The sequence below is a fragment of the Arachis hypogaea genome, chromosome 7 (genome assembly GCF_003086295.3).
Source record: "Arachis hypogaea cultivar Tifrunner chromosome 7, arahy.Tifrunner.gnm2.J5K5, whole genome shotgun sequence".
Taxonomy (NCBI): Eukaryota; Viridiplantae; Streptophyta; class Magnoliopsida; order Fabales; family Fabaceae; genus Arachis; species Arachis hypogaea.
This window is the reverse complement of record NC_092042.1, coordinates 73,752,225-73,824,313: the sequence shown is the minus strand read 5'-3', so window position 1 is coordinate 73,824,313 and position 72,089 is coordinate 73,752,225. Positions and strand designations below refer to the sequence as shown.

Genomic DNA, 72,089 nt, shown 5'->3' with positions numbered 1-72,089 from the left:
TTTCAGGTATTTTCTGGCTGAAATTGAGGGACCTGAGCAAAAATCTGATTCAGAGGCTGAAAAGGACTGCAGATGCTGTTGGATTCTGACCTCCCTGCACTCGAAGTAGATTTTCTGGAGCTACAGAAGCCCAATTGGCGCGCTCTTAACGGTGTTGGAAAGTAGACATCCTGGGCTTTCCAGCAATGTATAATAGTCCATACTTTGCCCGAGCTTTGATGGCCCGAACTGGCGTTCCAAATCAGCTCAAAACTGCCCGGCATTAAACGCCAGAACTAGCACAAGAATGGGAGTTAAACGCCCAAACTGGCACAAAAGCTGGCGTTTAACTCCAAGAAAAGTCTCTACACATGAAAGCTTCAATGCTCAGCCCAAGCACACACCAAGCAGGCCCGTAAGTGGATTTTAATGTCATTTACTCATCTCTGTAAACCCTAGGCTACTAGTTCTCTACAAATAGGACCTTTTGCTATTGTATTTTCATCTTTAGATCTTTGAATCTTTTGATCACGTTTGGGGGCTGGCCTCTCGGCCATGCCTAGACCTTGTTCTTATGTATTTTCAACGGTGGAGTTTCTACACACCATAGATTAAGGTGTGGAGCTCTGCTGTACCTCGAGTATTAATGCAATTACTATTGTTCTTCTATTCAATTCAGCTTATTCTTGTTCTAAGATATTCATTCGCACCCAAGAACATGATGAATGTGATGATTATGTGACGCTCATCATCATTCTCACTTATGAACGCGTGCCTGACAACCACTTCCGTTCTACAAGCAAACAAGGCTTGAATGTTTATCTCTTGGATCCCTTGATCGGAATCTTCGTGGTATAAGCTAGAATTGATGGCGGCATTCAAGAGAATCCGGAAGGTCTAAACCTTGTCTGTGGTATTTTGAGTAGGATTCAATGATTGAATGAATGTGACGAGCTTCAAACTCCTGAAGGCTGGGCGTTAGTGACAGACGCAAAAGAATCAATGGATTCTATTCCAACCTGATTGAGAACCGACAGATGATTAGCCGTGCCGTGACAGGGTGCGTTGAACATTTTCACTGAGAGGACGGGATTGTAGCCACTGACAACGGTGATGCCCAACATACAGCTTGCCATGGAAAGGAGTAAGAAGGATTGGATGAAGACAGTAGGAAAGCAGAGAGACGGAAGGGACAAAGCATCTCCATACGCTTATCTGAAGTTCTCACCAATGAATTACATAAGTATCTCTATCTTTATTTTATGCTTTATTCATATATCATCCATAACCATTTGAATCTGCCTGACTAAGATTTACAAGGTGACCATAGCTTGCTTCATACCAACAATCTCTGTGGGATCGACCCTTACTCGCGTAAGGTTTATTACTTGGACGACCCAGTACACTTGCTGGTTAGTTGTGCGAAGTTGTGATAAAGAGTTGAGATTACAATTGTGCGTACCATGTTGATGGCACCATTGATGATCACAATTTCGTGCACCAGAGACCACAATCATGCTCTGAGTATTTGTGAAGCTCTGTAAGAGCTTACTATCAAGCTATTGACATTAAAGAAGCGCTTATTGGGAGGCAACCCAATCTTATTTATCTATGTTAATTACTTTTTCATTTTCCATTGTTAGTTTATATTTTCTTTAGGTTGATAATCATGTGGAGTCACAAAAACAACTGCAGAATTAAAGCAGAATAAAAAATAGCATCAAAAACAACTCACGCTGGAGGACAGGCTTACTGGCGTTTAAACGCCAGTAAGGATAGCAGAATGGGCATTTAACACCCAGTCTGGCAGCATTCTGGGTGTTAAACGCCAGAATTGGCAAACAGACTGGTGGTTAACGCCAGAAAAGGGTGTCTGGTGTCCGGCTGGTGTTAAACGCCAGTAAGGGGCATCAGACCGGCGTTTAACGCCAGAAAAGGGTATTTAACTGGCGTTAAATGCCAGAAAGGGGAATCAACCTGGTGTTTAATGCCAAGAAAGGCAGCAGAATGGCATTTAAACGCCAGAAAGGCCTGTCCAAGGGCGTTTACACACTAGAAAGGTGCAGGGGTGTGAAATTCTTGACACCTCAGGATCTGTGGACCCCATAGGATCCCCACCTACCCCAACTCACCCTCTCTCCTCTTCACACCTTTTCATAACACTCTTTCCCAAATAGCATTCACCTATCAAATCCTACCCTCTTCCCCATAATCTCTCCATCACTCACATCCATCCACTATTTCTCAAAAATCCATCATAAAACCCCACCTACCTCACCATTCAAATTAAAAACACTTCCCTCCCAAACCCACCCATTCTCACATGGATCCCCTCTCTCTCTTACCCTATAAATACCCCTCCTCACTCCTTCATTTTCACACATCATAACCACCTAAAACCCCCCTTGGCCGAACCACTCACCCCCTCTATCTCCTCCATTTCTTCTTCTTCTCCTCTTTTCTTTTTTCTTTTGCTCGAGGACGAGCAGACATTTTAAGTTTGGTGTGGAAAAATCTCTACTTTTTGTTTTTTCATAATCATTAATGGCACCTAAGGCCGGAGAAATCTCTAGAAAGAGGAAAGGGAAGGCAGTTGTTTCCATCTCCGAGTCATGGGAGATGTGAGATTCATCTCAAAGGTCCATCAAGACCACTTCTATGAAGTTGTGGCCAAGAAAAGGGTGATCTCCGAGGTCCCCTTCGTGCTAAAAAAGAGTGAATATCCGGAGATCCGATGTGAGGTTCGAAGAAGAGGTTGGGAAGCTCTCACCAACCTCATCCAACAAGTCAGAATCTTAATGGTTCAAGAGTTCTATGCTAATGCATGGATCACTAAGAACCATGATCAAAGTGCGAACCCGAATCCAAAGAATTGGCTCACAATGGTTCGGGGGAGATACTTGGATTTCAGTCCGGAAACTGTGAGATTGGCTTTCAACTTGCCAATAATGCAAGGAGATCCTCATCCTTTCACTAGAAGGGTCAACTTTGATCAAAGATTGGACCAAGTCCTCATAGACATCTGTGTGGAAGGAGCCCAATGGAAGAGAGACTCCAAAGGCAAGCCGATTTAACTAAGAAGGCCTGACCTCAAACCCGTGGCTAGAGGATAGTTGGAGTTCATCCAACGCTCTATCATTCCTACTAGCAACCGGTCCAAAGTAACTGTGGATTGGGCTATCATGATCCATAGTATCATGATTGGAGAGGAAGTGGAAGTTCATGAGATCATACCCCTAGAACTATCCAAGGTGGCTGACAAGCCCTCCACTTTGGCAAGGTTAGCCTTTCCTCATCACATCTGTCACCTATGCAATTTAGCCAAAATTTTCATAGAGAAATACTTTCTCATTGAAGAGGACAAGCCCATCACTAAAAAGAGGATGGAGCAAACAAGAGAGCCCACTCATGGACCTCAACAAGAGCATGAGGAAGCTCCTCATCAAGAAATCCCTGAGATGCCTCAAGGGATGCATTTTCCTCCACACAACTATTGGGAGCAACTCAACACCTCTTTAGGAGAATTGAGTTCCAACATGGAGCAACTAAGAGTGGAGCACCAAGAGAACTCCATCATCCTCCATGAAATCAGAGACGACTAAAGAGCCATGAGGGAGGAGCAACAAAGGCAAGTAAGAGATATTGAGGTGCTTAAGCACTCCGTAGGATCTTCAAGAGGAAGAACTAGCCGCCGTCACTAAGATGGACCCGTTCTTTAATTTTCTTGTTCTTATTTTTCTATTTTTCGTTTCCTTTGCTTTATGCTTTGTCTATGTTTGTGTCTTCATTACATGATCAATAGTGTTTAGTGTCTATGTCTTAAAGCTATGAATGTTCCATGAATCTTTCACCTTTCTTAAATGAAAAATATTTTCTGAAAAAGAAAAAGAAGTACATGAATTTCGAATTGTATCTTGACAATAGTTTAATTATTTTGATGTGGTGGCAATACTTTGTGTTTTTTGAATGAATGCTTGAACAGTGCATATTTTTTATAGTGACGTTTATGAATGTTAAAATTGTTGGCTCTTGAAGAATAATAAAAAAAGAGAAATGTTATTAATAATCTGAAAAATTATAAAATTGATTCTTGAAGCAAGAAAAAGCAGTGAAAAACACAAAGCTTGCGAAAAAAAGGCGAAAAATAAAGAAAAAGAAAGAAAAAGAAAAAGCAAGCAGAAAAAGCCAGTAACCCTTTAAACTAAAAGGCAAGGGTAAAAAAAGGATCCAAGTCTTTGAGCATTAATGGATAGGAGGGCCCAAAGGAATAAAATCCTGGCCTAAGCGGCTAAATCAAGTTGTCCCTAACCATGTGCTTGTGTCATGAAGGTCCAAGTGAAAAGCTTGAAACTGAGTGGTAAAGTCGTGATCCAAAGCAAAAGAGTGTGCTTAAGAACTCTGGGCACCTTTAACTGGGGACTCTAGCAAAGCTGAGTCACAATCTGAAAAGGTTCACCCAGTTATGTGTCTGTGGCATTTATGTATTCGGTGGTAATACTGAAAAACAAGATGCTTAGGGTTACGGCCAAGACTCATAAGTAGATGTGTTCAAGAAACAACATACTAAATAGGAGAATCAATAACACTATCTGAATTCTGAGTTCCTATGGATGCCAATCATTTTGAACTTCAAAGGATAAAGTGAGAGGCCAAAACTGTTCAGAAGCAAAAAGCTACTAGTCCCGCTCATCTATTTAGAACTAAGCTTCATTGATATTTTGAAATTTATTGTATATTCTCTTCTTTTTTTATCCTATTTTGTTTTTAGTTGCTTGGGGACAAGCAACAATTTAAGTTTGGTGTTGTGATGAGCGGATAATTTATACGCTTTTTGGCATTATTTTTAGGTAGTTTTTAGTATGTTTTAGTTACTTTTTATTAGATTTTTATTAGTTTTTATGTAAAAATCACATTTCTAGACTTTACTATGAGTTTGTGTATTTTTCTGTCATTTCAGATATTTTCTGGCTGAAATTGAGGGACCTGAGCAAAAATCTAATTCAGAGGCTGAAAAAGGACTGCAGATGTTGTTGGATTCTTACCTCCCTGCACTCAAACGCGTTTTCTGGAGATACAAAAGTCCAATTGGTGCGCTCTTAATTGGGCTGGAAAGCTAACATCTTGGGCTTTCCAGCAATGTATAATAGTTCAAACTTTGCCCGAGATTTGATGGCCCAAACTGGCGTTCAAACGCCAGCCAGAGACCCTTCTCTAGCGTAAAATGCCAGAACTGGCACCAGAACTATAGTTAAACGCCCAAACTGGCATCCAAGCTGGCGTTTAACTCCAGAAAAGGCCTATGCACGTGTAAAGCTCAATGCTCAGCCCAAGCACACACCAAGTGAGCCCCGGAAGTGGATTTCTGCACTATCTGCACTTAGTTACTTATTTTCTGTAATCCTTAGTAACTAGTTTAGTATAAATAGCACTTTTTCCTATTGTATTGGAACCTTTTGATGAACTTCAAGCTCGGCTGGCCTCACGGCCATGCCTAGGCTATTTTATCTTATGTATTTTCCAACGGTGGAGTTTCTACACCTCATAGATTAAGGTGCGGAGCTCTGGTGTTCTTTATGAATTAATGCAAGTACTATTGTTTCTCTTTCAATTCACGCTTACTTCTTCTCCAAGATATACTCTCATACTTAATTCAGTTAAGTCAGAATGAATGGGTGACCCGTGACAATCACCCACTATCTTCATTACTCGCTTAGCCAAGATCTGCATGCCTGACAACCACAAGCGGTTTATATGATATTCAACGTAGTCATTGGACGACAGCCGGAGTATAGTCTCTTGGGTCTCTGATCCACGGACCGAGTCTGTGAGGTTAGAACCTTCGTGGTATAGGCTAGAACCAATTGGCAGCATTCCTGAGATCCGGAAAGTCTAAACCTTGTCTGTGGTATTCCGAGTAGGATCTGGGACGGGATGACTGTGACGAGCTTCAAACTCGCAAATGTTGGGCGCAGTGACAATGTGCAAAAGGATAGAGAGATCCTATTCCGACACAAGTGAGAACCGACAGATGATTAGCCGTGCGGTAGCTGTACCTGGTATTTTTCATCCGAGACGAGAAATCCGACAGTTGGTTAGTCGTGCAGAAACCGTACTTGGACCATTTTTACTGAGAGGATCATACAGCTTGCCATGGAAGGAAGCACGCATGATTGGATGAAGACAATAGGAAAGCAGAGGTTCAGAAGCAACAAAGCATCTCCAAACACTTATCTGAAATTCCCACCAATGAATTACATAAGTATCTTTATTTTAATTTGCATTTTATTTATCTTTCAATTATCAAAACTCATAACCAATTGAATCTGCCTGACTAAGATTTACAGGATGACCATAGCTTGCTTCAAGCTATCAATCTCCGTGCGATCGACACTTACTCGCGTAAGGTTTTATTACTTGGACGACCCAATACACTTGCTGGTTAGTTGTACCGGAGTTGTGAAAAGTGTGATCACAATTCTGTGCACCAATCTCCATCTTCTTTTTTTTTCAAAGTTAAAATGGTATTCATTCATTGAAGAAGTGAAAGAATACAATGAGTTGGTCCTACTTAGACAACAAACTAGTAGCAAAAATTGAAAAATTTCCATAATTAGCATAAAGGCAATCTTATGAAAGAAAAAACAACTGAAAGGAGAAAGTAGCCTTCATCAAGCATTCAATATCCAAAATCAGATGAGGGAATGTGCCTCTATTCTTAAAAGCCTCTTGCTCTCCAAATTTTCCAAAGTATGCTCACTGCTAGTGCAACTTCTCTCTTTTACCTCCGTTTCTTTGTTTCCAACTATCAACCATTTGGATCCACCATTGCCAGAGAGTTTGTCACTAAGAGTTTTGAAATTTGATACCAATTGGAATAGCTACTATACATGATTCACTTGTGGGTACTCAATCAGATAGCAGATAAGTAATTCCCCCAAGTTTTCACACATTGGGCAAATGTCACTAACTCCGAGGGAACTGCTCGTGTAATCTTTGACGCACTAGGAGACCATTATGAAAAGCTTTCCAGAGAAAAACCTTTACCTTTGTCGGACATTAGAGTTCCCAGAGAGAGGACCAAAGTTGCCTCTCTCGGCATACTGCAAGGAGGTGCATGCTCGATCGGTGGATGAAAACATTGCATAGCAATTCGATATCTAAAAGCTATCGAGTAGTTTCCATCCATCTCCCATCTCCCATCTCCCATCTCCAGGTAATTCAATCTTCACCATCTCGAATTTATGTCTGCAAGATTTCTATGGCTATGTCTATACTGAAATTGGAGTTAATTAATTGTGCATTCCATTGTCCATGTTCGTCCATTACATTCACCCAGTGAAGATTAGAAAATGTTTGCTGTTGTAAGTGAACTGATAATGGATTAAAATTCGGGACCTAACCATCCTCAAAAATCTATATTGAATTACCCCTTTCTATAAACTCCTTCATGTCCAGGATGAATTCTAACCAATAGTAATGATAAAGAAATAAAAGATAAACAAGAAGATAAGAATTTAAACTGAATAAAAAACGATATATTGAAATTGAAATAAAAATAAAAAGGATGGATTGAAATTGAGTACAACGAGAATTACTCTACTTTCTACCTAATTTCTTGACGCAATAAGAAAGGGATTCCTCAACCTAACTTGTCAACGGTATAGTTTGGAAATTGAATCGAAGAGACTCCTCAACCTTCTACCCAATTCCCCGATGCAACAAGAGAGAGACTCCTCAACCTCAATTATCCACACCATAGTTTTATCACGAAACCAAAAAAGGGGTTTTTAAACATCTAAATCATTCTATACTACGACTACAATAGCTAAGGAGGTATTTATAACCTCTTATTAGGTTAAAATAAAGAAAACCCTAAAGCCCATACACATAATGCCCAATCTAGTAATTAAATAAATAAAAATCAAAATACATTAAATTAAAACATTCTAAAAATGTAAACTAATATCTTCTAAATAACACTTGAACTCTTCATATTACGAGCATTTGAAGCGCGTATCATTCTTCTCCTCTTAAAAAAAGATTCGTCCTCGAATCTTGTATGTAGAACAATAGTATATGTGAAGGACAATAATTACAAAGAAGATAATTTCTTTCTATTTTCTTTTTCCTTTTTTGTATATTTTTTCTTCTTTTTTTTGCTCTATATGCTTTTTTTATTTTCTTAAATAATAAAATCAACAATAATGACAAAACAATAATGAAACGCAAACAAAAAACAAGAACAAAAGAACTTAAGATGCGACAGATACTAGACTCTTTTTTTATGATAAAAGAAGAACAAATATAGATTGATAAGAATTAATTTAATACCTGAGCTCTGATACCAAATGATAAAGAAATAAAAGATAAACAGAAAGATAAGAATTTAAACTGAATAAAAAAAGATACATTAAAATTGAAATAAAAATAAAAAGGATAGATTGAAATTGAGTACAAAAAAAATCACTCTACTTTCTACCTAATTTCTTGACGCAACAAGAAAGAGACTCCTCAACCTAACTTGTCAACGCCATAATTTGGAAATTGAATTGAAGGGACTCCTCAACCTTCTACCCAATTCCCCGATGCAACAAAAGAGGGACTCCTCAATCTCAATTGTCCATATCATGGTTTCATCACGAAACTAAAAAAAGAGGTTTCTAAACTTTTAAATCATTCTATACTACGACTACAATAGTTAGGAGGTATTTATAACCTCTTATTAGATTAAAATAAAGAAAATCCTAAAGTCCATACACATAATGCACAATCTAGTAATTAAATAAATAAAATTAAAATACATTAAATTAAAATATTTTAAAATGTAAACTAATATCTTTTAAATAACACTTAAACTCTTCATACCACTAACATTTTGAAGCGCATATAAAGTAACTATTAGGAAGTTGGTATACCTAAAATATTTTGATTTATAGATTCGGTCCACCAGTGAATTTGGTTTGGTTAAGATCCTCCAGCGTTGCTTAGCCAGCATGACTAAGTTGAAAGTTTTCAGATCATTAATGTCAATTTCACCCCCCTTTTTTTTTTGTCTCTGCAGATCACATCCCACATCCCACATCCCACATCCCATCTTGTTTCTTGTTTTTTTAGCTGTTAATGTTATTTTTATTATTTTTCTTTTTATTAAGCGCAATTTTTTTCACTTTGGTTATTTTTTATCCTTTTCGAGGTTTTGTTTTTTTTTTTTTTCACAATCTATACAGTAAAAATGTTGCAAATTTTTTTAACGTCAAAATATTGTAAAATTTAATTTTTTTGTTATTTCTTGTAGGAATTTTAGCCAATGCAAAAATATTTATAAGTAAAATATTTTAAAAGCTAAAAGATTAAATTGTGAAATACTAATTGACACATTATTTTATATGCAACTTAATACTATAAAATTAATGTAAGGTTTATATTTTATTTGTCATTAATTTTTTTAATACGATTTAATTTAATCCCAATATGTCAAAATTAATATTCTAATTATAAAATTTACGCTTGTCAATTATTTCAGGCTCATTGTTTGGATTTACTGATTTAGATGCATCATATTTCATAATTAAGTAGAGTTTACTTGATTTTTTTCACTCTAAAAAAGAACTGATTTTACTGTTTAATGTTATTTTAATATATTTTTAGAAATAATAATTTTTAATTTAATTAAGAAGATTTTCTAGAACAATAAACTGAAATTTTTTAAATAAATAAATTAAATATTTTATTTACTTAAATATATAATTTAAAAGGTATTTATCGATTTGTATTATATTATTTATCTCGTTTATACTATAAAAGAGATAAGTACAGTTGTAAAAATTAAACTATATATATGTGAACATTTTGATTGACTATGTCTTATTTATAATGTAAATGAGATACATGTATATTACACTTTATGATATGATTTGGATCGATTTACAAAGTCAAATTGATATAATTTATTACTATTTATATCAAATTAAACTAGTTTTCCAATAAAATTTAGATGTAATATAATTTAAATTAAAAATAATTTAAAATAATCATTAATAACTACATCTCCTATTAAAAAAATAAATAATTAAATTGCAACTTCTATTTTGCAATTAAAAAATAATAAGTTAAGTGGTTACCTATGTCTTCCTCTGACATTATATCTGTATAAATGTATAATTATTTCTTTCACTTTCATTTCAAGGTTTTTTATTTTTAATATTGAGTTTAAATTGGTGTAATTTACCAAAATGTCCAAAAAATTGTATTTGACACTGTTGTGAAAATTTTTGATGGCTACAAGAAAACGTCGTTGTCGTTTTCCCATCCACGTCACTACCTTCTTCAACAAAATGTCGACAACGTTTTGCACAAAACCTCAATGACGTTTTTTGTGCATGGTTAACACGTGGCTGGCATATTCTCTCTTTTCAGCGTAAAGTTTTTTCACCTTAGTAACTATCTTCTCTTTTTTATTCTTCTTCTTCTTTTTTCAATTTCACAAAAAGACTCTCTTCCATCATTGTCATTCTTACTCTACCAAAAATAAGTAAATTCACCAAAAAATAAGTAAAATAACAATATCCATACTTATCAGTCACCACAACTAAACCAAAATCATTCAAGTAAATATTTGTATGCCTTAGTTATTGCTTTTTTTTGTTTTTGAACTGAAAGTATGAACAAAAATTTTTAAAAAATAGGATAAAGTTTTGTAAGTTTTTCAGGTTATTTTGTTATTAATTAATAGAAAGTTAATTAATTGTTAGTAGTAGTACCAGTGTTAGTATAGGTGTTAGTTAGTGTTAGGGTTAGTTTTAGTAAATTAATTATTATTAGTGACTTAGTGCTAGTGTTAGCGTTAGGTTAGTATTATTTAAAATAACTATTTTCAAAAACAATTTTATTTATGCATTAATAATTAATTATTAATGTTGGGTCTTTTTCTTTTAAGAAATTTTCTTACTTTATAATTCATTTATAATTTTATTAATTAAAAAAAGAAAAAAATTAAAAAAGAATTAATTAATAATTTTCAAAAATTCTTTTAATTTACGTAAAACATTAGTTTCAATCATTATTAATTTATATTTTAGTTTTGCTTAAAATATTTAATTAAATCTGAATTATTATAAAAAATATTAAAAATAAAATTATTTAATAATTATTTTTATTTTTTATTTTACATAAAACATCAGTTTCAATTATTATTAATTTATGTTTTTAGTGATGTTAGTTTTGGTTGAAATATCTTCTAATTAAATATGAACTATTATTAGAAAATAGAATTAATTATAGTTACGTTACTTTAATTATTATTATTAATTTTTATGATATATTAATTTTGGTTTTATTTTGGAATATTTTTTCAATAAAAAAACTAGAATTATTAACGTTAACAATTAGGATAGATATATTTATAATAAATTTTCATTCATTTCAAATATTTTTTAGAAAAAAAATTTAATTATTTATATGTTCTTTTTAATGTAAAATTTTAAAAAGAGAAAGCTAGAAAAACGTAACATCATATGTGTTGAGAACAATATTGTAAAATATCTTTCACATTCTGTATATGTAAGTAATTTTTGTATTTATTGTAGTAGTTAATAATTAGTAGTTTATTTAGTAATTATCAATTATTAGAATATATAGTAATTTAGTAAGTGTTTATATATATATATATATATATATATATATATATATATATATATATATATATATATATATATATATATATATATATAATAGTAGTCATAAACTGGTTATAGCTACTGATTTACTGTTAATTATTATTTTTTGTTTTCAGTGTTCAAGAATTTGCACATGAGACACTTACACCAATAGACTCGTATGATAATAGAGTGGAAGAACAACTGAGAGCAACTGGGTTCTATTATGTTTCTCAAATTGGGAGGATTGTGTCTCATAGGCCGACTGTAAACGCACTGGTTGAAAGGTAGTGTCCGGAAACGCACACGTTTCATCTTCTACACGGCGAGTGCACGATCATTTTGGAGGACGCTGCAATGATTCTTGGACTCCTAACTGACGGTTTACCGGTGACCGGATCAACGGATCACAGTACAAGTGGGTTAGAAAACGAATGCACGGCCCAAGTTGGTGTTGCTCCTGGGCCGAACGACCACAAAGAAAGCAGAATCAAGCTGGCATGGTTCTACACCCTAAAGTGGCGCCAACATTTGACTGATCAAGTAAATAAGAAAATTTTATGTGAAATATCACATAATGTGTCTATTTGGTACGGTGCTATTTAGTGACAAGTCTAGAATCTTTGTGCACTGAAAGTATTTGCCGTTGCTTCGTGACTTTTCTCAAATTCATAAGTATAGTTGGGGTTCTGCTTGACTTGCGCACATGTATCGATCATTATGTCGGGCATCGAGATATGATTGCAAGGACATGGATGGTCCTCTAGCGTTGCTTCTTGTGTAGGCCTGGATACGAATGTGACGGAGAGCCAAACGTCGATTTATAATTTCTCAATATAGAAAATAAGTGTTTCGTTGCGAGTATAGTATAAACCAATACTTTACCCTCAATCAAAGATTAAAATATAGGATTGTCACAATCCAAAACAAATATAAACTGGGAGTTTTAAATTTCGAGTCATCTTCCCTCAGACCATGCAAATTGATGCGCATACTCTTGGTTGTGAAATGCGGGGGGGGGGGGTTTAATCATGGGACGGAAAATTTAAAAGAACTAAAGAATAAACGAACTAGCAAGAGATCAAAAGGAAACTAATGCAATTTAGAAGAAAGCAAGATCAAAACTAGTGAAAATGCAATAATTGTATAAAAGAGCCTTGACTTGGGAATGAGAATTAAGGAATTCTATCATTGTCATAACCACAACTATGGCAATTATGATGAGTTAATCTCACTTCGTCAACTCCTAACATCGAGGGGTAAGTCAAGCAAGCATAATTGACCTTAATCCACAAGTCCTAGCTAACTTACTATTAACTTAGTAAAAAGCTAGCGTTAGTGGAGACAAGAGTCAACTAACAACCCAAGAATTACCACTAAATATCGGACATTATGAATCTAATATCCTAGGAACTCATTTTCCAAGCCAAGGTTTGAAAATCTACTCAAAATTCTCAAGGGGCATTTTCACAAACACTTCGTGGACAAAATAACAAAACATGACAAATAGCAAAAGATAATGAAAACTATAACCAACTATGCACAATATCAACAATAGAAACTCAATCAAGCATATATAAATCATAAAAAACTAAATTCATAAACAAAAGATTCAAGAAATCAAAATTACATATATTAACAAAGTAACTTTAACTATGAGAAAAATGTAGCAAGAATAGCGTAATTAAATAGAAAATTGAAAAGTACTTACAATGAGACATGCAAAATTCAAGATCAAAATTGAAATTGTAAAGTTCTACTATAAAACCTAAATAAACCCTAAGAGAGAATTGGAAGAAAACTACTCTATACTACTTCTACTCCTAATTATGTTGTAATCTATCTAAAAATGGTACCTAAAGTGTTCCCCTTTGATATTGAATGATGTCCCTTTCATATACACTCTATATCAGCTTCAGCACTTCCAAAATTAGGCCAAGAGGCCCCCAAAATCACGAGTCACGTGCTCAATTAATGAAGTCACACACCCAAACTTGTGCGTACACACAGGGTTGTATGCGTACGCACACTTGCTGATTTCCATCTTGTGTGTACGCACAGGGAGTTATGTGTACGCACACTTGAGTGTGTGCTTCTCCTTTGTTCTCTTCATGTGTTCTTCCTTTTTGCATGCTTCCTTCCACTTCTACTAAACCATTCTTGCCTAATTAACCTAAAATCACTTAACAAAACCTATCACGGTATCAAATGAAATTAAAATGGAATTAAATTGATCAATATAAGCACAAAAACGCATGTTTTCACATTTAGGTAAAATTGAGAGAGGAAACACAAAAGCATTCTGCATTAGTTAATAAGCGTGAGTTTATGTGATGAAATCTTCTTAATTCAAGCCAAAATTTACCGTCAAATATGGATTCATCAGAATACCGACAATAGGGCCTCTGCCGATGGATACCAGCTTTCCACTCGCTCGCACGTAATATTTAACTAAGTTGTTGATTTTGTTATTTTTGCTGTATTAATTACTTTCTAATATGAACATGATATGGCAGGTGAAATGATTATCAACCTACTACTGAGCACTATAAAAATTGGATAACCTCTGACATTAGGAGAAGGTTGGACGATCTTCCTATAGATGGGGTATGTGTATTGTTGCTAAGACCTTTTGTTATATTGAATTAAATTGATGACCAGTGCACTTATACCTTTGAGGTTTGATATGTTTCTCAGTTTGCGTGGGACGCATACAGTCCCAATCAGCTTGCACCTCATGTTATTCCATTTGACATTAACAACGGTGCGAATCTTTGCAGTGCAACTGTACCTTTAATATGTTTTGAGACTGTGGAGTGGCATCCGACTGATAAAATTAGAAGACAGTTTGGCTTTCATCAAGATCCCCCAGTCAAAGCTATGAAACTTAGAGTGTCCCATAACATAGTGCTGACAAGTCCAAAGAATAAGAACTGGGGCATAGAACATGCAGTATGGATCTCACAATGGTTAAATAATTCTGTGTGTGTCTTGACAGGTGAACATGTTGACAACTTTCAACCATCCAACCAGTACATGGACTGGTATATTGGTAAATTCGGAGATCCCCTACAGCTCTCCGAGCTTACTGAGCAAGAGAAAGAATGTCAACAAGAGCAACCACATCAGCAAGAACAACAACCACAGCAAGAACAACCACCTCAACAACAAGGACCACCTCGGCAGGAACAACCATTGGTTTCACAGTCGTATGGATACGCATCATATCCATACCTGCCATATTAATAGCCATATCATACCCACCACAATATCCACACCTACAGTACTTACAGGAATATCCACAACCTTCCACCTAACCTTCATACAGCTACCATACTCACAACTATATCCACATTATCCACCTCCACCATACACACAGGAATATACACAACCTTTCATCTACCCTTTCCTACAGCCATATGGTCAGCCATCTACCATGTGTGAGGCATATAGATTGACACAGGCACTGCAAAGTTCATTGACATAATTACTAGGCACAGTGGCACAGGATGAGGATCAATATAGACACATTATTTATTGGATTCAGGGTCCCGAGTCATCTCAGTGGGTTAATGGTTTATACTCTATCCAGGACCCTCTATAGGTGCCAGTGGCTGACGTTGTTCTCGGACGATTGTCTTTGGATGCGAGGCATCCACCGCGAGCCTATTATGAGCATTCTAGGGAAAAACTTCTATTGATTCAGTTAAGAGTGTCCACAGAGGGATTGGATGTCGCCAAAGTCTGACACAAATTTCTATGCCTGAGGGTGACAAGGAGGAGAATGAGGATGTAGTTGATGAGACTCCTGGAGGTGAGGATGTGGTTGATGAGATTCTTGCAGATGAGGATGAGGTTGATCAACCTGGTACAGGTGATGATGTTGTGGGTGACGAGTTTGGTTTAGGTAATTTAATTGTTATTGTTGACTAGAATTGTATTTATCATTGATCTATATTGGTATTTGTGTTGGTGTGTATTGATCATGACTATATTTGTGTTATCCTACAGATGTCCAAGGTAAAGGTTACAACCTTAGGGTTGATACGGCCCGTAAGAGTTGATCTAAATGGAGTCCGTCATTGATCAAGAAGAGGGTAAAAAAGAAATGCTCTAAGGTGGCCGAAACTGTGAAGAAAAGTATATTTAAATGAGTTAACCCGGTTGTTTATGGTTTAGGGTCAGGGAATGTAATTTTATGTTATTGTTTTAATTTTCTACCCATTGTGTTGTTTTATTTAGTTCTCTAATTAAAGTAAACTTGAAAATTAACTTAAACAAAGTAACCATCACATGATTCAATACAAATATAAGGCTAGATAAAGTGTTGGATACACCTCAAATGACAAACTACAATTGAACATAATACTATACAAAATGACAGAAATGACTAAGATCACAAATTACGGCCACAGACTACGAATTTGGAGCCGATCCACTAGCACTGGCATCACCACGGCGCGGATATCTGCTTCGGCTATGACCCTCACCGCTACAAAGCCTACAACGCCTAGGACCACGTAGATCACGAATATCCATCTCATTCAAGAAACGAATTTTCTTAGGACGACCTTTGGCCACTCGTTTGAGGTGGGGATTGGGTACTACTCTTGGTCCTTGATGCAAGGGCCATATTGTTGGGTTTTCTAGTGGCCTGAATTGGGTTTTGTATACCTTTTGGATCTCTCCTATCGTGTAAATCTCGTGCACATACTGTTTCCAATCCAGGCGCTGGTTTGCACAACAGCCAAATACATGGCAACACGAAATTCAATCTACCTGAAACTCACCACAATCACAATGCTGAGTTTACTGCAAACTTCAAATCACTAGGCATCTCACGCACTTCAAAGACCTCGTTCTGCCTATCAAATAAGTTAACTTGGATGTTTCCCGCTGAGCGCTGATATGACAGAATTTTCTGAGTTGCATATTCAGAAAATAGTTGTCCTGCACTTATACGAGCATCAGCCTCAGCTCTCTTCCTTGTGAACAATGCATTTAGTTTGTAAAACATTGCCTTAACAAGAGCTGTGACCGAAAGATTGCGTGCCCCTTTTAGTACTCCATTAAAGCACTCCACTAGGTTAGTTGTCATATTGCCCCTACGATGTCCACCATCATATGCCAAGGCATACTGCTGTCGAGGGATCCAGTCTAGCCATTACTTGTAAGCCTCCCCCCGCTCAATAATCTCTAGTAACGCGTATTGAATTCATGCATTGTTCTAGAATAGCCAATGTTTCCAATTAGCTTCTGTAGGAGTGGTGCCTTGAAACTCCTCAAAAAGTTGGATGTTATGTGTTGGATGCAAAACATGTGAATAGCTCTTGGATATTCCGATGCTCCATTATTACGACCTACAGCTAAGATAATTAACTCATGTCGAGATAATGGCAACACCATCCCGATTAACTACATGTGTTCGCAAATGGCTAAGAAAAAAGTGTCAGGCATCGGCAGTCTCACCTTCGACTATAGCAAATACAAGAGGCACGATATTTCCATTGCCATCTTGTGATACTGCAACTAAAAGAGCTCCTTTATACTTTTCATACAAATGTGTGCCATCAATTTGGACCACTGGCTTGCAACTTCTGAATGCTTTAATGTACGGGTAGAAAGCCCAGAAGACTCGTGTCAGAATCTGGAGATCTTCAACTAACTCATCCCCTCGATAGACATATGTAGTTTCGTACTCAATAGCTGTTGATGGTTCTTTTGCAACCATTACTTCAAACCATGTGGGCAAAGTTTCATATGAAGATTCTCACCCACCAAATATTTTCTCAACTTCCTTTTACTTGGCCAACCATGCTTTGCAATAACTTATCGTGTAGTTGAACTTTGATTGCACTTCAGCAATGACAGCTTTCACCTTTATGGACGGGTCAGCTTCAACTAATGGCTTTATCGCTTCTGCAATTGTATCAGAGTCCAGTTTAGCATGATCTTGAGATATAGTACTTCTGGTGCACGTGTGACTACCATTGTACCTCCTTATCACCCAACAATACTATTTTTTCATAAGACTAACTCTGATGAGACAATCACACCTTGTTTCGTACTGTACACATTTAACATAGAATGTTGTTGGTTCTGATTCATATACCATGTAATCAACTCTTCTTCGAATACTCTTTAACTGATGCAATAACAACCTCTCTAAAGTTAAACTCCATTCCAACATCGAATTCACCATCAGCTACAACAGCTAGAGCTACACTAATAATAAAACAAAAATAAATCTAAATAATATTTTATTATTAATAATAATAATGACAACAATAAATAGTAATAACAATATAAAAATAAAGAAAACACTAATATAAAAACAAAACAAATAATAATATTACTAATCTTAAAAAAGTGAACAACAACAACATTACCTGTATTGGCATATTCAGAAAATTCCGATGCATGCATGGCATCAAGATTCAAAGCATGCATAAAAGATGGCTCTCCAAATGGATATTGTCCGATTAGTGCATTTGTAACATCAGCCACATCTCCTTCAATCATTATCTCATCTTCCTCTACATCTTTAGTTGGACCAACAACTTCATAATTACCTTCAAACTCTTCATCGCTTTCAACATTATAACCCACCCAATCTATGTTAGGTTCTAGAAAATCAACATCATCGATTTCTTCGAACTCAATATACAACTCGATAAGTGAGGCCTGTGCTCTAGTTTGATGATAGGTAAAAAATATTCTTTGCATACTAGCTTTATCAGTCACATGCATTATTTGAAATTGGCCGAAACCACCAAATACTAGCATAGGCTACATGTACAGAATATTTATGACTCTCTTTTACACTTAATGATCTACACTTTGAGAAAGTATACTCTTAAATCCTTCATATGTTATTGAAAGAACAACAACAATATCACATGGATTCTCACATAAAAAGCTCACGCCTTCATGTATATGAGATAAAATTTGACCATTGTAGTATATTTTTAAACTAATATAACCCTCCATTTTATACACTCATCACACTCACTCACGAACTTTTTCTATGTAGAAATTTACTCTCATACTCCATCTTTGCATTTTAGTACAATCCAGAACTTCTTTTATAGTTAATTTTATATTTTTTATTTCTCCTACCACAAAATGTCACTGACGCTTTCACAAAACGTCATTCACGTTTTTACTTTTTCTGCAATACGTCAATGACGTTTTGACTGAAAAATAATTTAAAAATATGTCTTCAAGCAAAACGTTACTGACATTTTTCTTTACGTAAATTAAAAAAATAAATATACAATACGTCGCTGATGTTTTGTCTATAGTAAAATTAAAAAAATATTTTTTTATACAATACGTCACTGATGTTTTGTCCATGCTAAATTTTTTAAAAAAAATTATGCAATCCAGTTATGCCAGTTTGCTTTTTTTTATTAAAAAAAAAATTCACCCACCCACAAAACGTTAATGATATTTTGTTCTTTTAAAAAAATTGAAACAGATCCATAGCAGAGTGAAATACAATACCACTCAAATATTATTAAATGGTGCGTTTTGTAGTACCTATTGTTTTACTATGACTATGGTGATTACAAAAAAATTTTCAATTAATTGTAGATACCTGGCTTTCTTGACTGAGTTACTTTATATTACACATGGTAAAAAGGCTAATGGTGGGGATAAATATTTTAAACGATGATTTGGGAAAATGGATGTTTTTTGCTAGAAAAATAAAGAGAAAATAGATGTTAACACATCATTCATGATTGCTAAGGTATTATATGAGTTAGGATTTTCTGGGTTTGGAAAGACCGCTCATTGCAATAGGCATTGGTCATTCACATTTCATTGTTTGTGATCCGCCCAAAAAAGAGAAAAAGTGAAAAACCGATGAAAAATCGCCGTTGAGATTGCAGCAAAATACTGGAGAGCTAATTGTCAGTGGTACTCGTCATTGGAGAAGATAGATATCGGAGGCAGGCTAGCGACGATTGGCAAAGACAGAGCAACTTGTAACCGGAATAAGAAGATTTTATCGATTATGTGTGTTTTATTTACATTGTTTTTGGTACCGTGGATTTTCTCTCGAAAGAATTTGGGTATATGAAGATGGTATGCTAGTAGAAAAATGTTAGCGTTCATGAATACTAACAAAAATAATAGAGTTTTGTTAGAAATAAAAAAGAAAATCATTAAAGAGACGAAAGAGTTTGAAACGGAGAAGAGGAGGCGTCATGGAGGGTGTTTTCCTCTCTTCTTTTTCTTTTTTATTTTTGTCCTCTTCCTTGCAAATTAGTTTTTTTTTTCAAATTATGTATCCTAAATTTGGTTATCTACTATTTTCGTCTAAAAAAAAATAATCGAAACAACTCAAGACCTTGTCTCTTTGGTTTTTACCAATTTTTGTTCGTATTAGTGTTTTTTTTTATGTTTTTGTTGGACTAGTTCACCGCCTACACTATAAAGTTCAATTTTTGGTGCTTAATTTTTCATTTTATCCTCACAATAACATTCAATGAGTTACTGTGCCTTTATCATTCTCATTTTTCAATACTAATTAAGTAAGCTTTCTCTCATAATCTTTTTGCCATGTATCACACATCTATTGGTAGATCAATAATTGGCCACCCTTAGACATCATTTTTAATGCCACTAAAAAACTGGCCTTATTAAATATCACATATACCTTTATAATATAGAGAAAACTCAGCCCCATTTCAACATGTAAGTCCTAATATATTTTCATATGAAAAAAAATCAGCCAAAAAAATAAATACTCTTTAAATTATATTTAGGGTAATTTACCTAATTAAATAAATTCTATGAAACCTTTATCCATATACACAAAACACAAACTTGTTACCTGCATGTGCAATTTATATTATTAGGTAAACCGTGGGAGCCACGATTTCTACTCTCTACATAAACCGTGGCTGACAGGGACGGATTACTCATGAAAGAGAATCATCATAAACCGTGACAAGCTATCATGGTTTATTGAGGAACGAAAATGTACATAAAACTTTGCTACCAGCAACGGTTTATGAAGGACTTAGAATGGCCACGTTTAATTGAATCACTTTGGGTGTGTTTGGAAAACACGTTGGAAGAGAAGAAGCAAGTTTAGATTTCTTGAAAGTTTCGATCTTTGGTTTGGCAAAATTTTTTTTTCATAAACAAGTAATTTTGCCTTCAAAACCACGTTTACAAGAAGCAACAATTTTAAACTTCTGCGTTTCACCAACAACTTTTAGCCATCAACATTCAATTTTTATTTACATTTTACCAACTTTATCCTTTATGCATGTTATTATTGTATTATTTATGAAATTCTTAGTATTTCTGTTTATATGAATTCTCTTTTCCTATTATTTATTATTTTTATTTTTTTGTTAATTATTTATTTGACATTATACATTTTTATAATGGTAATTTTTTGTATTATTTTTTAATTATCTTTTTATAATATAATTTATTGATCCTATTAGATGAAGTAAATTAAATAAAAAGTTAATTGTAAATAATAATAAAAAAATTATAACATACTAAAAAAGAGTACTAAAAATATATTATATAAAAAATATCATAAAAATATTTTTGATTTATTTCAATCACTATCAAAGTAAATATTTAATTTTTTTTATTATTCTTAGTACTATCTAAAATTTATATTTTGTTAGTTTTAATTAAAAATATATTTTGTCAATTTTTATGTTATTTTTATTTTAGTATATAAATATTAATTTTATTATAAAATTAATTAATAAAATTTATTCAAATAGGTGAATTACAATGATAAGATAATATACAAAAATTATTTAAGTTGATGTCTATTTTAGTAATTTTTTATCTAAAAGTGATTTTGAGTAATATAATCCAAAAATTATGTATTTATACTACTAGAGACGTAAACCGTGGAAAGCAAGGGGTACCTTTGAATGCCTCATCTTCATAACATATCATTTTCCCTTCAAAATCTGTGGGACTCAGCCACAGTTTAGGGTCAATTTTTTTTATGAGTAATCCGTTCCTACCAATCACGGTTTATGTAGAGAGTAGAAACCGTGGTTGGCTCCCACAATTTACCTAATAATATAAATTACACATACATGTAATAAATTTGTATTTTGTGTATATGGATAAAAGATTTATGGAATTTATTTAATTAAGTAAATTGTCCTTATATTTATGGATAAATAAAATATTTAATTAATTTATTTAAAAAAAATCCCAGTAAATTGGAGTTGACTAGAATACCTGATCACGTAATGGATTGCATCACATTTCGTGGAAAGTATTTTTATTTTATTTTTCATTGAAAAAGAAAAGAAAATAGTGGGAAAATGTTGCTGACTTAAGCACTGACATATGGTTGTCGCCTTGAATCTCGATTCTACGTTACTTGTCCTTTAATTTCGAATGCCCCAGAAACATACATAACGTGCGACAACAAACCATAGCCCAAAGATATAGAAAAGAGAATCCTAGAAAATACCATAGCAATTTAGCAACACAACACACTCGTATAAGTAACTACCGAAGTTTAGTGGCTAAAATTTTTTGAATGCCCCAGAGAAAATGACTTAATTGCTCAAAATAATATAGAAGAAAAAACTGCAAAAACATCTCTAGATGATATAGATATCAATAACAATATTTTTCAAAAATCAAAATCTCTAAAATCTTTATAAAAGTAAATATCCAGCATTCAATTATTTTTATCAAAATTTAAATTTTCAAAATATTTTTTGTTTTAATTTTTTAAATATATTTTCATCAGCATATAAATTTTTTGAAAATGTTTTCTGTGATTTACTATTGTAATAGAGTATTTCTCTGATCTGGATGTAGTAGAGAAGATAAATCGTTAAAATACAAATTGTTAATAATGCATTTTGAGAGAATAAACCATGAATAATAAATTCTTAATATTTTAGTAATTTAGAAAAAAATAAGTTTTATATATAACAGAATAAAATCGTTATTTGGAATTTATCAAAGTTAGAAATCACTAATCACGATTTATGGTGGTACCATATTTACATAAGCAATATTTATTTTATTTTATTTTTCATCATATCACCTTAACCATGCTCATATTTTTTTTCTTTATTTTTTTAATAACAATAATATATTATGTTATATATAAAGTCTGCTATATATTATCTAAAATCTTTACCATCATACCAATCTCATCAATAACCTAACTTGCAATTTTTAATGTACATATATATAACATAAAAAGTATAATAAAGATAATATTTATTTTATTTTTTAAAAACAACTAATTAAATTTTTTGTTATTCAAAATTATAATTGTATTTATTTTTAGTCAATTTTTTGCTATCATATTCGCTAATACGATATTGATATAGACAATTAAGTATTTTTTGATAATATAATAACTATTTGATGTTTAGACGTTTAAATTATGATCAGCATTTAAATTATTCAAAATAATTTAAAAATTTAATTAAATCGAATTTAATGGACTCAAATTAAGTTATATAAGCTAATTTTATATACTATATTGACCAAAATTAAGAATTATTTACATTAATTAACTATAAATGATCATCTTTAATTTAACTGGTCAAATGAATTCTATACGAAAAATAACTAATTAAATTAATTTTAAGATAAAAAAAGCATTAGTAATAGGATTTAATTTTTTGTGTGTGTATATATATAATATCTAATTATATAATATTATAAAAAATATTTTTTAATTAATTGCATGAATAATTATAAAACAACAATTCAACAAATATGATTAATTGATGAATAAAATATTAGGTAAATTGTTATTCTGGTTTTTAAAGTTGATCAAATTTTGATTTGGTTCTAATGTTTTAAATATTTTATTTTTGTTTTAAAAAATTTTAAACAGTTTTAATATTGTCATAAAATTAAATTTAATATTAATAGTTAATAATATAAATGATGTGGATGTTAATTAATAATATTACTAGTTAAGTTATATTTTTTTATGTGTTATAAAAATATAATTAAAATTCTCTTGTAATATTTTTTTAATTTTTTTTTACAAAATTCTAAATTCTAATGATTAAATATCAACAATTTACATTTAAAAAAAAATTTATTAATAATCATTAATAAATCAATTTTATTTATATATTACATTAGATGCTTTTAATTTTTTAATATACGAATTATTTTATATTAAATTTAATAATAAAAAACATTAAATCTACTTAATTTTTTTTAAAAAAATTAAAATAAAACTTTCAAAATTTTTTAAAATTAAAATAAAATATTTAAAATATTAATCAAATTAAAATTTGAATATTTGATCTAAACCTGCAGGCCAAAATACTATTTTACCAAAAGATTCTCTTTATCAACATTAATTTCTACTAATACCTTCACAAATATTCTAGAAAATTGTGCTGCAGGCGGTTGTAAAGTTGCACAGATCAATCGTCTTTATGCAATTATGTTAATTTAATTAATTTAATTAACTGAGTAATTGACAGTCAAATATCATCACATTCCAAAGGTGCACAGTACCAACTTTCAGCTTCAGCCTATAAATATAAACAGCCCCGTGAGCAGAGTCATTCAACTACAAAATAAAACACTTCTCTACTTCTCTCTTCTCTCTTCTTTAAACTCTATCAATCTCTCCATTCTTGTGTTGCAAATCAACAATGGCAGATGAAGTAACTCTACTTGATTTCTGGCCAAGCCCTTTTGGGATGAGGTTAAGAATAGCACTTGCTGAAAAGGGTATCAAGTATGAGTACAAAGATGAGGACTTGAGGAACAAGAGCCCTCTGTTGCTGAAAATGAACCCTGTTCATAAGAAAATCCCAGTTCTTATTCACAATGGAAAACCCATTTGTGAGTCTCTAATTGCTGTTCAATACATTGATGAAGTGTGGAGTGATAGATCTCCTTTGTTGCCTTCTGATCCTTATCAAAGAGCTCAGGCTAGGTTCTGGGCTGATTTTGTCGACAAGAAGGTACCTACCCTCTTCCTTTTTCCTGAGAGTAATATTGTAATTTAATTAACGGATAATGTCATTCTTTTTTAGTTTTAAATTATTTTTTATTTTATTTTATTTTCTGTAATAGTCAATGAGATTTTTCGTAATTTGTGCTGCGATCTTTGTAATAATCTCAAAATAGAAACTGTCCTTTTTTGTGCCTATTATCCTTGTTTCTTGGTTGATAAAAATTTGACATATTTTGATTTAGATAACAAATATTTTTTTGTATGTTTCTTTTTTAATATATGTTTAATTCCTAATTTCTATATATTTTTGTTGTAGAACAACTCTCAAATGATTGGTTATTATACTTTCTTGCTAGCTAATCTGTGACCCTCTGGATGTAGTCTAGAACATAGATGGGCTGCATGTAAAAAAGCAAAATGCAAAAATGGTACCAATTTGGATAAGGAATATATATGTCACTTTATGTTGGACCTTTTTCTTTACTAAGATATTCTCCCAATCTATACTAATTTTTAAGTGGTGAAGCTACTTTTCCTGTTTCTAAGTTGTTCTTTTGCCCCTCATTTGCTTGCTTTTTATGTATCAGTGTGTTACAAAGATCCTGTTTATTAATTATGTCCCTGAGTCAAAATTAACCACTTTCCAAATAAATGAGTGTATTAATCTATATGACCATAATCTCAAACTAATCATCCTTTAAGATTAGTCCCTTATCGGAGGCTTAACTTCTTCATTATGAAAAAATATATAAAAAGGTGTTTTCCTCATTGTATACCAGTTGTTGAACAATAAATTTTTTGAATTAAGAATAATTCCCTTGTAGAATCATAGGCCGAGTCATATCAACATTGTGAATAGTCATTGAGTTAAAAAATTTTGTTTATACAATAATACATAATTAAATGTCAAAAAAACATTTCATTACTAAAAATTGTAAGCAAGTTAAATCCATAAAAAACTAATACTTTTCATTTTAATTTAATATTTCTTCCATTTTTATAATCCAATCAACTCTCTTTAATTATTTAATTTCTTGATATGTCAAACAGATTTATGATGCTGGAAGGAAGGTATGGACACTGAAAGGAGAAGAACAAGAAGCTGGGAAGAAAGAGTTCTTGGATGCCCTTAAACTCTTGGAGGATCAACTTGGTGACAAGCCCTATTTTGGAGGTGACAACATTGGTTATGTTGATGTGTCACTTGTTCCATTCTACAGCTGGTTCAAGGCATATGAGACATTTGGCAACATCAACATAGAAAAAGAGTGTCCCAAATTCATTGCTTGGGCCAAGAGGTGTCTTCAGAAGGAAAGTGTCTCTAGTTCACTCCCTGATCAAAACAAAGTCTATGATTTCATTGTTGAGATGAGAAAGAAGTTTGGTTTAGAGTGAAGAGGCCGCCAAGTTTAGTTAAATGATTCTGTAATAATAAAAGGGCACTTTGCTGTGCCCAATTTTATGCTTTTAGTAGGAATTTATGGTATCCGAAGAAATTATGTATATTTGGTATGGGATTCGTAGCACTTTACCATGTATTTGGTGTTTTATTTGTCTAAGTAGTTAATATTTTCTGTATTATTATTATATAACATTGTTGCTCAAACTTCTATTTTTTTTCGCACTGTATTTTCTAATTTTGTAAGTCAATAATTATTTTGTCCCGAATTAAAATTTTATTTAAAAGTTTGTCGTTGGCTAATAAATTATTCAAGAATACATTCAAATTTAATTATCTGCTCTGTTGCTAAAGTTTTTCAAGTTGTGCTAGGATTTGCGGAATATACTTATTTTGCTGGTCAAAATTTCTAAAGTATCAACGATAATTACAATAGCAGCTCTTGCTACCTCACAAGGAATGGGTAGAAGACAAGCTGAATTAGAGAAGGAATAGATCATAGCTTTTGTAAATGAGGATATCAAAAGGAATTGGATTTATGTACTAAAAGTTTGATTGAAAAATTACTGGCGGATAGATCATTCAGTGCAGGTATATTGGAGGCCGCTCTAAACACAATAACTAGAAGGTTTCTGTGTTTTAAATCACAGAGCTAACAAATTCTAATTTTTCTTCAAGGATGAAATTAAATTGTTCAGGGTGGAAAAAGGGCTCATTGATTGTTCAAGAATTATATTCTAAATCTGAAAAGATGGAGGGAAGATTCAATTATCAATGATGCAGAATTCTCTCATGTTCTTATATGGATACAACTGTGGGGTTTATCGGAGCAATGTAAAACCAAAGAATTGAGAAAAAAAATAGGAGAGAACCAAAAGATTGGGAAAAAAGGTAGGACATATGCTGGAAAAAGTGATGGATGTTGCTGTCTTCTCTATGAAGAAAAAGGAGGAGAGAATTTTAAAAATTCAAGTCCTCCTAGACATCACAAAACCATTGAGGAGGAAGATAAGAATTTCGGGAAGCAACAAAAAAATTATTGACCTTTAACTCAAGTACGAGGGAATTAGTAGTTTTTGTTATTGTTGTGGGTGCATCAAGCATGAGATCAGAGCATGTTCAGAAAACCTAACAAATATAGCGCAAGGAGGAGGAGAAGAAGCGGAATGGGAAGCATGGCTATGGGCAGATCAATTCGGTAGGCGAGTGGAGGATAAAAAAGAAAACAACAATCCGAATCAACCCAATGCTGCGCAGGGACACATACATAAACAGAAAAAATCAATCCCAGTTAACCCGATCAGAGAATTTGCATGTCTCTCTGTTTAAGACCGAAACTCACAAATCAAACAAGATGATCAAGGGGTGCAAAGTGGCCAGAAAATGCTAATAATGGAAGGGAATAAGGAGGGGGGAAGAGATTAGAAACATGGGAAGAAAGAGATAAAGACAGCAACATAGTGGCCCAATCAATAGAGCCAACTCTATCTAAATTAGTTAATGGATGCTTCACCTTCAGTGCAGCAGGAGGAGAGATTAAAAAACAAAATCTGAAGCAAATAGCAAGGAAAAAACATAGCTTTCAAGCTATCTTAGGTATTAAGAGGAGATCTGGAGGATCGGGAGAGAGTATAGGTGTTAAAAAACTTTGTCATGAGGAAGAGGAATAGTTGAAGAAGGGAGAGGGTGCCACCCAACAATTGGCACCCAAGGAGAGATGAAAGCGATGATGTGGAATTGTCGGGGTTTGGAAAAACTGCTGACAGTTCTCAACATCAAAGGAATTTCTAGATCCCATTCTCTCGAGGTATTATTTCTTTGTGAGGCAAAAAATAGTACCTTAACAGTGGAGAGAGTGCTAAGGAGGCTACAAATCTGTTTTTACAGTTGATCCATTGGCCTGTCTGAAGAATTAAAAATGGCTTGGAAGGATGAAGTGCGGGTGCATAGTAGACACATGACCATTTCTTTGTGTATTTTTCCATAAAGAACCAGCAAGCGGGTTTAAAATGGAAATTTGTAGGAGTTTACTTGCATACAGATGAGATAAATAGAGGGTTTCAATTTGCAAAACTATTGCAGATAATGGAAGGATGAAGTGAAATGTTGGCAATAATAGGAGACTTCAATGTAATTAAAAATCAAGAGAAAAAAGAGGGAGAAAAACAAAAATCCAGCACTTCAATACAACAGTTTAGAAATTTCATCAATGAGGAAAAGCTAGTTGGCATTGGTTATGAGGGAGATAAATGCACTTGGAGTAATCCTCAATTTGGAGAAAATCATATAAAGGAGAGATTGGACATGTAAAACCCGGTTAATTAACGGCTAATTAACCCATAAATGAGAATTTATTCTAGAAAGCCTAAAATGTGATTTTTTATGGCTAAATGTGATAGAGGAGATTGAGACGAGAATTTTGGTACATTTTATAGAATTTGGACCAAAATTGGACCGAACGGGCCAAACCGGGCCAATTGGACCCAAAGTGGGCCCTTGGCCCAACATAACTTAACCAAAACCCTAGTTTTCAGCACTCTCTCTCCTCATTTGTTACACACACAAGCTGAAATTAGAGAGAAAGGGAGGAAGAACACTCTCTCAAGTTCTCTCCCTTGGTTGATCTTCAAACCACCATAACTTTTGATCTAGAGCTCCGATTGCCGCTCCGTTTGCGGCCACGCGTTCACCGCGGAGAGCTCTACAAAACCCATACAACCAATCTTGAGGTAAGCCACGTGTTGCTGTTCGAAATCTCAGCCCTTATTTTCGAGTTTCATGGGTGAAATGTTGAGATTTTGGGTTCTTTGATGTTATAGGACCCAACTCTCTTGAAGGAGAAGGTTAATCTTGTCTCCTTGGACCTTGGGTGTGGTAAGATTCTCAACCCTAGTGTATTTTGTTGTTTTATGATGCTTGGGTTTTGAGATGTTGTGTATGGGTATGATGGTTGTGGCTTAGGTTGTGTATGTGAGGATATTGGAGCTTGATTGGTGATTTTGAAAAGCTTGAAAAGGGTTTGGTGGTGAAAAATCTGTTCTTGGAGGTTTTGAGGCCTTGAGAGCTTGTGGATAAGTGGTTTGGAAGTGCTCCGGTGGAGCTTGGGAAAATCGGCTAAGGTATGGTTTCGGTTTCCCGTATCTAATATGTAATGTGGTAGGAAATACTTAGGCTAGAGGCCCTAAGATAGGCATTAAAATGTTGATGTTGTTGAATGATTGAGATATATGATGTGGTCATATATGTGATGATGATTAATGATGCCTTGATGGTATGATGTATGAGAAATATGCATGTTGTGATATATGCTTGATGATTGGTTATGGTTGAATTGTGGGTTGGACCATGTTGATGGTGAGTATGATATTGATTTTGTACAATGATGATTTATTGGAATTGGTGTTGTTGAGAATTGGCATGAGTAAGAGTATATGATATGTCAATATATTTGAGTTTGAGCCACTTGGGTGAAGTGGGTTAGAATGATGAGATAGTGATTTTGTATATTGTGGTAAAGTGTCAATGTGTGAGTTGAGGAGGCTTGATGTTGAAATTGATGTATTTTGATTGATTTCAAAGGAAAGGGATGAAAATGGCATGTTTTGATTGATTTTGAAAAGAGTTGGGAATGGCTTGTTTTGAAAATGGCACTTTGTGGTTTTTATGAAAAACATGGTTTTTGGGCATATTTTGGTGGAACATAACTTGGACTACGGATCTCTGTTTTGTGCCAAATCTATTTAGAAATGAAATTGGATCCGGGATGTCCATGCCGTTCGAAGAACGGGTGAAAAACGATTTAAAATGAGAAAGTTATGTCTGTTGGAAGATTGGGGTTCAAATCTGTGAATTCTGCAGCTTTTAACTTAGAAAATTTTTAGCAGAATAACCCCTTGCGCGTAGGCGCACCTGGCGCGTACGCGCCGATCTTCCAGAAAATGGCATCCACGCGTGCGCGTGATGTGCGCAGGCGCGCCGATGGTGCTGCACCCAATGCCCAGCCATTTTCCAGAGAGTTATGCCAGAAATGTGCTAGTGTTGTGCCTGGGGCACGAGAACACCCACGCGTACGCGTGGTTGACGCTTACGCGTCGATTGGAAAATTTTTAATCCACGCGTCAGCGTGCATGACGCTTGCGCGTCGATGAAGTTTTTGAGGTCATCCACGCGTGCGCGTGGAGTGCGCGTACGCGCGGACCTGTTTTCATCCCAAAGTTGATTTTTGAGTTTTAAAAGCCAAATTTCATACTTCTAAGCCTCCGATCTCACCACTTATATCTTAAATCAATATGACATGCCTAGCTATTAAAAAGGGGCTAGAGAATGAGGTAACTTGCGAGTGAAGCAAGGGAAAAATGAATGATCATTGAGGATCAAGCATGATTATGTGAGATGCGGAGGATGGTGGTGGAAGTGCTGGTTATGCCATTGGCCGAAGGGCCGTAATTGTTTATATATTGGCTGGTTCTGGACTGAACCATGAGCCGGAATAGCTGTGTATGCTATGAATATTGGCTGGTTATGGATTTAACCGTGAGCCGAAATGGCTGATATGGATGTTGATCCATGGATGAGAATTCATGCATGTTTATGCTGAATTATTGATAATTGTGATTTGCACTTCCACTATCGGAGATACGAGTTTCCCTGGGTAGTAGCAGTGGCTAGCCACCACGTGCTCCAGGTTGAGACTTGATACTCTTTTGACCCTATGTCATAAGTGTGGCCGGGCACCGTGAAAGACCCGGATGAGCTCGCCCCCGTAAATATTCACCAGTGAAGGTGATGGATATAGATCATGATTATGATCAAGTTTATGATGAGTATAACTCGAGTTGGGGATGCGTGACAGAGGGACAGTCCAAGGGTTAACTGCCAGGACTTGTCGGGTTGGCTTTATAACCGACAGATGATATCATCAGCCACTAGGGACAGGCATTCATCATATGCATACTATGTGAATTGTTTGAGATTGCCTATTTGACTGCATATTACTTGCTAATTGTCTAAATGCCTTAACTGCTCCTATTTGTATATTCCTTGCTTGATATAACTGTGCTTGCTATTTTATACTCCTGCTGGTGGTTGGGAGGTCTGAAGGAATTGGAAAGGGAAGTATTAGTTAGACTGAAGTATCTTTAGTTAGATGCCCTTTATGGTTTAGCTTGTTTATAAGCTTTGATATTATTTGGGGGAAGTTCTAGGATTGCCTTTGGCTTTCCTCCATTATTATGTATTATATATGTGGAAGCTGTTACCATGCTGGGGACCTCTGGTTCTCACCCATGCGGATTTTGTGGTTTTCAGATGCAGGGCGTGAGGTTTCCCGCTGAGGCATGCTGGAGACTCCTAGATTTGCGAAGATCCTTTGTTCTCGGGGTTATGTTTTGGTTTATATGTTTTGCTTAGATACTTTTATCTCCATTAAATAATACAAACTGTGATGACTCCTCTTATGGGAGAATTTTGGAGAATAGGATTTATGTATTTGTGTCCCTTTGGGTTTCCTTTGGGGTTTTCCTTATTTTTATCATATGTATATATTGTTATGCTCGGATCGGTTATCTTCGCAGCCGGATCTTGAGTCTTGATATTCCTGTTTTTGACACTCCTTTGTATATATACATAATCACACGTTGGTTATCCTTGTTCGTTACGTTATCGATCGGAGTGTTGCGCTTTCGAGTTGCGGTTTTTGTTTACCCCTTTTTCTACAAAGGCTCCTAGTTATAATCAATCATTCATACTACTATATGTACTAAACTTTTATTTTAGAGGTCGTAATACCTTGCCATCTTTGAATTATGACTTAAGCATAAGACTCTGTATGGTAGGGTGTTACAGGACAGAGCTCTTGTTACAAATGGGTGGAGAGGTGAATTTTCAACAACCACTCTTGCACACTTATCCGATTTGGGTTCAGACCAAAAGGCCATTCTTCTCAATACGAGTGGGAAGAAAGGAAGGTAAAGACGAGGTTCAAATTTCAGGAGCGATGGTATGAAAATGAAGAGGTGATTAGCTTAATCAAACAGGCATGGATAACAGATATTCATGGGTCTCTAATGTTTAAGCTAGCTGAAAAGCTGAAGTGTTGAAGACTGATGTGTGAGCATCTTCTCTATCTTTTTCTTGTGAATTTGCACTTGAATTGCTAAGTTTTATCAAAATTTAATACATTTTAGCCATTATGAATGCTACTTTGAGTTGTTTGAAATTCTATTTATTTCAGGTAACATTTTGGACAAATTTCGCGGAGTTTAGGCCAAGGCTAGAGAATGAAGAATTGATGCTGTTCATTCCACGCTGAACTTGAAATTATCCAAGTTCAGCGCCAGCATCAACTCTCCAGGGAAATCCAAATCGGCCTCCTCCACGCTGAACTTGGAAAATTTCAAGTTTAGCGTGGAGTCTAACGCACAAAGGGAGAGTCACGTATCATCCCACGCTGAACTTGGGTTAATCCAAGTTCAGCGTGGATTCAAGGGAAACTAATAAGGAGGCCTCTGCTTGTTCCACGCTGAACTTGAGGTTTTCCAAGTTCAGCGTGGATCCTAATACCCCAAGTGGTCCTCAGGCACTCATACAAAGTTACGCATGAAGCTTAAGTAATTTTAATTGAATTTTTATTTTATTTTAAAATAGGAAAAGATATTATTTAGTTTTAGAAATTATAATTTACATTAATTAGGATTAGATATAAAAGGGGAAAGAATCAGCCCTTCGGGCTCTTCTCTTCGCTTCTACCTCATTCCGCAATTTACCTGAATCCTAGTTTTTTTCTCTGAATCATGAGCAACTAAACCTCCACTGTTAAGGTTAGGAGCTCTGTCTATTGTATGGATTGATACTATTATTTTTCTATTTTAATTCATGTACTGATTTATAATTCAAGAATTATTTTCGTTCTTTATGTTATGAATTTGGGTGGAATGGAAGTATGACATTAGTTCTAATTGAGTTCTTATATAACTTGGAAAAGCTCTTTACTTGAACAACAACTTAAAAACAATTTCTCCTAAACTTCTAATTATCTGGACTTAACGGGATACGTGACATATAATCCTCTTATATTTGAGTAATTAGGGTTTTTGTGGCATATAAACTAGAATTGAACTTCACCCTCTAATTGGAATTAAATGACCAAGGAATTGACAGTTAATAAAGATTAGAAGAGACTAAAAAGATCTAAGGACTTAGGGTGTAGTCACTTATAGTTTGCCATGAATTAAATCTTGCATGATTAAAATAGCTAGTAAGAAAAGTCAATCCAGAAGATAGATAACTCTGAAACCTTAACTGTTTTCTCCATATATATTTTACCTCAATTTATTGTTTGCTTTATTAATTCTCTGAATTTACTATGTAATGTAATTGATTCTCAAAAAATTCTTTTCTGCTTATCTAACTAAATAAATCACTCAATCATTGTTGCTTGATCCATCAATTCTCGTGAGATCGACCCTCACTCACCTGAGATATTACTTCGTACAACCCGGTGCACTTGCCGGTTAGTTTGTGGGTTATAAATTCCGCACCATAGACATTCAATCGTACAATGGTAGCAACACTCTGAATCTAATTCAAGGAAGAAAATTTAGATTCTCAAGAATCGGATAGAATCAGAAATGTAGAAAGGAGTTCAGGCATATGAGAATGCTATCCAAATCTTAGAAACTAAACTAGAGGATGCATTGGAAGAAGAAGAACGGTATTGGGGGAGAAGTCTAGGGTGCAATGGCTCAATTAGGGCGATAAAAATACTAAATTTTTTCATTCCAAGTTTCAAACGAGGAACCGAAAAAATAGAATAAAGGAGTTGGAGGACGAGAAGGGGAATATAGCAAAGGAACCGGCAGAAAGAGTATAAATTGCACAGAAATACTTTGAAAATCTATTCACAACAAGCTATCCTAGAGACCCGACTGCAGAATTGGATGGAATAGGCCAAAAATAAATGCAGCCACTGATAGAATGTTGTGTAGGCCAGTGACTGAAGAGGAAATTAAAGCAGCAGTCTTTTCCATCAACCCTTTTTCGGCTCCGGGAGATGTTGGAATCACAGCAAAAATTTTTCAATTTTTTGGAGTACAATAAAGGGAGATGTGACAGTAGCTATTAGAAGCTTTTTCTACGGAGGTAAAATTTTGAAAACTTTTAATCATACTCACATATGTCTTTGGTATGTCTCATACCTAAGGTGCCAGCCACTAATTCTATAAAACAAGTCAGACCGATTAGTCTTAGCTCTGTTTTTTATATGATCATATTTAAAATTCTGGTGCACAGACTTCAATCAGTTATGAATAGACTAATCAGTGACTCTCAAAGTGCTTTTATAAAGGGTAGGTTGATCAGTGATAATGTCCAAATTGCACACGAATTCATGTTTTTTCTAAAAAATAAAAGTCATGGAGATTATGATTTGGCATTAAAGCTGGATATGAGCAAGGCTTATGATAGAGTGGAATGGATTTTTGTTTGGAAGGTGATGAAGAAGCTAGGTTTCTGTGATCAATGGATGAAGTGGATTGAGGAACTTGTAACGACAATATCTTACTCTGTTACTGTGGATGGACAATCTTATGGTTATTTTAAACCATGTATAGGATTATGACAAGGTGATCCTCTATCTCCCTACCTATTTTTGTTTTGTGCAGAGAGACTCTTCCATCTGCTCCACAGAGAAGAACAAAGGCTAAAAATATATGGTTTAAGACTCAATCAGAGGTGTCCAACAATTACTCATCTTTTCTTTGTAGACAATTAAATTCTTTTTAGCAAAGCTTCAGAAGTAAAATGCCAGAGATTACTACAGGTTCTACAGACTTACGAAGAAATTAGTGGCCAAAAGGTAAACTTGGATAAATCATTAATCTTCTTTAGTAAGAACACACCAATTCCAGTCTAGGACCATTTGGCAGAGATTCTCCTTGTCCCTCATGTTGCCAATAAAAAAATATTTGGGTTTATCGGCAGCGATTCAGAGATTAAAGAAAGCGACATTTAACTACATTAAAGATAGGGTATTTTAGAAGCTCAGCCACTGGAAGAGGACTCTATTATCTTCTAGTGGATGCGAAGTGCTTATTAAGGCGGTGGCAACGGCGATATCCATATACACACTAAGTTGTTTCAAGTTACCGGAGACACTAATTGAAGAGATCCAGAGAGCCATACTCCAGTTTTGGTGGGGGCAGAAAAGATCAAAAAACAGGATGCAGTGGATCGGATGGAAGATTTCTTGCAGACCAAAAATGCAAGGGGGACTAAACTTTAAAGATTTGAAGGCTTTTAATCTTGCCATGCTCGCAAAGCAAGGTTAGAGGTTAATTTTCAGACCTAATTCTCTCATCAGTAAAGTGTTACAGAGTAAATGCTATAGATATTCAAGCTTCCTAAGAGTAGAGGTTGGTAATAACCCATCATGGGATTGGAGGAGTATTATCGAGGGCAGAAAGGTGCTAGAAAAAGGTATACTATGGGAAGTAGAAAGGGGATTTAACATCAGAATCCGAGAAGACTCATGAGTGAAGGATTATATTTTAATTACTCTTATTACTGCCACTGCAATGACTGCTAACCTAGAATGGGTTTCACAATTACAACATTCAAACAAAACATGGAACTAGAACTTAATTCAGTCCAATTTCAATCCATAAATAGCTACAGTTATAATCAACACTCTAATTCATTAGACAGAGGATAGAGTTACCTAGATGTTGGAGAAAGGAGACAGCTTCACTGTTGTTTCACGATACAAAATAGCCTTTCACTTCTACCACCCACCAACTGAATACCTGCCAGAGCAATGTAAAAGAAAGGACTTATGTAGGAGCATATAGAAAATTAATTGTCAACCAAAAATAAAATATTTGCTCTGAAAACTGATGCATAGAGGACTCTCTGTGAAAGAAAGATTGAACGCCCAAATACAATCCATCGAACCGTGGTGCCCAAAATATAATCGGTCACAAGAACGTGTTTTTCATTGTTTCTAGGAGTGCCCAGATATGACTGAAGCTTTGAAATGCTCAAATCTACCATGGCCGATTCAAGATTGAGAACCATAGAAGTGGTTGATTCGGCTGGAAGAATAACTGAGAATAGAAAAAAATCCGAACAAAAAAAGAGCAGTAGCAGCAAACTTCTTATGGCAAATCTGGTTAGCAAGCAACGCCTGAGTATTGAAGGTAGAACCACCCATTTAACAACTATGGTAGAGATGGCCAGGAGAAGTGTGCGTGAGAGAAGATGAAACACTTGAGTTTTTACTTTACCTTTTTAGTTTCCTTATGTTTAAGTCATTTTATTATAAAGTTGGAACTTCCTATTTTCTTTATTATAATTCCTGCCTGCAGTCTAAATTATTAGACCAATTTTTAATAATAAAATTGCATAAATTTGACAAAAAAAAATAAATTATTAAAGATAGAATTTGAATCTCTCACTTATTTAAATGTACAAGTGAGTTAACCATTAGAGTAATTTAATTCTGTTGCTCAACTTATTCTTTTATTTTAGAATTGATGTGTTTTTATTTTATTGTACCGTGTTTCAAAAGGAATTACTAAATTTAAATTAATAATTTTTTATTATTTAATAATATTTTTTTAAAAATTGTTAATAAAAGTACAAAATATAAAAAAGTGACTTTTATTTTAACAAAATTTGCATAACTAACTATTATATAAAAAAAAGTACTAAAAGTGTTTGCCTAACTTACTAAAAAGGGTTAAAAATTAATATTTACTTTTAAAAGTATAAAAGTAAATAGTTATTAAATATTCAAAAGTTATCATAAAAAATAAGTTAGGCAAAAATTATACACCAAGTTATAAGCATCATAAAATTCACCATATATATATGCAAAAAATATAATTTAATTTTGATATAGTAATAATATAAAATATTTTATATAAGTGTGTAATACCAATTTTTTAAGTGATTATTCACTCAATTAATATAAAAAATTATTATTTTTATTAATATGTCTTTATATAATTGAATACACATATAGAATTTTTTTATATTATCAAAATTTTATATATATAATCATATCATGTGTATATTAAAATTTAGTCACCAAATTATCCATGAAATATATGTTAAAATATAAAATATACATTTGAGTGGGTGTAGTTTTGTGAAAATAAATTAAGTAAAAAAATATTAAGGAGTGAGATTAACGAGAGATAAAATTTGTGAAAAAAATACTTCTATTATTGATAAATAAGTAACACAAGAACTAAAAATGTGAAATAATGGTGGAGAACAAATGCTACAATCTTCACTAAAAGGTTGCATTTGTTTACAGAGACAGGACACTGAAACATGGACACAGAAACACAAAATCGTATTTGACAAAGGTGATGGTAATTAGTGGCTAAGAGAAGGGGGGTTGAATCTTAGCCCATTTTTTCTGAATATTAATTTCTGTCTTTTCAAAGAAACTTCAGGAGATATTTCTGTTTTTGTCTCTTAACAAGTCAAGAGATATTTTCTTTTTGTCTCGTAATCGGTTAGGAGATATTTTTCATTTTTGTCTCCAACACAACAGAAACAGAATAAGAGTAGAAGAGAAAGAGAGAATCACACCAAGAAGTATCCTGGTTCAGCTGCTAAGTATAATGCAGCCTACATCCAGTCTCCATCACAACAATGATGGAATTTCACGATAATCATCAGATTACAAACACCAATTCTTTTCTAGGATCTACCCAATATTATCTAAGACAAATCCAGATTCTATCCCCAAATCTGAACTTGACTCGGACTCCTACCAAGCTTTTAACCGTAAAGTGCTAACCCAACTTACAAGGAAATCTCCACAGGATCATGAAACACAAAATACAGATGTATAAAGAAACTCTGAGACATCTATGACTTTTTCTTTAATTTTGTTCATTGTCTTTTTTCTCTCACTGATTTTTTCTTACAAACCTCACTATGTTTTCCTTTTACCATGAGACTCAGACAGACAAAACAAAAGAAAACAAAACAAAATAAAACTCATTGAAGGAGAAGAACTCTGTTAGTTTAGGGTAGCTATGAGAACTCTGTGCTTTCACTTTCTCTCCTTATCTCAACCCTTGGCCAATCACCCTTATTATAGAAGGGGAAGCTTTCAAGGTTGAAACCGGTTCAACCAAGCCAGTAACATCTTCTCCAACAAACCGCAGCAGTTCAGATAGAGAGAAGAGAGAGAGAAAACCGAAACAAAACCAACATGCATATACCTCTCTCAACCCTTCTCATCAAGTTCCTTCACTCTGAGCCCTTGATCTTGACTTTGGCTCCAAGAAAGAACTCTGACCCCTTGATAAACCTTTGATCTTTGATAGCTCCATGCTTTCCATTTTTGCTTCTACCTATCTTGTAGCTCCAGAAGCTATCTTCTTTCTTTGATGGACAAAAACGAAAATGAACTTTTGCCGCTGAGACCTTCTTCTTTGATCGAGGAGGATCTTTCCTATTTTTGGCATGGAAGATCTTGAAGTTCCTCTTCAAAATCTTTCCTTTAATAGCAAAGATCTAGCCACACCATGCTTCAGATCTTCCTTTTTCAAAATCCATCATCAACCTCGCCTTTTCTTCTTCTATAGCTTCACTGTCATTTTCTCTGATAACTTTATTTTCTTCTTTTCTGTTTGAAGTGACCAAGTGAAAAGAAAGAGAAGAGAGAGAAAAAACAAAACATTTAATGCACAATTAAATGAAATTGAATTGTGAATTTCAGTTACCTATCTAAGAATTTAACTAAATTAGAATTTGAATTTCAGTAACCAATGCATGCGTTCAATTTAATTAAAATTTGAATTCCACCATAAAAAAAAGTGGGTAACCGAAGAGTACATCATCAAATTGGACCCCCTTTGTTTTGTGATCAACGTATGGCTTCCTTGGGTCATTTTTTCCATCATTTTGTTTTATTAAAATGGGCTTGAGATTTGGACTTATCTCTAATTCAAGTCTCAACAACTTGAATGATCCAATTTGGCACAAAGCAAATTAATTCACTTATCAATTTGGGCTCATGTGACTTTGGCCCAATAATCAAAATCTGCACACTAACAAACTCTTCATGCAAAAAATTGAAAGCAAATATTGAAATAACAATTTTCTAATTAATATTTTTAATAATGTTTGATCATCATAATAGTTCAAGTTTTCCAATCTTAACAAGAGGAGACATGGACAGAGACAATGTGTCCAGAGATACTGAATTAGTGTATGTGTCCATCTTGACCGGAAAGACATGGGGACACTAATAAGAGACACAACTTATTTTTTATTTTTTCTTTTATTATTCTTATTAATTTTTCATAATTATATTTTTTATTATTATATATTTCATCTCAAGTTTTTTTAATGAAAAAAATGAGAATAAATTAAATTTTCATATATAATTTGTTATAGTTTATCACCAAATAGAATACAAAAACATAAAATTTTGTATCTCTGTCTTTTATGTCTTGTTCTCAGTGTCTTATCCTGTCATGTTTTTAGAAACAAACGCAGCATAATGTTATAAGATGATAAATGAGTTGTTTTAAAGTGGACAAAATTTAAGTATAACTTACTATTCGGTGTTCTAGTATACTAATTTTATAAATTCTCTTGTTTGAATTTGATGAATAAAATGAAGATTTAATTATTTTGTTGATCTCTATAATTTTACTAAATTTTTAGTTAGATACCTATACTTTTTTTTCTTTTCAATTTGAGTTGTATACTGCTTCAATTCTGTAATTAGATCATTCTTACTGTAAAATATATTAGAGTTAACTGAATATTTCTATAATTAAGAACCTATCTAAATTCTTGACCACATATTTTTTGAAAAAAATATTTCGTTAATTTTAATAAATTTTTTATATGAAAATGACCTAATTACAAAATTAGAAGTAATATACCTAATTAAAAAGAAAAAAATTATAGAAACCTAATTACAAAATTTGATAAAATTATAGAGATTAATAGACTAAATAAGCCTAAAATAAAAAACAATAAGAAAAATTAGAGAAAAACAAAGAAAAGAGATTATCTCCAAAGTTTTAGAAAAGTATTTTTTGAGAGTAGTGGGATTAAATCTCCTTTTTTATAATCTCAACCCAGTTTAGAAAGAGAGTACATTATTTAATTTCAATAATTACGATATCATATTCATCATATCCCTCTTCTCCCAAGATTAGTTACTAAATTGGATAATTAGCAAAATATGCTTTTCAATGTTCGTATTATTTTAAGTTTTTTTTTTTAAATAAAAATGGATATAAAAAGAAATTTAATCTCTACAAATTAAAATAACAATTTTAAACGGCTCTGGATGTTCGTATCAAAGAGATGTATAGATTAAAAAGTGTTCATAACATGTAACATTAACAAAGAGGTAACTAATTTTGTTTACTTTTAACTAAATAACATTTTTTATTCATTAAATTCAACTAATCCACTTTCTATTAATTTAGTTTCCACTTAAAGAGAAATTCAATTTTTTAAAGTATTTTTTTTAAGTATCATCTTTTTGATCCAATACCTATAAAAAAGATTGTGTTCTTTTTTGTCCATATTTTAAATCATCTTAAAATTATTTATACATAATAAAATTACACTTTTAGTGTAAAATTATAAACCCTATACGTCTTTGAAAGTACAAAATACTTTTTTAGACTGTATATTTTATATTATTATGTTCGTTAGAGTGTCTTAAAATATGAGGTGTTCTTTATATTTGTATCTAAATGTGATTCTTCTTTCTTCTCAAATAACTCATCTCAGCCCTCATATATATTGAATTGTTACTTCTAAAACCAACTATAAAGATTTTATGACAAGGTTCCTTCAATTGGGACTTAAAAAGTCTTATTCTCATTTGTATATGTCTTTAATATTAACACAAATAAAAAAATGAATTAAAACCTATGAATAATAATCATTTATAATGAGAAAATGAATATTAAATGATATTTATTTAAAAAAATATTTTGGCTAGCATAATCATAAGAAATTTGATGATAATTTTTTTTAGTTAGAACAATTTGAGCAATACTTTTATATACTTCATCAAATAAAATAAGTGTCCATCCCATATTTGTTGAATATAATTTTACATCTTTAAAATTTTAAAAGACCTCTCGCCAATGTGTTTTTATCTAAAGACTCTTTTATGGTGATCATTCCTTCTGCCTTATCTACAATTTCAATCAGCATTATCTCTTCTGCAACACCTATCATTCCAACATTATATTAGAAAAAAGAGGTGTTCTTTACACCTATTTGACTTTGTTTTTCGTTTAGTAGTATCTTCTTTTCTTTTACTTGCTTATGAAACACACTTCGCACCATGCAGTACTTTAGGTTGCTCATTCGCTCAAGTCTTCAAGGGTTGGTGGTTCTTTATCTATTTTGGATTCAATATATTATTCTCAAATCACCTATTTGCGATCACTATGACTTGAGCTTCGGAGAGAGATAGCAAAGGTGGAAGACTATTTCTGTTAGAACTTCTAGAATAGGAATACTTTCTGCTCCTGTCATCAGCAGCATACTTCTGTAGAGAAAAAGCTTTTTAGATCTCCTTTTACTACACTTCATTGCCTCAGTTATGTTAGGTACTTTCTTTAAGAGTTTAACGAAGGTGTTTATGTTGCTTATGAAAAAATAAATTTGAGAGTTGAGACCCATGTTTCACATTTCTAATACACTTGTACACTAACATTGAGAATCTTAGAGGATGTCTATGCAAAGTAAAATTTGATATAAGCATATTTTGATAAATGTCATCAATCTTTCTTCTTGTTTTTGTTTTACTCTCTCCAAGTCCGTGATATGAATGGAGGGTTCCATTTTCAGGAACTTATTACAGAATTTTATCACCAATTATTCTTAAGTGTTAATGTTATTGGCTTTCAGCTTAGCATACCAAGTAAACGCTCTTCCCATCAAAGACTTTGAGAACTTCCTAATTTCGAAGTCCCAATGGTACTTGAACACTCTGAGATCATATATGAGTGATATGATGTGTTTCTTGGCACTTTTCGTACCATCAACCTTGTGAAAAGTAGGTAGTTGGTACTCATTGGATACAATTTTACTAGAATATAATATTTGAATGGTAAATTTATCTCTCAGGTGGGTTTATTTATCTCTCCTCTTTTTTAGAATGCGTGCTAACTCCCTACGAGTGACATGGCTATTAATGTCTTTCTCCACATGCTCCTTATTCATGACTGGAGGTGGCGAAGAGATTCAATACCTCATTTAGTTTCTAATCATCATTTCAGTAATCAAAACTTGTATCTTTACCAGGTTGTGTATGATATAGTTGTACATGTGAGCAAACATAGTAATGTAAATGTACAAATCAGTAGTACTTCTGGCATAGAGTGTAAAAAGATTTCTATAAATGAAAGTTCCTCTTCCTCCTAAACTAGATTCTGCTACTCCATGTGTTTTTCTTTTGGGTTACTAAACGCTGTCTAGGTGGCTAATTCTCTCCAAGATGAGTATTGCTAGGCTCTATCATTGTGTTAAAGTATCCCTCTCTAGTAGAGTTGCAAAATAATTTGGGTATAATTTTGTGAAATAAATTAAGTAAAGAAAAATTAAAGTTAGGTAAACTTATAAGAAAAACACTTCTATTATTGACAAATAAGCAATACACAAACTAAATATGTAAAAGGATGGTAGAGAACAAATGTTGAGACATTCACTAATGTCATAAGAGGATGAATGAATTCTTTTAAAATGGACAAAATTTAAGTATAACTTGTTATCAGGTATTCCAGTAGAACACTTATATATTAATTTTATAAATTCTTTTTTTGAAATTTAATGAGTAAAATGAAGAACAATGAAAAGAGTTAGAGGAGAGCAAAAAAAAAGAGTCCAAAGTTTCAGAGAAAAGTCTTTTTTTGAGAGTAGTGAGTTGAATTTTTTTTAGTCTCAAACTATTTTGAAGAGAGAATACATTATCCAATAATTATAATATTGTATTTATCCTACTCCTTTTTTCTTAAAGTTAGTTACTAAAGGGGCCTGCTACACATACAAGTAAAAAGGCCGTACAAGTTTTACAAGTTATCAGCCCAAACTTCATTAACACGCGCATTAACTCATTTTGAATGGAGCGTAACTACACGCGCCCCACTCAAACGGTTCCTCTTCGTCTTCTTCTTCTTCTTCTTCTCTTCTTCTTCTTCTTCGTCTTCGTCTTCGTCTTCTTCCTCTTCCTCTTCCTCTTCCTCTTCCTCTTCTTCTTCCTCTTCTTCTTCTTCTTCTTCTTCTTCTTCTTCTTCTTCTTCTTCTTCTTCTTCTTCTTCGTTTTTTTTTCGATTTTCATGGTTTCTGAAATTCTTCTTCTTCTTCTTGCTGCACGTTCTTCTTCCTCTTACTCTTCTTCTTCTCCTTTTCTTTCGTTTCTGCACGTTCTTCTTCCTCGTTTTCCTCTTCTTCTTCTTCTTCTTCTTCATTTACGTCTTTTCTCTTTGTTTTCTCTTTTTTTTTCAATTTTTCATGGTAAAATTGTTTTTGAAGAAGAAGAAGCAGCAGAAGATGAGGATGAGAAAGAGAAAGAGTTCTGAATTATGCATAAGATGTACTTCAACGAATTTTGGGTGTATTTTTTTTAAATCCTTTAGGTGTATTTTCTGTAACCCTTTGGGTGTATTCCTATAATCGTTTGGGTGAATTCTTGTAACCGTTTGGGTGTATTTTCTGTAATCCTTTGGGTGCATTTCTGTAATCATTTGGGTGTATTTGAGTGATATCTGACTGATATCTATGGGTGTATCTGACTCATATCTATGGGTGTATCTTACTGATATCTATGGGTGTATTTTTCATTTTAGAAAAAATGGCAAGCATTACAGAAATACACCCAAACGATTACATAAAATACACCCAAGAGATTACAGAAATACACCCAAACGATTACATAAAATACACCCAAGAGATTACAGAAATACACCCAAACGGTTACAGGAATTCACCCAAACGATTATAGAAATACACCCAAAAGATTACAGAAAATACACCCAAAGGATTTAAGAAATACACCCAAAATCATGCATAATTCAAAACTCTTTCTCTTTCTCCTCCTCATCTTCTGCTACTTCTTCTTCAAAAACGATTTCAGAACTTGATGTCAAAAAACAATAGAAATCGAGAATAACGAAAAAAGAAAACAGAGAGAAAAGCACGTAAATGAAGAAGGAGAAAGAGAAGGCAAGAAACAAAAGAAAAGAAGAAGAAGAAGAGGAAGAGGAAGAAGAACGTGCAGCAAGAAGAAGAAGAAGGTGCAATGAAAACGTGCCGTAACAGTATGTGGAGGAACTAACGTCAACGACGAAGAACAAACCAGTGAGAAAGGAGGAGAAAAGAACGATCGAAAAAGAACGAGAAGAAGAAGGGATGTAGCGCGTGTAAGGAACGTAGCACTTGCAGCGAATTTTGGGAATTAGAGTTTAATTGGCTTGTAAGCCTAATCGCTTGTACGCAGAGTTTTCCCCGTTACTAAATGAGATAATTAGCAAAATGTGTTTTTGAGTATTTTCGGTATTTTAAGTTTCTTTAACTAAGGTATTGTTTGTTTGGACTGAAAATCAAGGGAAAGAAAATAAAAGGAAGGAAGTGAGAGGGAAAACGTTTATTTTCCCCTATTTGTTTAGAATGAAATCTTGAGTGGAAAACTAAAACAGTTCAAAATTAAGAGTGGGTCCCACTCAAAATTTTTTCTTCCAACTATGGACGGAAAACTGAGGAAAGAGAAACCCAAAAACATTATTCCATATTTGTCCTTTCATAAATCATATACATAAAATATCATTTTTATAAATATAAGGACAAAAATGTCATTTATTATTAATTCATTTTTCTTTCTCCTTAATTTTCTTTCTAACCAAATAAAAAAATTATTCTTTCTTTTCTTTTCTCTCTTTCCATTTTCCTTTCATCCAAACAACTCAAGAGAAAATAAAAATACATTCAAATTCTTTTCTTTTTTTTCTTTTCTTTCTATTTCCTTCCTTTCCATTTCCATCTTTCTATCCAAACAAATCCTAAAAGTGGGTATAGAAAGAAAGTCGATCTCCACAAATTAAGCAAGCACTTTTGACATTGCTCCGAGTGTTTAAGTCAAAGACCTATCTATATAAAAGAGTGCTCATAACATGTGAATGTGACATTAATAAAGGAATATCTAATTTGGTTTATTTTTAATTAAATAATATTCTATACACTTTAACTTCAACTAATTTACTTTCATCATTTTAGTTTTCACTTAAAAAAATTTCAACACCTTAAAATATTTTTTTATGTTTCATTCTTCTAACCAACACTTATAGAAAAAAATTTACTCTTTTTTAATAATATTTTAAACCATCTTAAAATTATTCATACATAATAAAACTGCACATTTAATGTAGAATAAATATTAAATGTACATTTAATGTAGAATTAACATTAAATGGGGACAAATTTATCGAATGAAATAAAATTGACCTATAAAAAATAATTTTAATTAACAAAATTATTCTAATATTTTTTTTTTCTCACCGCACCATTACCCTCTTTGATTCTTAAAACGTAATTCTTCCTTTGCATTCTTTTCCTTCTTTTTCAATCTGTATATAAACCTTCTTATATTCACAAAAGACTAATCTTTGTAAAACGCTTTCATTTTCCAAGAAAGAAAAGGCATTTCATATCAACAATGGAAGACATGGCAGAAAGCTCCGGAGCCAAATCCCATCATGAGATATGGGTTAAGCCTGGTGAGGATTACATTCTCTATTTCTTTTATACGCAGCAACAATTAGATATGCTATAGTAGTATAACAATTCAAGGTTTTAAACTTGTGCCATTCCTTTTTTTGTTTTTCCTTTTTTCTTTTACCACTTCCCTTCACTTGATTTCGCTGTAATTATTCTAATGCTGAATGAAATTAGGACATTGGGTGTGTGTGAAAAGCTTAAATTTTTTACTGTTTGGTTGTGGTTCGTAACTACCTAGAATGGGCGGTTGTGGATGCCATCTTGTGGGTTGATCACGGACACACACGACACGTGATATGCTAATACGCGAATTTTAAAATTTTATAAGACAAGAGATATGCATACATATAAAGTATTTTTTGAATAAATCGTAATCATATTTTTATATTTTATTGATATTAAAATATAAATTAATTTTTAAATTATTTTTAATGTCTTATTTTAATTATATCAAGGATTTAAAATATTTTTTGTTTTAATAAATAATAATATATATTATATGTAAATTCATTTAAAAAATATACGTGATGGTATTTAAGTGTGTTTAAGAAAAAATAATTTTTTATTTTTTATTAAAACATGGTTGGACACAGCAATACGAGTGTCGGTGAATATCATGTTTAAAATGTGTTCGACACGCAGAAACGGCAATTTAACGAAATATCTGTATTTAATAGGATCTGATTAATTTGAAAATAAAGAATAAGTAGAAAGTTTTCAAATTATTTTGATTTTTAAATATTGCAAATATTTTATTATAAATATGAACATTAGTTTCTTTTTACTAAATATAAACATTAGTTATTTAAAAAATCATAAATACATTATTTTAAAAAAAAGCCAAAATCTATTAAATATTAATGCCTAAATAATAAATTTTGATAGGTATTAGGTGATAGCATTCTTCGCATTATAATTATAATATTATAATATTTTCCACAAGCTCTTCCTCAAACCAGTATTGAGATATTTTCGCCCCTCCCCGTTATTTGCTTTGTACGGTTTTTAATTCCTCACATTAGGTGACGTTAAAATCTGATTCAAATCAATTTCCACACGCTAATAATTGATTAATTCATTTAAATTAAATTATGATCTGCGCTATCCTCAATTCTTCTGATTTTCGGTTGTTACCATTTTGCCTCCATAATACTCCACCATTGTTACACGATTAGCATCTTACTATTATTCTACTCATATTTTCAATTATACGTTTACGATATCACACCATCATCGTTCAACTGTCTCTATTAATACCATAACATACATTTGAGATGGACCTCAACACAAAACCGTTGGCAGAGTTGTTGGAAGTCGATGAAGCTGGCTTCCACTTGTGTAACGAGGTTGGTCATAGTGAATCAAACAACGATATAGGAGATCTCAGAACAACCGTTGATGAGGTATGTTTTCAGATTCTACTAATTTTATTTTTGTGCTTTACATACATACTACTATCTACTAAGCCATTAGTTCATAGTTTTTATCTGTAAATTAAAGTCATTGCTGCTAGTCCTAAATAGATAATGCTTTTTCAATATTTGACTTTTTCACTAGGTTGATAACTTATTCTTTCATGTAATTATTTTTATATGAAAATAAATTACACGCATTAAATTTAAATTTGAAACTCACACTATTGGATGCAAAGAAAAGGAGAGAGTTTATGGAAAAATGATGATTACCTGTTTGTAGTGTATGTCCCATTGGATGTGTCAGTATTGCTAAGTGCAATGTTGCAATTAAAATGCACAATTGATTTTCTTATATTTAAATAATTTTTTTGTTATAAAATGATTTGTGTTTTGGTCTTTGGTTTTTATAAAATTCAAAAGGCCTCTATTTTAGTCCTCTCTTTGGTTTGCTCCGTTAAGTACTAATGTAACATGTTAGATGCCGATTATGCACTTCTTGGCACAGAGCAAACTAACGGTAGCCATTAAATTAGAGATCTTCTGAATTTTATAAAGAGAAATTTTATAGAGACTAAATTAAAAGAGTATACACCCAATTCGATCTCTGTTCATTTTATAGAGACTAAAAAAAAATACACCCATCCTAGTCCTGTCTGTCCCAAAAGTGAGCATCACGGCCCCTCCATCGTATCCCTTGGTCAAACTTGACGGAAAAATCCCACTACTCCTGGTTTTTCTTCTACTGAACGTTCCATACTTCACCAGCTTCCCAACCCATGACTTCTTCTTTGTTGATGACTTGATGGGCTCTCATGAGACGAGACGACGATGAAGAGTTCATCTTCTGGCAGAGGTACCCCTTCACAGCATACAAGCCCTGCTCCACGACTTCCGGTGGCGGCGACATGAGCGAATTACCATCAAACACAGAGCTTCTAGAGCTTGTTGAGGCAGGCAATGGAGGGTGGCATAGAGCTGATCATGTTGTAGCTGATGTCAAGTTCGATGAGAGAGAAGAGGAGGCCAATGGATCAATGGAAAGAGCGGAGAAAGTGGAAGTTCTGGCTGATGTTGAGGGTTTCGAGGCTGATGAGGTTTTCGAGATTGTCGGGGAGGTAGCGGAGGCAGTTGAGACGAGCGTCGAGGACCTTGAGAGAGGTGAGGTGGAGCATGGAAGGAAGAGGAGCTTGTTGGAGTTCACTGATAGCTTCTTCAGCTTTCTCAGTTCCAAACCAGTGCTTTCTGGAAGCTGCATCAGTTTGTTGAAGTTGGCGTTCATTAGTTCCTCCAATGATTTGCAATTGGCAATGGTTTTGCGAAGGTATTCAATGAGGTTTCTAGCGACATTCAAGACCTTAAACTTATAGAAGCAGCCAATGGAGTTTGGTAGGCTTCTAAGCTGATTGGAGTGTACGTCCAACACCACCAACTTCACCACGTTAGTGCTGGTAATTGTCACATAGGATTTTTCTGTCAAGTTTGGTCAGAGAATATAATGGAACGACTGCGATGGCTCACTTTTTGGAGGAACAGGGCCAGTTGCCTTGTTCTAATTTAAAATAGATAGAAACCGGGTTAGATGTTCACTCAAATTAAAACAGAATGAAAATTTTATAAGAATCAATATTTTTTTAGTTGCAACAAAACCACTTCTCATAAAACCATTTTCTAGACATACATAGAGATCTAGGTTCAAATTTGGATGCCTTTTGACTTAATTCTTTTAGTGATTAAATGAATTCATCTATGTTCCTTTATATATATTAATTGATTAAATTTTGGATGTTTGAAAATACTATTTAACCGAAACTAGGTGTAAATTAGGATGAATAGATCAAGTATTTGGTGTATTGGCCAAGATAGTCTACATTTACTTCACTTCACTAAATTTTGCTGCACTAACTAGTAATTAATTGAGTTAATACTCAAATTCCTTCGTGAAAGATAACTTATTTTTTAAATTGCTCTATAAAATTTTTTTTAATCATGTTAGTTTCTGAAAAATATAACATAAATCAAATGAATTCTTTTATAAGTTATATGATGATATGGCATATAATATAATGACATGACAGATTAATACAACGTATCACAAAATGATTAGTTGACTTGCCATGTCATCATGTTATGCTTTACTTAACATTACAAGTCATTATCTAACGGAGTGAAAGATTGATTTGACATATAGTTGTATTTTTTAGGGACTAATATAATTAACAAAATCTTTTGAAAACTAATTTGGAGAGTAGTTTATCTTTTAAGGACAAATTTGGATATTAACCCAATTAATTTTTGCATCAAGGTAACATCTTAATTTATGATATTTTTGCATGTTTTTCTAAATTTGGCTATATTCATATTTTGTGGTTCAGGGTCCTGTTGGTGAGAATCCTAGGGAGGGTATGTGCTTCGGCGCTGATCCTGGCAATGAGGATCCCAGGGAGGGTATGTGCTTTGGCACTCTTCTTGAAGCGCGCAATTATTATCATCGTTATGCTGCAAAGATGGGTTTTGTAGCTAAAATAAGAAACACAAATTATGAGAAGCACAGCAAGGATAAGATTCCTATAAATCAATCCATACATTGCAATAAAGATGGCCATCGTATATCTCAGAAAAGGGCACCCAAGAGAGCAAAAACAATCACATCTGTAGGCTGCAAAGCACGTTGTTATGTAAGGTTAGACAAGTCCACAGGTCTATGGAAAGTTTCAAAGTTAGAATTGTCTCACACACACCCGCTTAATCCAAAGCCTTCAGCCATCCTCGAGAATAGAGAGCTCTTTCTGCACACGAAAGATCTGATACAGCGTAATGATGAAGTCGATAGACAACCCAACAAGACCTTTCAGGCATCGACCAGTAAGTGTGGTGGGCTACTCCACTTAATTTCTTGCAAAGTAAACCAGAAAAAATGCAGTTCAAAAGTTTATTTTTATTGAAATTTTATGTGTTGGACTGGTTAAATATATGATTATTTTTCATGTGTTATCTCAGTGACAAATTTTGAATCAATATGAATTTGGTTTATCTCAACTCCACCCAGATAGTTGGGCCATCATATGCTTCTTTAAATTAGTATATGAATATGAATATTTAGAGCTTCTAATTCTTATTCTACTTTCTTTCTTTTTCTTGGTTATTCTTACTATTCCTAACTATATGAATGGTCGAGGTTACCTTTCCTTCCGAGCTCATCTGGGTAGAAAGATCTTTAGCTTTTATGAAGATTCATTTCAGGAGTTCAAAGAAATATACTTTAAGGTTTATGCTACCCTGGGTTGTCGACCCTTTTTCTCGACCCAGGAACTTGAATAGAGATTCAACTTGAACTGGCATTTTAGCACTTCTCCTAAGTTTGATTTTGATGTATTAAGAAGAACAAGTTGTAGAGGTTCTAGTAATTCTGCAATAATTTTTTGTTGCCGATTTATGAATTGACTTCATATTATTTCTATCCTTTTGTTTTCACCATATTTTCCTTTTGTTTTTAATGTAGTGGATATGGATAGAAAAATTTCTAATCTCAATGCCATTCATCAGAGTCTTCTTACCCGCTGGACTGCTGAATCAGCCAGAGAACAGGGATCTTCATCAGCTACTCCTTCCGATGTCATAATTAAAGATGAGACCCCATTCCCGGTTAATAATCAAACTCCTTCCGATGTCATAATTAAAGACAAGTCCCCAATCCTGGTTAATATTCAAAATATTCCTGAAGAGCCATCGCCATCACCACTTCATTCTCTTCCAGAAAAGAATAGAAAAAAAGGCGAAGATACTGAGGCAGGTTGTGCTAGTGAAGTGGTGTCCGACCATGATTTTGGTTTCGTGTTAAAGAATACTTTTGATGCAGGTGGTTTTATCGACCAGTACCTTCTGAATTCATCAACTGTGGAGGTGTTGGAAAATATTCCTGCTAATGAGAACATTAGTAGGATGCAGCGAATGCTCCTAAAATCGGCAATCTTATGTCGCGACATGGAGAGGAGCTTTTCCGATTTGCAGAAGTTGAAGGAGAAGCTTGTTGCTAAAGAAAAAGAGATAGCTTTTCTCACTGCCCAAAATATTGAGCTATCGAGTAAAACTATTGAATTGTCTTCTCAAGTGTCAAGGTTAGTAGAGGAGAAAAAGACAATATCTTGTGACCTGAAAGCTTCTGAAAAGAAGGCCTCGGAGTTCAAGAGGAGCTTGGAGATTTCTAGGGACGAAATGGGTATTTTGAAGGATAACTATAAAAAACTTGGTATAGTAGTATTGGAGGGAGTGACTGATGTTGAGAAGAATATCAAGCAGCAAATTCAGTTGTTGGCTCCCAACTTGGATATTTCTAAAGTTGGGGCTTATCGTCATGTTGTAAACGGTCAAATTGTTGACCTTCTTAACTAGTGAATTTGTGATTGTAATAGTTTAAGCTTTTCTCTTTGTTTTTGTTTTCAATGCTTGGTAGTCTAATATTGCCTAGCTGCGATTTTTATACTATGAAGTATGAACTTTCAGTTATGATTGAATTTCGAGAGTGGATATTTCCGCTCTTATTTTAATATCGCTCTTATTTTTTTATAAATTCATGTAAATATAAAATAGAAAAAAAAATCATGTGTGAAGTGACATAAAAAATGTGATTGACATTATCATTTTTTTTCTAATTTTTAGTAATATTTACTTTTTACTATGTTCGTGCACCAATTGTTTAACTCGGATGTAAGGTTGAATAGTTTAAACTTTGATTTTGTGAAGAGTTTGCGTTTCAATATATTTGCATTTAATGGATCAATAAAAAGAGGAATTGAATTCGAAAGAGACAGAATAAAATTGTAACGTGAGAGTAGAGATAAAAGATAAGTATTAGAAATCAGCAGATTTTATAATTTATAACTATTAATTAATTATTATTAGTGTTTTTAATAATATAAAATTATTTATTTTTTTTATTAATTAAATATTGACTAAATTTTAATAAAAATATTAGTCCACTAAACTTTCTCATTACGAAATTTGGCCATTTCAAATAATTTAAAACTCTAGCATCGATATTATTGTTAATGCGAATCTCGTTAAAACCATAGTTATAACTTATAAGAATCAGATTGGCCAATCTGACTGAAAATCCGGTAATTTAACCAGTTTGGTTCGACATGAAGATCATAGGTGCTAATACTCCATCCAGTCAACCATGATCAAAGTCGCTGAAAAATATACGGTTAACATGAATCGGTACGGTTTGGGCTGACTTCGAGCGCGTATACGCTGCACACGTAGTTTGTTAGCTGACGGTGCACAATTGCACATGTGGAAGCCTTTTGAATAAATTGATTAAATTCAAAAAGGTACTTCAGCTGCTGAGATTCGAAGCCAAGGCATAGTTTCCGCTCACAAGTTATAACCTATGCTAATAATTAATTGGTGTTCGTTGTAGTATCTAAAAGATATTGTTTAATTGTTAAAATAAATTAAATAATTAATTTTAAATTTAAAATATAAAAATTAAAAAATTTTAAATATTTTAAAATTATTTTAAAAGATAATTTAAGTAAAATTTAGATACTAAATAAAAAATAATATAAAATTGGCCTAATTATATACATTTGTCTTTGGACTGGAGGGCATGTATGTCATTTTATTAGTAGTATTATCATTAGTTAATACATCCCGTTGAAATAATTTTTATAAGGAAGATTGAATGATAATTATTATTCAAAATAAAAAGTAAGATCTACTCTAAATAAAAAACGATTTATAATAACCAAAGAGATAGTAGTATTTTCCATAATTATATGAATACCTAATTTAAATTCTATATATATATAATTTAATTAATCATTTAATAATACTATTGTAATAATTTTATTATTTTGTATTATATTAAACTAAAATAGTATTATGTTACTAATTCAAATGGCATAGTTTTTTCGTATTTACTTAAGAAATCGCAGATTTAAATTTTTCTATCTTTAATAAATAAAAAAAAAACTAAAACAGTTATTTTTTATTATTTAAATATTTATTTTATTATAAATTTATATATGTATTTAACTATTATTGGGTCATTAGGGACGGAGCCAAGCACAAAGATGAAGGGCAATTGCCCCACAGTGTTTTTAATTTTTGTTTTAAAAAATATAATTATATATAATATGTCTCTATTTTAAATTTTAAATGGTCTCACTATAAATAAAATAAAGAGGAGTGTTAGGCGGTCAACAATTTTTGTGTTTTGTAACCATCACTTTTCTTTTGATGGTTAAGTGTAGGTCACAAAACACAAAAGTCGTTGCCCCTTAGACTTTTCCTAAAATAAATTCAATTAGTTAAAGTTTTAAATTTATTTTTTTATTTTTTTATCATTTTGACTATTATTTAACCTAATCAAATTTAATTATTGTACCGTCACTCTTTTATTCTCTTAAACTATCTTCTTATTTTTATATTTTCAACCTTCTTTTTCTATTCCTTATCTAATGATCATCTTCTCTTCATCAAAAAGTAAATTTTAAATTCTCCAATTTTTTTATATAGCTCTCCATGACTCTATCTATCTTTCAATTTCATTATTTCTCTTTTTGATATTTTCAATTACAATTTTTAATTCAAACAATTATAGTTTAGGTATTAATCTATTTTTTTTCATGACTTTATATATTTTATTTTATTCTCGATTTAATTATCTTTATTACTTATTTTTTATCTTTTGTTCTATTATATGTACCTATATTGTATATAAAATTTTAAAATGAACTGATTAATTTACTAATTTAAAATATATTTTTTATTTTAAAAATAATGATAAAAAAATATTTTAATTACAATATATAATTAAACAGATGTATAAAATCTTTTATCTAACATTATATCAAAATTAAATTAAAAAATATATAACAAATTTAATTTTTTTAAAATAAATAAAAAAATTATAAATTATTTTATATAAACATACTTTTCATATAAAGATTTAGTTTTTCTAGTATTTATATATAATTCTAATTTTAAATTATAAATACTAATGTATCATTAGGCGCTAATATGTCAGTTAATTCAGTCTTTCATTATTAAATGTGTATAAAAAAATTAATTAGGATAATAAGTTATCTATAATTTAATTAAAATATTTTAATTTTAAGTTTTAGAAATAAAAAATATTTTTTTATAAATTATATATAATGAATAGTATTTTAAGAATAAAAGTGTTCACTAACTCTTTTTAATTTTTATATCTCCATATAATTAATAATATTTAACAAAACTTATTTAATATATATATTTTTGCCTCCACTCCTAAAATTTTCTGGGTCCGTCACTGCATGAAATTCTGAAATCAAATAACAAACTCAGGTTTATTGATGGTAGCTTAGATAAATAGAAAAGCACGATCCCATATTTGAGGCATGAGAACGATGTAACACATATGTAGTTGAATGGATCAATCGTTCACTAGAACCTCACATTTCTAAAAGTGTGAATTAGAACACTATATGTAAGACCCAGAACCTTTGAAAAGTCTTATTATGATCAAGTCTCAAATCATATATTTATTTATAGCCTTAATTTCAGAAATTGTTTTATTAAAGACAATTAAGGCAAGTTTTGATTTATTGAATTTGAGATGATTATTGGATTATTTTCTATATTTAAATTATAAAGTTGGCAGTTATGAAATAATAAGGATTTTATATGATTTGGATTAGATAAGTAATATTTTAAATATTAATACTGCTATTTTGAAAAATGAAGGAATTAAGTATATTATTTCTAATTATTTGACTTGGGCATTTTATTGAAAGTAATTTGTAAAAAAAAATTGATGAGCAAATGGTATTTTTCTATATGCAAGTAGTGTTGGATTTAATTTGGATTTCAATTACTATATCATTCCCAATTTTATGTGAAATTACAAAATTACCCTTGTACCTAATTTTACCCTAATCCTAAAATTCAACACACACAACCCTAACCCTGGAACCCTACCCGGTTACCCGATTCCCTGAAACACACACACTCCCTAATACTACAGCAGCAGCAGCTGAAAGATGAAGGAACGAAGAATGAAAGGGTTAGGGGGAGAAGGAGGAAAGGCGGCGCGGTGGGTGTCTCTGCCACTGTCGCCGCCGTTGCTATTAGAGGAGAAGGGAGATCTGAGAGGGCGAGGAACAGATCCGAGAGGGGAGGAGGGCGACGCAGCCGCTGAGCCCGTCACCGTGCCGATCGTCTTCCTCGCCGCCAGTGCCGTCTTTGTCACCGTTGATGGAGGAGAGAGGGGAGAGCGCTCGCGAGGAGCTCCTGCAGAAGCCACCGCCGTGCATCCTCGTGCCGTCGCTGGAGATCTGGCCGTCGTTGCCGATCATCCTTGCACCGCGTCAGAGCCAGAACCGCGACCTGAAGAGAGCGCGAGCCATAGCCACCGACGGAAAAGAAGGAAACGCGAGCTAGAGGAGCTGCGTCCAGTCGCCGCCGACGCGCCACTGACCACCGCCGTTCCGCCGCGCCGAGGGTCCTCTTCCTGCTAGGTCTGCCGCCGTCAAGCATGAAGGGAGGAGGAAATGGCGTCGCGAGTCGGGGTTGATCCTTTTACGGCCGTTGGATCTGACCGGAGAAAGGAGCTGCACCTCTGTGATTCTGGCCACCGGGAGTGGTTGTGGCTGTCGGTACCACACCGTAGCTACTGCCGTTCACCGCTGCTGATGTCCGTCTCCATTGCTGGTGATGGTTAGTTGAACCGCGGTCAGAAGAGGGTTCAGATCCGCCGCTACCGGAGTTCTGAGGCCACTGGAACCACCGCCGGAGCTTCTGGCTACTTCTGCCATTGTCGGAAAAATTGCCGGTAAGGGTTTCATTTGAGGTTTCTACCTTTTTAGTTTTTCAGATGGTTTTGATGCTGTACGGTTCTTCCAGTTGATCCGCCGGAGCTTCTGGCCGCCGCTGGAGCTGTTGCCGGGCCGGTTCGAAATTGCAGTTGCCTCATTGTGTTGTTTCGGTAAGAAATTTTGTTTCGAATAATCTCGCATTAGTATTTTGTTGTGTTCGGTTAATGAATACGAGTTTTGATAACGTGGGGTAGAGTCCTGATTATTGTATGTTACGATTAGTGTTGCTATGGTTATTGCAAACGTGACTGGGAGCTGAGGTTTTGGCTGCCGGAATTGTGATTGTGGATTTTGGGTCGAGGCGGAAAGGACTTTGTGATGCGTTTGAGTTATGGATTTGCGTTTTGAGGTAGGGGCGCTTCCAAAAACTATGTTTTATGTATTGGAATTATTACATATGGATACTGATGTGAGATATGGTGTGTGTGGTGATTCTATCTGCCTTATGTATTATTTGATTGACTCGAATGTTTATGGATGTTGGTTTGGCTAAATTGTTGTGCGGCTTTGTGAAATATAATGTTTTGAAGCTGATTCTTTAAAGATTTGAATATCTGAGTTTAATCCGTTGAGGATTGGTTTGAAGTGAGTCAATTATTTTGATGATGTGAAAGATAGAATACTCTTGAAATTCAGCCTGGGTCGCTTTAATTGATTTGGTTTTGATAAATGATTTGTTGCTGAACCGATTCTGTTAAACTTTGGAAATGAGTTAAATCGGTTGATATTGAGTTGAATTTGAAATGGTTTCCTTGAGACATGCCATTGAGGTGACTGTTGGATTTAGCTTGCTTTTGAATTGATTTCTTGGTTTTGAGCTGTTAAGGAATGAGAAACGGTTTAGTTGGGACCCGAACCGGGTGGCAAAAGTCCAAGTTTTAGGGGAGATGCTGCCGAAATTTCTATAAAATCCGAGTCTTTATTGAAATATTGTCTGGAATTAATGATGAGTTAAAGACTTCTACTATCCTATTTGAATTACCAAGAAAAGGATGATTCATGCTTTTGAAATGAGTTATTAAAAAGGAAATTGTGAATTTAGTCTTGTTTCTCAAGAAAGGTATTACCTTTCCTTTGTGGACAAGTTATTTAAATGAAACTTATGCTTTAAGGCCGTTGGAATGTGAAAGAGGTTTATGCCTTTGAATTTGACTTGGGGTTTTCAATTAAAGAAGTTTCAATGGTTTTGAAAGGACCCGAGTGTCTATTGACAAGTCTTATTTTAAAGTGTTTTGGAAAAGGTTTTAAGTACTCCTTGAGTTCTGAATTTTTGCAAGACTAAAACAGTTTCTGAGCAGTTGAAACGCTTTAGAATCCCTCATAGGGTTGAAGCTGGTTTTTGTTTAAGTAAAGGGAAAAGTCTTTAAAAGAAGTGAACGATCACGTGACTCGCTTTAGCTTAGATTCTATTTTATTACTCAAATCAGGAAGCCAAGGTTTCTAATGAATTTAATAAACTTGGCGAAATGAGTTATGTTATTCTCCCCTAAAGACTTGGGACTCTGCCGAGAAACTTTTGTTATAAAATCCCATTGTTGGATGGGTGATTTTGAATACTTTGAAATAAATCCTTAACTTGTCATGGTTTGGAAGTTTTGGAAAGAGAATGCCGAGAGTGGCTCTGTTTTTAAAAAAGGAACTCACTTTGAGTAAATTTGGCTTATGAGCCTGAGATGATTTGAGAAATGAGATTTCTAAAAGCCAAGGCTAAAAAGAGTTGAAACTTGATTTCAAAGTGAAACGATTTGAGAAAAAGTGATTTATGGCTTAAATACCAATTTTACGAATTGATGATGTTGAAAGTGGAAGTGCTGTTTTGTTGTGAGCCGGAATGGCTGTGTATGCTATGAATATTGGCTGGTTCTGGATTGAACCGTGAGCCGGAATGGCTGTGTATGCTATGAATATTGGCTGGTTCTGGACTGAACCGTGAGCTGGATGGCTGAGATGGATGTTGATCCACGGATGAGAATGAATGCATGTATATGCTGAATTATTGATAATTGTGATTTGCACTTCCACTATCTGAGATACGAGTTTTCCTGGGTAGTAGCAGTGGCTAGCCACCACATGCTTCAGGTTGAGACTTGATACTCTGTTGACCCTATGTCGTAAGTGTGGCCGGGCATTGTGAAAGTCCCGGATGAGCTCGCCCCCATAAATATTCACCAGTGAAGGTGATGGACATGGATCATGATTATGATCAAATTTATGATGAGTATAACTCGAGTTGGGGATGCGCGACAGAGGGACAGTCCAATGGTTAGCTACCAGGACTTGTCGGGTTGGCTCTATAACCGACAGATGATATCATCAGCCACTAGGGACAGGCATGCATCATATGCATCTATGTGACATTGTTTGGGTGTGCATATTATACTTGGTTTGCCTATGTGATTAATTGCTAATTGTTCTACTTGTAATAACTGTTTGTTTGTGCTTGCATCTTCCTAATTGTGTTTGCTACTGGGACTCTGTTGGACTGTGATGATTGGTTGATGGTTGGATTGTTTGGGCCTAGGGCCGTGGTTGGAATGAGATGAACTGATGGTTGATTTCGGTTTTGTGTTTCTAATTTAGAATAATCTATGAAAGGCTATTTTGTTTTAACATAGATAAACTGTTTTCAAAGGCTTTTGAGTTTTTGAGAATTGAATGGTTCCTCTTTTAGAAAAGATTTTCGACTTTACTTTTATTGTAAACCGTTGTTTTTGAAAAGAGGTATAAGACGGTTATTAATCACTGGTACGGTTTATCTTCATGTATCCTATTACAGTAATTCCCAAAAACCCTCTACTGAGAACCCTTTCGAGGATGATGTTCTCACCCCCCTATATTTTTCCCCTTTCAGGATATGGGTGCTGAAGTCATGAAGAGTTTATTTAGTTGTTGTTGAAATGATCTGTATTGCATTAGCTTATTATTTATTGTACCCTCGACTTTATCCTGATATATTTTGTGAGAGGGATAGGGATTGTATTGGTTAATGTTTGTACTACTATTTATATATATGTATATATATATGGATGTACTCTTTATGAGTTTCTGTAAGTTGTATGGTATGTATGGATGTTCGTTGTAGAGTAAAAGTATTTTTGGGAGCGGTATTGCGGTTTAAAATATTAAACAAGCTCATATTTTAGTATTAAATAGTATAAGTTACGTCGTAATGTCCGAGCTATCAGAGTTGCGCAGGCGGAAGCGTGAGCTTTGGTAGTCAGGGTGTTACACTATAGCACTGTATCTTTGGGAAAACCTAGAACATAGGTATTATAAAGGTGACCACTTTCGAATCACTGAGCTACAAGAAGAGTTATATGCAACTAAGCATGGAGAAATGAGTGTGACAATGTACTTCACAAAATTGAAGACGATATGGGAAGATTTGGATTGTTTAGAGCAATTCCGTCATGCGAGTGTGAAAAAATTACAATTGTAGACTAGGAGTGATAGGGAACTTTAGAACTGAAGATCAGGTTACTCGATTTCTTAGAGGATTGAATGAACAATATTAGGTCACAAGTCATTCTCATGGATCTGCTCCCAAATGTCAACACTGTTTTCTCTCTTCTCACACAACAAGAAAGACAGTTTCAAAGCCTAGATTTTGTCTCAGAACCAAAAATGTTAGCTCAGACAATCACTCAACCTGCCACTCTCTTGAACACTGCAGAGGCCTCTCAAGGCAGAGGGAGAGGGAGGGATAGAGAAGGCAGGAATCTAGGCTTTGGAAGAGGACAGGGAGGCAGAGGCAAGATGCAATGCTCACATTGTGGTAAGGTGGGACATATTATTGATACATGTTACAAAAAGTATGGATTGCCACCATATCTTAAGCAAAGATATAACATAACATTCACTAACATGAGTGCAGCTGAATCTGAATTTGAGGGAAGCAATGATAATCTCAAAAACCCTTACAGTGGGTAAGATAGTGATGTAACAAGTTTTGATTTTACACCTGAACAAAAATCAGCCTTATTAGCACTTCTCCACAAGAAATCACAAAAACCAAATCACAATGCTGATCCTCACAAAGAGCCTTTGCCAACACCTCATCTAGATAAGTTGGTATATATTATGCATTTCACATCAAACATTCTTGCATTAAATGTTTCAAATAAGAAATTTGCATCATGGGTAATAGACACGGGGACGACTAACCATGTCCTTACTCACTCAATAACTTTCATACATATCATGAAATAGTTTCAATCCTTGTAAAATTTCCTAACAGTGCATTATCCATCAACAAAATTGTTAAAACTATCATATTCACAAACGAACATTACCTTGTTGATGCATTATAATCCCTTCCTTTATATTCAAACTAATTTCTATTTCCAAGGCCACATCACATCTGCATTGTCATATGAATTTTGATGACTAAAATTGTAAGATACAAGATACCAACTCAGAGAAAGTGATTGGAGTCGTTAGAGTTTATAGGGGACTTTACACACTGAACAATGAAGCAGTGAGGCCCAATTTTGCACAAACAGCAAGCATCCTTACCTTGCCAAAGTCAGAAATAAAAGGAATAAATCTTTGGTATTTTCGGTTAGGACATTTACCTTTTGAAAGACTCCATGTAATGAAATATGTTTCTCCTTTTATAGACTGTAACACAAAAATTGATCCATGTGATACATGTCATCTTTCAAAGCAAAAAAAATTGAGTTTTTCAAATAGCAATACTATTTCAACAAGCATATTTGTTCTTCTTCATATTGATATTTGGGGACCTCTTGTGATTCCCTCAATTTCTGGCCACAAATACTTTCTAACAATAGTGGATGACAAATTCAGATTCACTTGAACTCATCTAATGAAAACCAAAGCTGAAGCTAGCACAATAGTAAAAAATTTTGCAAAAACTTACTATGCTGAAATTGGGAAAATGGACATTAGAACAGATAATGGATCAGGATTTTCAATTTGCAAAAACTCAATTCAGCAGCCAAGTAAACATTAGAACAGATAATGGACCAGAATTTTCAATGGAAACTTATTATGCGAAAACTAGAATAATACATAATACACCAAACTTCTTATGTTAAGACCCTTCAACAAAATGAAATTATTGAGCGGAAGCATCAACATATTTTAGCTGACAAAAGAAGTTTGACCTTTCAATTTGGAATCCCAAAATGTATTTGGAATTTCGCTGTCCTTCATGCAGTTTATGTCATAAATCGGGTTCCAAGCATTTTTCTAAACAGTGAATCACTATTTCAAATCTTGCATAACACCACCCCTGATATCTCGACTCTGAGAGTATTTGGTTGCTTAGCTTATGTTAGCACCATCACCTCAAATAGATCAAAACTTGATTTGAGAGCTCAAAAATTAGTATTTTTGGGATTCAGGGAGGGTGTTAAAGGCTATGTACTCATGGACTTAAAAACTAGACAAATTTTTGTTTCAATACATGTACATTTTTATGAAGATCACTTTTCCTTTACTCATGAAACTTGTAAGACCCCAGATTTTTAAAAATTAAATAATTAGTTATTTATGAGTCATTATATTTGTTGAAATTTTATTTTTTAAAAAATTATTTTACCAAAAATAATTAAATAGAATTTTATGATTATTGAAGTTTAATTTAATGATGACTTATTCTATTAATTTAAATTATTTATTAGAAACTATTTTAGTAGGCAAAATTTAAATTTATTATTATTATTATTATTATTATTATTATTATTATTATTATTATTATTATTAGTATTATATTATCATTGTTATTATTATTATTACTATATTATCATTATTACTTATTGTTTTCCTTTGGCCGAAGCTTGAAGGTAGCGTTTGGTACAAAAATAGAGACTGAGAGATAGAGACTAAGAGACAGAGACTAAGAGACAGAGACTGAAATAAATTTTAGTATTCTGTTTGGTGTAAAGTGGGAGACAAAAATTGAAACAATAATGAAGCTCTAATTTAATTTGCACAAAGGGTAAAATTAAAATTAATTAATTGAAATAAGGATATTTTAGGTATAAAATATTATTAAAGTTTCAGTCTTCGTCTTTAAACATTTCAATATCCTATGTCCCAACTTTTTGGAGGTACTGAAATATTGAAATTTTGGGGATAGTGACAGAAATTTTAGTACCAGTCTCTGAGCCAACAAGCATGATACTGAGTCTTAGTCTTCCAGTCTCTGTCCCAGTATCTCAAAACAAACGCTACCTAAAGAAAGAAAGCCAAATATGGCTTAGCCACCACAAATTTCCATTCATCCCTATTAGTCTTAATCATTTTCATTTCTTTCATTCATACCACGGAAAGAACTTGAAAAAAAAAAAAAGAGAATGGAGACCGTGAGTGAGAGAAACTAAGAAACCTCCATAGAACCGTGACTTCCAACCTCGATTTCTTGAGCTCCGTAACTCCAATAAAAAATCTAATCCGATAAAGTGTTCGTATCTTCCTCCTCTACATGTTAGCATCAGTTTTGTTCGATAAGAGTTGACGGTAATGTAGCTCCCCCTTGAGTTCGGCCAATTGGAGTTCTAGGAGACACAGATGATTTCTGACGTTATCTCCTTCAACAGCTCGGTCAAAAAGTTTCTCCAGAGTTTTCGTTGTTTCGATTTCATACTGAGGTAGGGGGTTTTATTTTAAAATTAAGAATTTTTTATTTAAGAATGCCAAAAAGTATAATAGATAACTGTAAATATGTTAATAATTGTACCGATATTGAGTTTGAATTTTGGCTGTGAACAATTGGCTGTGACTATGATTGAATTGTTGGTTGTGATTGTTGATAAATTTGGTATTGCTTGCCAAATTGAGGTTGTGATTGATGCCTTGGTTTGGTTGTTGACTTGAAAAGTTATGAAAGTAAGGGATAGGAAAGATAGATTGTAATTTTTGTGGTTGCGCTTGCTGATGAGAATTAATAATTTATCATATGCTTGATCGATGATGAATAAAGACTTATTATGTGTTCTAACGATGATCAGTGTATATGAAAAGTTATGTTTGACATAGTGCAAAAAGGTGAAAATTTTGATTATGATTAAATACTTGAAATTGTGAAAATTGTTGAATTTGGGCTCTTGGGCTGTGTTGGCAGTGAAAGCAACTTTGAATAACTAAAAAAAGGTTAGATGTATGATTTTGGAAGGGTTATAACTTTAAATGTGGAATATGGTATGTAACATTATTGAAAAAGTCCAAGGCAGAATTTTTGCATAATTGCCAGTAGAATAAATCAGTTTCTAGGAGAATACCAGGTCATATTTTTTTTAATAAAACTATTTTTTCATGAAACTTTAATGTGTTTTGGGCATCTCATAAAAAATTCAGAATTTATTGATAAGTGGTTTGGGAGAAATGAACTTTTGAAGATTGATGGTTTCTACAAAAAATTCTGTTTCTTTACTGCAAAAGCACCAACTTCCAACCCACTTAATTTTTAATCCTGGTAAGTGTTTGAGCTGAAATCAAAGGCAATTTCAAGCTTTGGGTGCCCACAATCTTCAGTTTAAATTTCATATCAATACTCTTTCTAACCAATTAGATATGTTGCAAAGAGTGTGGGTAGCTCGCTGGATTATGAAAACAGAATTCTAAAAGACAGGACTATGTTTCTAACCTTATAACTTTTCTATATGACATGGTAATAATCTGGAACTTGATTTGCTAAACAGCTGGAAGAGTTATTTTTGAGGTCATAAATTTTGAAAGGCAATGAGTGAAAATTGGATTTTTAATTATTTTAATAAATTTACTGTCCCATGCTATTTTTCTGTATTTTCTTAAAACAATAACAGAATTTTAAGGGAAATGATACAAGTTTTAGCTATGACCAAATTACCTCAACACCAAGTTTTTATTTTCTAAATCAGTAGCATTATAACAACCAAGGAAAGTTTGAGGTTAATTGGTGATGTGGAGGTATGTGTAATTAAGCGATGATGCGGAGGTACGTTTAATAATATAGGGGATGCGGAGGTGTGTATATATAATTGGTGATGTGGAGGTATAATGAAAAAAAAAGAAAAAGAGAAACCATGAATGAAAAAGATAATTGAAATGTATAATGATTTATGAAAATGGTATGTTGAATGGGCCCTCGTGCCAAATTGCTAATACGAAAGTACCTGCCTAACTAATAGCCTAAGGTTGTTAATAAGGGAATGTTCGCCTAACTGATAGCACTGTTTCTTATTGTGATGTACATTGAAATGTTATTGTAAAATGGCCTAACTGACACGGGTAACCATGATACCAAGGTATCCTAATTGACATGGGTTCGCCCATGATGATACTAATGTGCCTAACTGACACAGTAAAAAAATCATATTCGGGGTTCATTCCGAGTAACGTCGGGTTGCGGGTAGACAACTGACGCATAAGCTCATGGCATGCGCTAGGAACAGCCATGCATCATAAATTGTTTGCGCACTTGTATTTGATTATGGTTGTTTATTTAATCTTCCTGTGATTGTGTTGTTTGTCTTGGTGACTTGCTTGTGTGCTTAATTGGATATTTTTTTGATGTTGTGAACTTAGTAATGTATTAAGGAATTCTGTTTGTGGTTAATGAATTATTAACGTGACTGAGACTTTATTTAAGTATGTGAATTAAAGGAAGGGCTTTAAACGCCTTTAGGTAAGACTTAGGAACAATTTTAAAGGTGTACTAAAGAAAACTATTTTTGGGATATGAGTTAACTATTTGTATTTTATTTTTGTATTTTTACGGTATTCACCTTCCCTGCTGAGAACATACGAGAATGACGTTCACACCCCCTACAGATCTTCTGTTTCAATGACAGGTTCAGGAATCCTTGGCGAGGAGCCACGATCGATCCACAGAGTTTTATAAATATATGTATTCGTATTTTTTTGTAATTGGTTTAGTCCTAGATTTTATTTTTCCTTCGCCGCTTATTGTCTTTGATTTTTAGAGAGGTAGGACTTGTATTTGAGAATCTTAGAATATGTCTATGTATATAATGATGTGTGTTTATGTATATAACAAGGTTGCGAGAACCGGACCGGTCAATAAATCGGTGAGGTCACTGGTTTAATGGTTCACTGGTTCGACCGGAGTTCAACCGGGGTTCAACCGGAGTTCAACCGGTTTAATTAAATATTAAATAAAATTATTAAAAAACCTAAAAATAATTTTAAATATATAAATTCAATAATTTCTAACTTAATAAAATTTAAAATTTCACATAATAAATTATCCATAACTTAATATTAGAGGTTCACAAACAACTTCAAACATCAAAGTTTATAACTAAACAACTTCATAGATCATTAAGGAAGAGAAATATAGTGATACTAAGAATTTAAAAAGTGCCACGTTCAACTCTTAAGTAGCAAGTTTAAAAACAGAGCAATTTCTAGAAATTTGGGCAGCAAGTAGCAGTAAAATATAAGCACATGAATCCAAAAATTACAATTAACATGAGAAAAGCATGGATTGCATGTACAGAGGCAGCATCAAACTTAATTTCACAAGTACAGTTCAGCAGGGCAGCAGGTAGAATCAGGTCACATGAAACAGAAACAACACAGCAATGATCACACCAACATCATTCAGCAAACAAGTAGTATTAAGCCATGTTGGATAATCAGGAATGGAGCAATTATCAGGACTAGAATCCTCTAACCATAACCTAGCTACCTAACAGCATATATATCTATTTAATCAGCAATCTAAGTAAAATTAACAACAGAATTAATAAAAGAAAGTAAAGAAACAGAGCAGGAAGCAGGGATGAGGCAGGGGACCTAGAATGTAACAGAGACAGACAAGGAAATGGAAAGGGGAAGAAGAGAAGAAGTAGTGCCGCCCAGAGTTGGTGGTGGCCGGCTGAGCTCGCGACGGTGCAGAGAGCGGCGCAAGCGGCGGAATGATGCAGGGCAGAGAGATTCAGCTTCTCTCTGTGGCAGTGACGAAAGCTGAGGGGGGTAGAAGCAAATCAAAATCGCAAACACATAAATCAGAGAATCAAAAACCATGAACAAATAAATAATTCTTCAAAATCATGAGGCAGCAAACAAGCAAATCAAAATCGCAAACAAATAAATCAGAAAATCAAGCACATGAAATCAGAAGGCAGAGAAGAGGAATAACCAAATAAGTGAATAACAGAGTATTACTTACCTGCGGCGAGTAACGACAACGACGAAAGAAGAGGCGGTGGTGGTTGCGGTGATCAACACCGTCGTTGCTGTGGCTGCGGTATGCGGTTGCGACGACGATGGGCTGCTTGATTGATGGTGGTGGCGACATCGTGATTCCTCTTCTGGCTTTTGGGTGTTACTGAAGAGTGAAGATTAGGGCTGTGAAGAATTGAAGATTGATTGATTAGGGCTTCGTTGTTTAGGCGTTTAGCCTTTCGTTTTTAAAAAAAATAGACAAAACAACGCCGTTTAGGGTTTTACCTTCAAACCGAAAACTCGTTAAAAAAATAGACGGTTTGACCGGTTCATCGGTTAATCGCTGATTTGACCGATTTTTTTACCGGTTTTTTGCCAAGCGATTTCTGACCTTACCCGGACTGGCCAGGTGACTGGTTCTCAGTTAATCTGGTTGAACTGGCCGGTCTGGTTCGATTTTCAGAACCATGGTATATATATGTATCATTTGGCTAAGTGGTTAAAAGTAAAGACTTTTGATTTTCTTGATTAATTTCCAGTTCATATTCGTAAAGGCTCGATATTAAATAAAGTTAGTATAAAATAAAAAGGTTTAGAGGTAAGCAGCACCCGAATTTTTAGTATGATCATTAGGTACTAAAAGAGGGGTGTTACGAAACTGACTCCTTAACTACAACTGCATCTAATTAGCAACAATCCATGAGTATTGACCCCTTTTCATATGACATTTTTCAACCTCATGCACCCTTTAATATACACACAAACACACCAAAATTTAGCTAATCTTGAGTCACACCCAAAGGAGCATGAACTCACTAGCCATTCTTCACATAGTGATGTTTTTCATAACACCACCACTACTATCTCTAACACTAATGCTAATAATAAAATAAGTACTAAAATACCTATTGGTGAGCAGAATGTGTAAAGAAGGACCTCGAGAATAAGAAGACCTCCTTCTTATCTTCAACACTTTCACTGCCTAAATAATACCACCAAGCCCATCTCTTCCGTCAATGCCCACTGTAAGTATCCTCTATTTAATTTTTTTTCATATGAGAAAATTTCTAAAAATCATAGAGCATTTTCGATTGCATTGTCCACAAACACTAAACCCAAGCACTATGAGAAGGCTATGTCTCAACCTTGTTGAAAAATGCTATTAAATCTGAACTTGATTCATTTGATGAAAGCAAGACTTGGAAGATCACCTCTTTGCCACCTGGGAAGAAAGTTATAGGATGCAAATGGGTTTTCAAAGTGAAATACAACTCTAATGGATCTGTAGAACGTCATAAGGCACGTCTTGTTGCCAAGGGCTACACACAAGTCCCTGGCATTCCTTCATGGAGATCTTGATGAAGAGGTGTATATGGTTGCTCCACCAGGGCTAAATGTTGGCAAGGGACAAGTATACAAGCTAGAGAAGTCGCTCTATGGACTCAACCAGGCCAGTAGACAATGGAATGACAAGCTCAAATCTATTTTGTTAGAGCTTGGCTACAAGCAGTGCCATTCTGATTATAGCCTCTTCACCAAATTATGTGAAACTGGTTTTACTACAATCTTAGTTTATGTGGATGATTTAGTACTGACCGGAGATGATATTCTTGATATCAACAAAATCTAAAGTGTCTTGGATGATCGACTCAAAATCAAGGATATTGGAGACTTGAAATTCTTCCTCGGATTGGAAGTAGTGCGTTCAGATAAAGGGATCGCATTGTACCAGAGGAAGTATGTTGTGGACATGCTTACTGACTATGGCTTTGCCGATTGCAAACCAATCTCTACACCTATGGATTATAGTGAGAAGTTGAACAAGGATAGTGGATCTCCTCTGCCCAATTCAATTGAATATCAAAACATAGTTGGTAAATTATTATATTTGACCAATGCACAACTAGATATTAGCTACGCCATTAGTCGTCTCAGCCAGTACTTAGTCAAACCGACAAGCTTGCATCTACACTCTGCTCATCGAATCTTGCGATACCTGAAATCTAGACCTGCTCAGGGATTATTCTTTCCCACTTCTAGTGATTTATGCATCACAGGCTTTTCTGATTCTGACTGAGCAGCTTGCCCAGACACACGACATTCAACTTCTTCCTATCGTTTTTACTTTGGGCCAGCTTTGATCTCTTGGAAAAGCAAGAAGAAGAATACTGGTTCATGCAGCTACTCTAAGGCTGAATATAGAGCCTTAGCTACAGCCACCAAAGAGGCTATCTGGTTGGGATACTTGATGAAGGACCTTGGAGTGCCTCTAACTAAACCCATCAGCATCTTTTGTGATAACCAATCAGCCATTCACATTGCATCCAACCCAGTTTTTCACGAGAGAACCAAGTACATTGAGGTGGATTGCCATGTGGTACGCAATAAGTTCATGGAAGGATTTATTCATTTGATACCTATCTCGACCAAAGAACAAGTGGCTGACTTGTTGACAAAGCCGTTGTCCCCTGCTGTTTTCTCAATGCTTCACTGCAAGTTGGGACTGCTGGACATCTACACTCTCAACTTGAGAGAGGGTGTTACTTGATAGAGAATCTTATGCAGACTCACATACATATAATGCAGCAACACACAGTAGAATATAACATAAGTAGATTAGTTACTGAGTTTGTTATTGTTATTGCCATCTAGAAATAGTTATTAGAATTGAATTAGTGCTATATAAGCTTGTTGCCATAGCGATAGTTAGTTTTGTTCTTTCACTGTAGATTAAATTTATGTCAACTCTATTTCTTCTCTCAATTCTCTCTGTTTGTGTGTGTTCTCTCTCTGCTTTGTTCACCCTTTCATAGTTTTATTTCTAGCACGAAATTCGTTTTTTCTTTTTTTTTTGCAATATTTTTTCCCTTTTTTCATAATCTTTTTGACAATATTTTTTGTCATAGATTACAGATCAAACCTTTCCGATGTATACCTCCACGTGCAACCAACATCTTTTTATATATAGCTTCTCTCTTATATCTATTTTATACAATTTTAATAAAGTGAACCATTTTTTAAGTCCCATATCTTGAATTCTACCAAAATTAATGGCTATATAATTATTAATGGCCAATTCTTGGGTGTAGATTTTCGTTAGATGAGTCTCCAACTGACATTTATTCTTTAAGGCTGTGTTTGGTTAGTGTATACCTAAAGACATAGACACTGAGACATCAATAAAAAAGACATAGATCCAAAATACATGTATACATATTTTATGTTTGGAACATAAACACACAAGACAAATAAATTATTAAGAAGTCTATAATATCCTCATCATCTACTTTCACCACCACCATTACCAGACTCTTCATCAACCCCTAAAAATAAATAACAAAAAATTTTAAAAATTTCAACAATAAATTCAACCATCAATGACGGCAAGAGCTCTATTTAATAATCAATTAAATAATTTTTTTAAGAAGAAAAATTAAAACAAATCTGAAAAAGAGTGGACAAAGAGAAAGAGTAGGAGAGATACGGCAGGAGAGAAGCAGAAGTGACAGACGCGAAGAAGGAGAAGAAGAACAGCTAATCTGGAGATAACGTGAAAAACAGATCTGGAGACAAATATGGCAAAAGGTGACGGCAACGGTGATGGAATAGAAGCGAAGAACAAAGAAAAAAGAGAAACAGGAAGGAGGGAATAAGGAAGAGAGGCAACAGTTATTTGGTTGGAGAAAGGAAAGAGAAATGTGAAGATGGTGGTTTAAGTGTGAAGGAGAAAAGAAAGAAAATCTGATGCAGAGAGAGGTCAAGCGTGACAAATAGAAGAAGGAAAAAAAGATCTGTAAGGAGCATAATTGAAAAAAAATGAAAAAAATTGTGTATGTCCAAACATTTTTGATCCACCCCTTGGTTCAATATACAAATTTTATGTATTTGTATACTTGCGTATCTATCTGTGCCTGCTAAAAATTTATATCTTAGTAAACAAATAATAAATATGTATCACTGTGTCTGTGTCTCTCAAATCAAACGTTACCTAACGAATAAAGACTAGTCTTGACACAGACAGTGTAGCGTGATTAATTTGTAGAAAAGTGGTCAGACCCCTTATATAAAGTTAGAATTGTTAATGTGGATTGTTAAGATTAATTAGCAAGCTTTTTTTTTTGTTTCTTTTGTTGGGCTTTTTATCACTTAATAATTTTTTTTCTGTGCAAGATAGCTTTTACAGACTCACGTTATTTTATTAGGAAAAAACTTTTTAAATGTAGCGCAGATACAGACTCATGTAATAGCACTGCTACAACTATTTGCAGTACTAAATGATATCTATAGAAATAATAATACTTGTTATTAGTACTTATAATATTGATAACAATCATAAATATTATTACTTTGATTATAACAGTTCAGATAACAAACTAATAATAATAATAATAATAATAATAATAATAATAATAATAATAATAATAATTGAAAGATAAATTATATTATTCATATTATTAACATTATGATTTAGTACGATTCGTACGAAAAGAATGAACCCAAAAGAAAATAAAATATACTGCCTATTTTATAAAAGGAATAAACAATTGTTGTTGTTAGGGGTGTATATGATTCGGTTCGATTTGAAGATCCGGTTTGATTCCGAACACTTTAGAGACTAATTTAGTATGATTTTATCGGGTTTAGGATCGGATAAGGGTCTCAAAAATAGATCCAGTTATTATTTCGAGTCGGGTCCGAGCCATAGTTCGGGTCACCCAAACTCGATCCGGTCATCATACACAATTAATATTTTGTGTTATTAGTGATGGATGATGGCTATTCTTATGTGAAATTTAAATATTGTAAACCTTAATATTGTGTGTTATTAGTCATTATAAGATTATAAGTTAATGTTTTATGTTTAAAATGCATAAGACTTTAGACTAATGCATAATAGTGTTATTTGTATTGATTTAAATATTTAGTATTATTAGACAATATTAGTATTGATTATGGTTATGTTTTAATTTTAGAGAAGGGTTGGTTCTTATTATATTTTTTTAAGTGAATTTTACTATGTGAATTGTGAAATAATAGTTGGAGATTAGGTAATTTTTACATGCTAAAGATCTAGTTTTCACTCGGTTTTTATTCGGTTTTCACCCGATCCGAAGATGCGTAGGTTTCATCGAGTCTAGGATCGGGATAGAGTCTACAAATTAGGCTCGATCTATATTTTAGGTCAGATCTAGATTAAGTCAAACTCGATGTGGTCCGACCCATGTACACCCTTAGTTGTTGTTAAAGAATAAACAATTTTTGAAAAGTAAAAAAAAAATCAGGAAATAATTGTTAAGAAAATTTTGAGATATATAAAGTAGTGTATGTATTTAAAATAAATAAATTATCAATTCTTCGTGAACAATTTGACTAATATATAAATTGAGTAGTATATGTGGTCATTTTTTTAATAATATTTTGAATTTCCAATTAATTTATGAAAAATATAGAATAATGCCCTAGGTTCTTAAAACATTGTTAGTCAAATATTTTAATGATTAACAAAACTCAGGCGTTAAATAAAACCCCAAAGCAATATTATATTGGACTAATCAGTATTTACATCAGACTACTTAACTATATAAAGAAGTTGATATAAAAATTATAAAAACTTCAAAAAATTATTATATTTTTAGTAAATAATAATAATTTTATTATTATGAATTTTGTTATCTAAACTGTTATTAAAATTGTTATTATCAAAGTAATAATATTTATGATTGTTATTAATATCAATATTATAAGTACTAATAATAAGTATTATTATTATCTCTATAGATATCATTAGTAGTGCAAGTAATTATAGCAGTGCTACTACATGGATCTATATCTGCGCTGCATTCAAAAACTTTTTCCTAATAAAACAACGTGAGCCCGCAAAAACTATCTTAAACCAAAAAACAGTCATAA

At 33.5% G+C, this 72,089-nt stretch overlaps 2 protein-coding genes across 2 annotated transcripts; both read left to right on the top strand.

Moving 5' to 3' along the window:
• Window positions 1–24,021: 24,021 nt before the first annotated feature.
• Window positions 24,022–26,203, top strand: LOC112703447 (probable glutathione S-transferase). The gene is made up of 2 exons (XM_025754894.3): window positions 24,022–24,598; window positions 25,642–26,203. Exons 1-2 carry the CDS (start codon window positions 24,284–24,286, stop codon window positions 25,984–25,986), a joined length of 660 nt encoding a protein of 219 aa, XP_025610679.1. The 5' UTR covers window positions 24,022–24,283; the 3' UTR covers window positions 25,987–26,203.
• Window positions 26,204–45,677: 19,474 nt separating this feature from the next.
• On the top strand, window positions 45,678–51,725 carry LOC112703446 (uncharacterized). The gene is made up of 4 exons (XM_025754893.3): window positions 45,678–45,765; window positions 47,069–47,169; window positions 49,554–50,043; window positions 50,681–51,725. The coding sequence occupies exons 1-4, from the start codon at window positions 45,705–45,707 to the stop codon at window positions 51,568–51,570; spliced, it is 1,542 nt and encodes a 513-aa protein (XP_025610678.1). The 5' UTR covers window positions 45,678–45,704; the 3' UTR covers window positions 51,571–51,725.
• Window positions 51,726–72,089: the final 20,364 nt, after the last annotated feature.

Coding starts and splice junctions, on each gene's coding strand:
- LOC112703447 (XM_025754894.3), top strand. CDS start 24,284: ATGGCAGATGAAGTAACTCTACTTGATTTCTGGCCAAGCCCTTTTGGG. Junction 24,599..25,641: donor CTGATTTTGTCGACAAGAAG/GTACCTACCCTC, acceptor TATGTCAAACAG/ATTTATGATGCTGGAAGGAA.
- LOC112703446 (XM_025754893.3), top strand. CDS start 45,705: ATGGAAGACATGGCAGAAAGCTCCGGAGCCAAATCCCATCATGAGATA. Junction 47,170..49,553: donor TCAGAACAACCGTTGATGAG/GTATGTTTTCAG, acceptor TTTGTGGTTCAG/GGTCCTGTTGGTGAGAATCC. Junction 50,044..50,680: donor GACCTTTCAGGCATCGACCA/GTAAGTGTGGTG, acceptor TTTTTAATGTAG/TGGATATGGATAGAAAAATT.